The 71,277-nt window shown below is 42.3% G+C and overlaps 4 protein-coding genes across 4 annotated transcripts; 3 read left to right on the top strand and 1 right to left on the bottom strand.

Annotated features, from left to right (window-relative positions):
* Positions 1-24,967: 24,967 nt before the first annotated feature.
* On the bottom strand, positions 24,968-26,008 carry LOC136392924 (olfactory receptor 1L8-like). Its single transcript, XM_066365605.1, has one exon. The coding sequence runs from the start codon at positions 25,976-25,978 to the stop codon at positions 25,034-25,036; it is 945 nt and encodes a 314-aa protein (XP_066221702.1). The 5' UTR covers positions 25,979-26,008; the 3' UTR covers positions 24,968-25,033.
* A 16,172-nt stretch (positions 26,009-42,180) lies between these two features.
* LOC136391210 (olfactory receptor 1J4-like) lies at positions 42,181-43,152 on the top strand. Its single transcript, XM_066362737.1, has one exon. The coding sequence runs from the start codon at positions 42,181-42,183 to the stop codon at positions 43,150-43,152; it is 972 nt and encodes a 323-aa protein (XP_066218834.1).
* A 4,864-nt stretch (positions 43,153-48,016) lies between these two features.
* Positions 48,017-48,949, top strand: LOC136392923 (olfactory receptor 1J4-like). Its single transcript, XM_066365604.1, has one exon. It carries the CDS (start codon positions 48,017-48,019, stop codon positions 48,947-48,949), a length of 933 nt encoding a protein of 310 aa, XP_066221701.1.
* An 11,841-nt stretch (positions 48,950-60,790) lies between these two features.
* Positions 60,791-61,905, top strand: LOC136392922 (olfactory receptor 1J4-like). The gene has a single exon (XM_066365602.1). The coding sequence runs from the start codon at positions 60,794-60,796 to the stop codon at positions 61,763-61,765; it is 972 nt and encodes a 323-aa protein (XP_066221699.1). The 5' UTR covers positions 60,791-60,793; the 3' UTR covers positions 61,766-61,905.
* The last annotated feature ends 9,372 nt before the right edge of the window (positions 61,906-71,277 follow it).

Genomic DNA, 71,277 nt, shown 5'->3' with positions numbered 1-71,277 from the left:
GCTCTGCTCATCTGGGGCGCTGCTCTGTTGTGACCAGAGCAATTCTAGTGCCTGAGGCAGAGGCCATGGAGCCATCCTCAGTGCCCGGGCCAACTTTGCTCTAATGGAGCCTCGGCTGCGGGAGGGGAAGAGAGAGACAGAGAGGAAGGAGAGGGGGAGGGGTGGAGAAGCAGATGGGCGCTTCTCCTGTGTGCCCTGGCTGGGAATCGAACCCGGGACTCCTGTACACCAGGCCAATGCTCTACCACTGAGCCAACCGGCCAGGGCCTAAAATTAGTTTTTAAAAGAGATATATAATTAATTCAGACTTTCCTTTCCATCTTGAATTTGTGTTTGTAATGTGTGACTTTGAAGGCATTTGTTCATAGTTGCTGAGTTTATCAGCATGAAGTTGTTCATACTGCTCCTTTATTACACTCTTAATGTCAGGAGGATGCATAGTGGTGGCCCTCTCCATCACCCTCAGTATGGACAGGCTGGCTTTTTGCTTGAGTGTTAGCTGCTCTGCTTTCTATAACCTGGACAGAGCTCAGGAGAAAAGCTAATTAAATGGGAATCTCACCCCGTATGGTCCCTGCTTGTCAGGTTATTTTATCTCCCTTTTTTCTACCTGCTTTTGCTTACCCTTCTAAGGCTTCAAACAAATATTTTTCCCCAAAGCTTCCTTCCCAATATTTTACAATTATTAATGTAGGAGGGTCAGTCTGAGACAAGCTGCTTTGCTGTTACTGGGATCAGAATTCTACCATCTTGCTATATGTTTTCTATCTGTCCTGCTGTTTTCCTCTCTGTCCTTGTCTTCTTTTGTATTATTTATTTTTCAGTATTAAATTTTTGCCTTTTTTGTAGTTTGTTAGTTATAGATTTTAAACTATTCTCTTAGTGCTTACCTTAAACATTTCACATACATCCTTTACTTATTAACATCCTATATACTAGGTTTTTAAAAACCATATCCTAGTAAAGGCAAGAGCCCTAGCACACTTGAATTCTATTTCTTTCCCTCTTGACTTCTGAGTTATAGTTTTAATGTACTTTAATTCAACATGTATTTTAAATCTCATAAGACATCCTTACTATTAATTTAAATGAGCAATATTTATTAGAATTTACCCATAACTACATGCCATTTCTTCTGCATTTTATACTGCCATCTGGGACAACTTTCCTTTCCCTTTAGTGCTTCTTGTGAGTGCAGAACTACTAGGTGACTGTGCTCTTTACTGACATTCACTTGGTCTCAACATCTTGGGCCATTATGGAGCTGAGTCCTCATTGATATCAGAAGAAAAAGGGTTTCTTAATTTTTTTGTTTTGCCTTTTTTTTTTTTTTTTTTTTTTTTTGGCAGAGACAGAGACAGAGAGAAGGGCAGATAGGGACAGCCAGACAGGAAGGGAGAGAGATGAGAAACATCAATTCTTCCCTGTGGTTCCTTAGTTATTCATTGATTGCTTTCTCATACGTGCCTTGACCGGGGGGCTACAGCAGACTGAGTGACCCCTTGCTCGAGCCAGTGACCTTGGGCTCAAGCTGTTGAGCTTTTGCTCAAACCAGATGAGCCTGGTTTAAAGCTGGTGACCTCAGGGTCTCAAACCTGGGTCCTCCACGTCCCAGTCCGACGGTCTACCCACTGCGCCACCGCCTGGTCAGGCTGTTTTGCCTATTCTTATAGGTTCTATTTTTTTTTGTCTCCCCATCCCCCCTGACAATGTCTCTATTCTCTTTGCTTTCCTTTTCCCACCAGAGCGTCACTACCGGTCTCCTGTGGCCTGTCTTCCCAACCCACCCACCAAGAACTTCCCTCTAGGAGTTACTCTTGCATAGCACCCCGACTTCCCAGATTATTCAATACCTGCAGCGACAAGCTGATGTCAAAAGCACAGTGGAAAGGGTTATTAATCCCAATTTGGACCGAAGGTGAGGAACAATGTTAAGAAAAATCTCTGGAGGAGAAGTCAGGCCTTGAAGGATGATGACTAGGCATTCATTAAGTGGAGAAGAGAGGCAAAGATATTACAACCACATATGAAAACATGGAGGTGTGAGGAAGTGCAGAGTGTTTAGGGAGCACGGCACAGCTGGGGGTTTGGTAGAGAGCATGGATATGTAGCTGGCAGGCTGCCCTCTCCCCATTCCATATCCAGGACGGATATTGCTAAATCGCCACGGAGCATTATTCCTCACTGGGATTGAGCTTTGACTCATTCTCAGATTATCACTCCAGACACTTAATTAAACAGTGGTGGGATAAGAGATGAAAACTATTTGTTGTTCTGGGAATGGGAGAATGATGTCATGAAGAGAAACGAGGCCGGGGACTTGGGCAGGACCCAGACTGGGAAGGTGCTTTGGGTAATGGCCTTGGGTGACGATGACCCCCTCGAGGAAGCCCGGGGGCTTTGGATGTGAAGTATCAGAAAAGCTTCGGTGCTCTTGCAGCGGCCTCTGTGGGGCCTGTTCTGTTCTACGGTCTGTTAATGAGGCCCCAGGGGGACACTGTTTGAGAATCTCTTGCTACGATGCCTTAGCACTAATTAGCCGCTCCAGGAAGAGCTTTGTTGTTTAATTAAGTGACACTTTTAATTAAAAAGTTTGACTCCTTCTTAAGCACGGTCTCTCTTGTGGATCAGTCTCTCCATTGGAACCATAGCGTTGGCATTCACAAACCCGTGTGCCACGGGAACAGAGACCCGATCTCGGGCTCATCCAACCCCACTTCCCAGCCAGACAGGCAGGGCCGCCGTGGGTCTAGTCTGAAATTACACCTAGAGTTGACGCACCTCATTGGAAGGCGGGTCTTGAATACTAATCACCTCTAGTAGTTTCCTTTGTGTTGAAGCAAGTGCGTGAGCCTGAGATGGGACTGGTGAAAGCTCTGAGCGGCAGCGGCCCTGGGGAGTCTGAGGAATACTAACGGGCTAGTGGACAAAACCGAATGAGCGAGGAGAGGCAGGAAACGAGGCCAGAGGGGTCAGAGGGCCGTTCATGCGGAACCCTGGAGACCATTGCAAAGATTTTTGGCTTTTATGCTGAGCCAGCTTTATCAATATTTTCTTGTCAATAATTTAAGCTTATTAAAAAAACAAACAAAAAACATTTCCCTAGCCCAAATCAATTGACTGGGTATGTGTAGGTCTATTTCTGAACTATTCAGTTTCATTGATCTATAAAATTAGTAGCAAACTGCCTTATTAGATCTTAGTAAGTCTGGAAATTGGGTCATCTAAGTCCTCTTTTTAAAAAAATTTATTTTGGTTCTTCTAAATTCTTTGGCATTTCGATATAAATTTTAGAGTAAGTTTTTCAATTTTGGCAAAAAGTCCTGGTAGAATTTAAAAATATTTTTGGCTTTTGATATTTTATTTATTTATTTGATATTTTAATTAGGTCATTATATATATATATTTATTTTTATTTTTTTAAATTTATTTTTTATTTTATTTTTTTTAAAATTTATTCATTTTAGAGAGGAGAGAGAGAGGGAAAGAGAGAAAGAGAGAGAGAGAGGAAAGAGAGACAGGGGGAGGAGCTGGAAGCATCAACTCCCATATGTGCCTTGACCAAGCAAGCCCAGGGTTTTGAACCGGCGACCTCAGCATTTCCAGGTCGACACTTTATCTACTGCGCCACCACAAGTCAGGCTATTTATTTATTTTTGATCAATAAAAACGACATACATTTATGATGTGATAGCATTCCAATTGAAATCACGTGGAACCGGTAGGTCAGGGGTTGGCATTGATGACCCATGGCCCAATTCTCTCCCAACCCTATTTTTGTCCAGTCTGCAAACTGAGAATGATTTTTACGTTTTTAAAAGGTTGAAAAAAAAATCAAAAGAAGAATATTTTGTAACCCATAAAAGTTATATGAAATTCACATTTTAGTGTCCCTAAAGTTTTATTGGGACACAGTCATGGTCACTTGTTCCTGTATTATTATGGCTGCTTTTGTTCTCCAGGGGCAGAACTGACTTGTTGTGACAGAAACCACATGAACTATTTATATAGGTCTAAACTGCAATGGATCAACTAATGGGTCATTGAAATCTCAACAATATTGAGTCTTCTGATCCATGGACATGGTCTATCTCTTATGAGAGCTCTCCACAGAGAACAAGATACATACAGATCTTTTAATAGAGATTTTTTTTTGTTTTTAAATTTTAAGGAATTGACTCACATGATTATAGAGGCTTGGTATGTCCAAAATCTGCCAGGTGGGCGGGCAGGCAGGCAGTCTGGAAACTGAAGAAAGAAAAGGTTTTCAGATTTAGACCAAAGGCAGTCTGCTGACACAATTCTTTCTTGCATTGAAGAGGTCAGTTTTTGTTCTGTTAAGATCTTCAGCTTATTGGATGGGGCCACTCTCTTCATGGACAGAGGTGGATTTAACAGTGGGCACGCCGGGCACATGCCCTGGGCCCCGACTTCTGAAGGGCCCTACAAAACCCCAACTTTACACTTTTTTCTAATGACACCAAGTTTGGTTTTATATGTGCAATTTTAACATTAATAGTACATAATATTTTTTTTATTTAAAAATATGGTTAACATGTATTTTTATTTTCTCTCTCTCTCTCTCTCTCTCTTAAGGGGCCCTATATCTTTTTCTGCACACAGGACCTCAACTGACTTTAATCTGGTTCTGGCCATGGATAATAGATAATCTAGGTTATTCAAAGTTCACTGACTTAAATGTTAATCTCATCCAGAAACTACCTTCCCAGACACACCCAGAGCAATGTTTGACCAAGTGTCTGAGCTTTTGGCCCAGCCAAGGTGACACATAAAATTAACTATGGTGGTAACTGTCGCCACCCTGCTCCTTGCAAATGTCACTTTCAACCTCCACCAATGGGCTACATTTTTACCAATATTTCAAACAAATAACATTGAATAAAATTTTACAGTTTGTAATTAAAATTTTTTTTTAAATTTTTTTTATTTATTATTTATTTTTTATAAAAGAGACAATGTTTATGGTCAGAGTTCTGGGTCCCTTTATGAAGAAGCAACATTTTAAAATCTATACTTCCACTATACAGGCAAAACCATTATTTCTAAATATTGGTGAATTTCCTTCTCTGGTTTAAAAGTATTTATATTTATAGTAATTCTTATTTCTGGACAGTGTAAGGAAGCTTGAAATAACATACAAAATACAAGATTAAAATAACTGAAAAATCATGTTAGACAAGAACAAAAAAGAGTGAATAAACAAGGGTGGGGACATAAAATTGAGCCAGAAATGACTCTGAAAATGCAGATTATAAAGGCCCTTGTGGGATTTGGCTCCGAGTTTTCTGGTCAGTCACCAAGTTCACAATGAACAAAGATAAAAATAAATGATTACTGAGGTGAAATATTAACATCTGTGTTCTAGGAGCAGACACATTACACAGGATTTCTTTTAATCAGACTTAATAAAGTTTTTGGCAACTTTTGGTGCATAAAAAATTGCATAAGCAATAGTTGGTAAGCAAAAATAATTCTGTGTTGGTGCTCAGGTCACCAATGATCCGGGTTGATATCTATGGGATTTTATTTGTTTGTATGTATGTATGTATGTATGTATGTATGTATGTATTTATTTATTTATTTATTTATTTATTTATTTTTGTTTTGTATTTTTCTGAAGTTGGAAACGGGGAGGCAGTCAGACAGACTCCCACATGTGCCCGACCAGGATCCACCCGGCACGTCCACCAGGGGGCGATGCTCTGCCCATCTGGGGCGTCGCTTTGTTGCAACCAGAGCCATTCTAGTGCCTGAGGCAGAGGCCACAGAGCCATCCTCAGCGCCCGGGCCAACTTTGCTCCAATGGAGCCTTGGCTGTGGGAGGGGAAGAGAGAGACAGAGGGGAAGGAGAGGGGGAGGGGTGGAGAAGCAGATGGGCACTTCTCCTGTGTGCCCTGGCCGGGAATCGAACCCGGGACTCCTGCACGCCAGGTTGACGCTCTACCACTGAGCCAACCAGCCAGGGCGGGATTTTAGATGTTAAGGAAAGTATATATGAATCGGCTGCATGTCCTTTGGGCAATTTTCTGTGAATAATTTTTCTCCCCTATAGTTAAACTTGATAAACACTAAGTATCAATATTATTCCATGGCTGGTGTTTATTGTTAATCATGTATAGATGAGTCCTACTTTGAGTTGACAATCATGACCATACTGAGGGCAAGGTTTTTGGTCAGACAGATGTTTCAAATCCTATCTGCATAATTGCACTTGAACTGTGTGTTCATAAGCCAGTTATAGAATTCAGTCATGTCTTTGAGTCCTCATGGAAAATGGGAATAATGTTAGTATCAATCTGGCAGGGTCCTTGTGGAAATTAAATTAAAAAAAACCCCTCAACAAAGTATTTAACACAATAACTAGTATCTAATAAGTGCTCAATAAATGATAGTTATTATTATGGTCCATTTATAAGGCTGATGGACTTAACAAGGAAGGGCTTGTGCTTAGAAAAGATGCCATCAGACTTCTACTTCCAGGTGAGCTGAGGCAGCCCCCTCCCCATACGCTCCAGGACCAAAATAAACTCTTCACCTCAGACTGTGTAGCTTGTGAACTACCTACCTCCCAGGTCCCAGTGTACCCCACACCCGGGTTTCTCAGCTGCCAGCCTGTGAACCAGCATTGCTCATGATGATGTTCCCAGAAAGGAAAAAAGAACCACGCATTTGCATTGGTCACATTCCTTTTGCCTTTTTCTATCTTTATGTTTAAAGCATTTTTCTTATTTTTCAAAATATGCCTTTAGTTCTTTTTTAAAACCTGTCCGACGATCTCTTTTAAATCTCTGGTGAGGAAGTAGTTAGAATAATTCCACTTAATGTAATTATTGATCGTTTGGGGTTTAAACCTACCTTTGCATTTTGGTGTTTGTTTTCTATTCGTCCCATATGGGTGGATCATCTATTTTGGGTGGATCATCTATTTTGGGTGGATTGATTGTTTTTTGGTATTCTATTTTATTTCTTCTAGTGACTGATCAGTTATGTCTCTGTGTTTATGGTTGCTCTAGGGCAGACGTCCCCAAACTACAGCCCGCGGGCCGCATACGGCCTCCTGAGGCCATTTATCCGGCCCCCCCGCTGCACTTCTGGAAGGGGTATCTCTTTCATTGGTGGTCAGTGAGAGGAGCACTGTATGTGGTGGCCCTCCAATGGTCTGAGGGACAGTGAACTGGCTCACTGTGTAAAAAGTTTGGGGACCCCTGCTGAGTCTAGGGATTACAACATGCACTTTCACACACAGACTCACACATGTAATTTCAGAGACATTGAAACTGCTGCAAAATGAATACCTTGATTGCAGCTGTTTCTTAAAATATGTAAGGATACTGGAAACTCAGAATCATTGAACACGGAGAGATTTGGTCAAGAAAAATTAATGAAAAATATTAGGTGTTTATTTTTGGCAAGTCATAATATGAGTCCCAGAATAAACCCATAGAGTCTGCAGCAAAGAGTGCAGAAGAGAACTAGCCTCCATTCAAACACAGCTCTGACTGTCTGCAGCGAGAAGCTGTAAATTGTACGGAGTTAGCAGGAGCACATTGTGTAAGGTCAGTGGATAATGGGGAAAGGTCAGACCCAGGAACTTTGGCTAGGACCGCCCACAACCAAGCACGCCAAAAGAAACTTCGCAGGAGCCCTTTGGAAAAAAGTGACCATCTGCCAGCCAGTGAGATTTCACCACAGTCATATTAGCTCGACCACCCTAGGGACCCTTTAAATATCTCCCCGTATGGCTCACCACTTCTGACTTCCCTGGCCTCCATCTTTCCTCAGGGCCAGGGAACCTCGCCGGGTGGGATGCACGCTCTGTACTCAATAAAGTCTTTTGTTATTCCATACTTCATGGCTCCGGCCCCTTCCTTCCTTCTCGGTGGGGAAAAATACCTTACATTTTGGTGCTGAAAACCCGAGAGGAGTTTGAAGTCCGCAAGGACCGCTCCTCTTCCCTTCCCCTTCGAGAAAGAACCAGGATCTCCGACCTTCCACCCACTTCGGCACACGGTGCGGTAAGTCCTCTGCCTCCCACCTTCCCCTCAGTTTTTTCCGCCAAGACTCCCTGTCTGAAACCGTAGCTATGTCAGGGAAGTTTTTCCGTTCCGAGTGCATGTGCTTGTGGAGATGTCCCAAGCATATCCACTTTACCTTTTCCGTCCATGGCCAGATCTTGAGTTTTAGGACGCTAACACTCAAATCTGACCACTCCAAGGACTGAGGGCGGCTGTGGAGGCACAGGAATCTCTCTCCCTAAAGAAGAAGAAATTGTTCTTCTTCTCCACTGTGGCCAGGCCACAGAATCCACTGAATTAGCCTCCTGAAGGGACTTTCGGTGTTAACACCCTCACCAATTTAACTATCGCCAAAAAAGCTGGGAACTGATTGGAGATCTCTTACATACACAGCTTCTAATTATTCGCGCACCTGTCCTTAATCTCTGTGCTGCCTGTTCCACCACTCAGGCCTTTTTCTGGCCAGAGAAACGTCACCTAAAACCTCTGATCCTAATCTTTCCTTCTCTGCGGACTCCCAACTCTCTCCCTCCTGTCTGACCCCCAGGGGCGCCCCTCTCTCGGGACTTTTCTCTGGCCCCTCTGCGGACCTCTTTTGTGCTTGGGTCTCTTCCCTCTGAAAGCCCCCTCCCCTCCCTTTGCAAAATCCTGTTTCTTTTTTTTTTTTTTTTTTTTTCATTTTTCTGAAGCTGGAAACGGGGAGAGACAGTCAGACAGACTCCCGCATGCGCCCGACCGGGATCCACCCGGCACGCCCACCATGGGGCGACGCTCTGCCCACCAGGGGGCGATGCTCTGCCCATCCTGGGCGTCGCCATATTGCGACCAGAGCCACTCTAGCGCCTGGGGCAGAGGCCACAGAGCCATCCCCAGCGCCCGGGCCATCTTTGCTCCAATGGAGCCTTGGCTGCGGGAGGGGAAGAGAGAGACAGAGAGGAAAGCGCGGCGGAGGGGTGGAGAAGCAAATGGGCGCTTCTCCTGTGTGCCCTGGCCGGGAATCGAACCCGGGTCCTCCGCACGCTAGGCCGACGCTCTACCGCTGAGCCAACCGGCCAGGGCCCCTGTTTCTTTTTTTTTTTTTTTTTTTAAATTTTTTTAAATTTTTATTTTTGTATTTTTCTGAAGCTGGAAACGGGAGACACAGTCAGACAGACTCCCGCATGCGCCCGACCGGGATCCACCCAGCATGCCCACCAGGGGGCGATGCTCTGCCCCTCCGGGGCGTCGCTCTGTTGCGACCAGAGCCACTCTAGTGCCTGAGGCAGAGGCCAAGGAGCCATCCCCAGCGCCCGGGCCATCTTTGCTCCAATGGAGCCTCGGCTGTGGGAGGGGAAGAGAGAGACAGAGAGGAAGGAGAGGGGAAGGGGTGGAGAAGCAGATGGGCGCTTCTCCTGTGTGCCCTGGCCAGGAATCGAACCCGGGACTTCTGCACGCCAGGCTGATGCTCTACCACTGAGCCAACCAGCCAGGGCCAAAAATCCTGTTTCTTATTCACCACTACCATCTCTCTTTCTCCTCCCCTGCTGGCCAGGGGCCCTTCCCTTCTCCACTGTGTTTTTAAACTCCTCCTCCATCAGGCCATTCTCAGCCTGGCATTGGCTCTTACACCGGTTTTCAGGATGTCCAACCCCAGTTTTCTTGTAGGAAATCCTGGCCCTGTCCTGCCTTTGGCTCCAGCGTTTCCTGTGGGATCTGGGTGCTGGGCTCTGCACGAGTCCCCCTCCTCTTATTCTCAACCCCCCAAATCTCTATCTGGGACCTGTGAACATGGCATTTAAAGTTTTTAACGGTCCCAATTAGTAGAAACAGGCCAAGGCTGTTCGCCAGGCCTGCATGCAGCAGAAGGTAATGCTGCAAACCTGGCTCTTGTGGCAACCCTGAGGCCAGTAGAACAACAGAGGCAAGGCACAGAAAGTGCCTGACCCAAATCCAAGCCACAAAGAGAAACCCCACCAGCAGCTTGCTTTAAGTGTGGCAAGCAGGACCACCGGTCCCGGCAGTGCCCCTGCCGGCGGCTGCCCACTGAACTCTGCCCTGACTGCAAGCAGCCCAGTCACTGGCAGAGCAATTGCCCCTTTGGGCAACAGGCTTTTCCTCAGCGCCTCTACGTGGAGGACAAGCCGCCTGAATGGGAAGGCCAATCCAGCCTGGTGGGTGCATCGCTCGAACTCCTAGGACACGGCCTGGACTCGGAGAACCCAGGGTATGCTGCAACTAGTGGGTAAGTCCATCTCATTTCTTGTGGACACGGGGGCTACCTTCTCTGTTTTGCCATCACACTCGACCTCTAGTTCCCTTACAGGTCTCAGTTATGGGAATGGATGGAACCTCTTCCCTTCCCCTTTTTACGCCACTCCTGACATGCAGTTTTGCCTCAAGCTTGCCTCCATACAGGGCCACTGGCAGTCGGAACCACTGGACTCCATCCATCTCCAGCTCACCAAAAGGCTGGACCCTCCAAATCCCCCTATTACTCCTCTTTTTTTAAAAAAAAAATCCTTACAGGACCGCATCCACGAAGTTTCTCAACTCACAGCCACACAGATGTTCCTCCTGACACCCCTCAAAGCCACCACCTTCCGATCTCCCCCTCCCCACGGTGCCCCTAATCAGCAGGAAGTAGCCAGATGAATAAACAGCGCCCCTTTTCTATTTAACACAAAAGGTCAGAATGTAAGGTTGGTGGATAATGGGAAAGGTCAGACCCGTGAACTTTGGCTAGGACCGCCCACAACCAAGCGCGCCAGAAGAGGCTCCGCAGGAACCCTTTGGAAGAAAGCGACTGTCTGCCGGCCAGTGAGATTTCACCACGTCATAATAGCTTGACCACCCTAGGGGTCCTTTAAATATCCCTCACACGGGTCACTCCTTGCGACTTCCTTGGCCTCCATCTTTCCTCGGGGCCTGGGCACCTCACCAGGCGGGATGCACTGTACTCAGTAAAGCCTTTTGTTATTCCACACTTCGTGACTCTGGCCCCTTCCTTCCTTCTCGGCAGGGAAAAATACCTTACACATTGGACCTAGAGAATAGTGTTTGGGGGTTGCCGAGAGCAACCACCAAGGGCTCAAGTCATTTTGTGTACCTCATTTGCATGGCTGCCTCTCCCTTCCCATCAGTGGCCTCAGGGAGGCTCCCTATGACCGAATAAAAGGTGAAGAAAAAGCCCAGTCTTGGTAATGAATGAATGAATCAGCTCACTGTGCACAAACTGAAAACGCAGTTTCCACTTCGTAGTCTTAGTCAGGGGGCAAACCACAAAGACAGAGACAGAAAAATACGTATGGCTTAGTCTTTACTGTACTTCGGAAGAATGAATGGGAAAAGGGAGTGGGGGGGATTGAGGAGTGGGTGCTGACCCTGGGTCCCTCAGGGGCCTTAGTTAGGCAGCCTTGACTGGTGGAAATATATATGTATATGTGATAGAAATATATATTGCATATTTACTGTACATTAGAAATACAGGGTGGGGCAAAATTAGGTTTACAGTTGTTCATGTGAAAAATAACACAATAGTTTATAAATAAGAATACAAGAACAAACTGTGTTTTGCATACTCACCACTATAAACCGACTTTTGTCCCATCCTGTATAGTAGACTGGGTACAACAGTCTAGTCTTGTCGTCCTACGATTTCCTGGGAAGACTTGGCTTAGGTGTGCTAACCTCCAGGAGTTAGGGACACACACCTCAGGAACAGCAGAAATGAAGGCTCAGAGGACTCCCTTCTGAGCTTGCGCCCAGAGGTGCTGCTGGGATGTCCCCTGGCCCATCAGCTTCCTCGGGGCCCCTGTATGTCCTTGCTCCTCTGGCTGTAGATGACAGGGTTTAGCCTGGAGAACAGAACTGTGTGGATTCCTGTCGCCACCCGATCCTGGACCGTATAGCTGGACAGGGGTCGGAAATAAATGTAAATAATACTTCCATAAAACAGAGTCACTGTAAGGCCAGTGGCCGAGGCCAGGCAGGTTCACATTGGATTCGGGCAGACGGCAGAGAAACTGCGGAGCCAAAAAAGCGTTGGGCTATTCCGTTTAGTCAAGTCTCACAACTGTGGACAAGCACACTTAAACAGTCAAATGGCCCCTCACAGCGGCAGGCAGGCAACCCGCCATCCACAGTCCCCCATCTCTCTCGAGCACACGCACCCATAGCCTCATATAGGCCATGCACCCGTGGCGCTGCCACGCACCCACGCACCAATCAGGCAAAGTGCTTGCAGCTGGTAACCCCGTGAGCAAGCTTAACACAGTTGTCCCACACTCACCATGGTGAGGTGGGAGCCACCTGAGTTTGTGAGTCTTTGTAAGAGAAACATTTATTTGTGCTTTCTATGATTTGAAAATGAGGGTGTCATGATGACAAATCATAGTAGTTATACCTGAGAAATAGCGAGCCCTTAGGCAGGGAGCTAAACAGTTCATGTCTGTCACTCAAAACAACTCCCTGGTCCGGCTCAGTAGCGTTCCCGTTAAACAGACAAGAAACCTGAGGTCAGGATGTTAAGTGCTTTTCTCAGGATCCTGCTGCCCAGGAGGGCCAGAGCCTGGACCCCAATCAAGATGGTCGCAATCACACAACACTCCCTCACACTCCAGTAAAGCTTCAAAAGTTGATGCCGGAAACACACGTGCAGGGGTGTTCCTTTTCACCGTGGGAAATTTCTCTCTTGACAGCTTCATTCCCATGACAGACAGACTTTCTGAATCAATGTAGCGTGTAGTCCCTTGCTTAAACTGCTAGAGACAGGACGTCTCTCAAGCCTCGTGTTGACCAGGAGCTCTGTTTCTATGGAGCTGCGGCAGTGCAGAGGAAAACAGTCAGCAAACAGAGACAGAAGATGTGGGTTCAAATCCCGGCTCCACTCTACTCACAATGTGTTTTTGGCAAAATCACTTCACTGCTCTGTGGTTGCTTTTCCTCGTGCCGAAGACAAAATAAAAACCTGCTGGCAAGAGGAAAGCGAGGAATACGTTTGCGAAAGCCGTCCGCCAGCCACAGACACAATACGTGTCAGCGGGATGAGTGGGACGTGTCCGGTACGGGAGAAGCCAGCAGGAGGGGAAGGAGAGGCTGAGACAGGCTAAACGCACAGGCGGGGAAGGACTTGGGTTATGAGAACACAGGGTCTGGGGCTGGGAGCGTGAGGGGACAGGAGTTACTGGGGTCAGAACGGTTTCCCTCTTTGGTCCCATGCTGTCCAGCACCATTTCTTCGGGGTCTCCCTGGCTTCGCCTCCTCACGCCCTTCCGAGTCCTGCAGCTCTTCTCAGCTTTCCTGCCAGCACTCTGGCGAAAGCCATCCCTCCCCACATCGGCTATCGCAGCCTCGGCCCAGGGACGTATTCGGTGTTCCCACATGTCCTCTGGACATCTGCTCCCGCGTCCCTTCCCTGGCCTGCAGCCACAGTGGTCTTTCAACAATAAAAAATTGATCACCCAACTCTTGAGATGAAAGTCTATGTTCGTTCCCCAGGACCTCTGCAACCAAGTACCACACTCCCAGTGGCTTAAAACAATAGAAGTGTATTTCTCCCAGTGCTGGAAGCTAGAAGTCCAAAGTCCAGGTGTCGGCAGGGTTGGCTCCTTGGGGAGAGGCTGAGGGAGACTGTTCCAGGCCTCTCTCCCGGCGTCTGGTGGTGGCGGGCAGTCCTTGCTGCTCCTGGCTTGTCACCTCACCCTCTGCCTCAGTCTCCACACGGCTCTTTCCTCTGTCTTCCCTCGGTGTCTGCCTCTGTGTCTTCACGTGGCATTCTCCTCTCCACGTCGGTGTCCAGATTTCCCCCTTCTTCTAGGGATACCAGTGGTTGGATGAGACCCCACTTAAATCCAGTGTGACCTCATCTTAACTTCATTACAGCTACACAGACCCCATCGCCGAAGCAGGTCACATGCTGAGGCCCTGGGGGAGTATGAAGTGTAGCTGGACACTCAGCCCAGGACAGAGTCCCTCTTCATTTCGCATTTGGAGTCCCTCTCCTCTCAGCCTCGCCTCGGGCTTCTTCTCCCCGGGAGTTTCATCCGGGAGTTTCATCCGGCTCCTCACATGCGTCGGGCTCCTTCCTGCCTCGGCTCACCATGGTCCTGGTCCTGCGCGCTTTTCTTCTCCGTTGTGCTTCGGGTCTCAGCCCAGCCGGGGCTTTCCTGGATCCAGTCACCCCGTACTGTGCTGTCATAGAACTCTTCCCTTCCTTTATATCGCCGCTTGTAGTGATGCTTTCGTTTATGTGATTAATATATCAATATATTTGTTTTCTTGACATATTGCACTGCGGTCTTGTTTCCTTTACCTCAATGTCACGTCCCCAGAGCTTTAGTGGAGTGTCTGGCCCAGCGTGCGTGGTCAAACAAATATTTGTGGAGAAAACCAACTCACACCGGCATAAAGCTGGGGGCACCTCGAGATAAAATGCAGAGCTGGGTGGCGGCAAGCTGAAGGTGGTGACTCGGCGGCGTGTCCCTAAGTTCCTGTAGTATAGAGCTCATGCCCGTGATTCCCGAGGAGTGGATGGCTAGACTTTGCTCTGGCCACGTGTTATCGGAGCTACAAACAGGGACCAACACTGCCCTTGATTCCTCACGTCCTCTCACTTCTCAGCCCGTGAGGACAGCCTGGCAGCTTGGCCTCTACCAACTCTCCCCACCCGCCAGCCTCTCTCCGTCTCTGCCACCACTGTCCTCACGGGGACCTTGGTCACCTGCTCCTTCGAAATGGCCTCCTTGCAGCCATTCTTGTCCCCTTTCCATTTATTCTCTACACTGTAGGCAGAACAATTGTTTTTAAAATGCAAATTAGAGGAAGTCCCTGCATTTGTCTGCTAGGTAACAGAGTACTACAAATGGAAGGGCGTAACAAAAATTTATTGTCTCACAGTTCTGAAGGTTAGACGTCCACAGTCAAGGTGTCGAGACGGTGGGCTCCTTGTGGGCACGGTGAGGGAGGGGTCAGCGCCACGCCTCCTCTCTCCTCGGCTTGTAGACACCTTGGTGGTCTCTCTTGCCACCCCGTCCTCTTCACATCCTCTTCCAGACTCTGTGCATGTTTCTGAGTCCAAATTTCCCCTTTTTATGAAGACACCAGTCATCCTGAACTAGAACCCACCCTAAGGACCTCGTTTCAACTTGATTACACCTGTGAAGCCCCTGTCTCCAAACGAGGTCACATTCTGAAGTACCGGGGGATAGGACTCCAATACATCTTTTTGGGGAACACAACTCAGCCCATAAAGTCATGTTCCTGCTGTGTAAGCCTCCATATTACCCACAGACCAAAGGCGAGCTCCTCCCTGTGGCCTGCCAAGCTCCCTGTGGCGGCTCCGGCTGGGCCACGTGGCCTTGTCTCCGCCCTCTTCCTTCCCTCTTGCATTTCATGTTCCAGTTGTAAGACATTTCTTGCTTCTTCTCCCCTTAGGGCCTTACTATCCCATCTGCCTGGAATGCCCACTCTCCCTTCCGCCAGCCCCGGTGATCTATCCCCACCGTGCAGGCTCAGAACCGATATCGCACCCTTTCGGAAGCCGGGCCGCCACGTCTGGATCGGTTGCCCCTCTCGCACGCGCGCAGTGTGGGACTGAGGCGTAGCACCGGGCCCACTGTCTTCCCCAGTAGACTCCGCACTGCCCAAGTATGAGGACTATGTCTGGTTCGTTGTTACACCACCCGCCCTGGCGCGGTGCCTGGAACAGAACCGTCCCTTGATAAATATTTGTAGAATGAAAGCATTCCTGGATGGTCACTTAGCATTCTGTCAACAGATGTAAGGAAGAAACGCAGTGGACCTCAAGTTGCCGGCTTAAAGAGCAAGGCTTTGTTTAATTAATTCATCGCGGGGTGGGGGTGGGGCCGAGGCCGGCCAGGAATGGCGGGAGCCCTTATTCCGGGAAGGTGCCTCTTGGTTTCTCATCGCTTTAACTTTTAAGTGACTCATAGAACCCTTGAGCTGGAGAAACTCTCACACACCATGTAGTTTAACCTTTCTATTTTAAAGAAGGGGAAAATCGAAGATTGGTCGGAGGCAGGACCTTCATTATCAATCACGACAGTTTCCTGACCTGTGGTGGCGCAGTGGGTAAAAGCGTTGACCTGGAACGCTGAGGTTACTGGTTTGAAACCCCAGACTTGCCTGGTCAAGGCACCTATAGGAGTTGATGCTTCCTGCTCCTCCCTCTGTTCTTTCTATCTCTTTCCTCTCTCTGTCTCTTTCTCTCTCTGTCTCCTCTCTCTAAAAAAAAAAAGAATAAATAAAATGTAAAACATCAATCATGACAGTTTCTTGTTAGAACCGAGATGCAAACCCAGGCCTCTTGGCTTGTCCCTGAAGAGAGAAAACTCTTTGGCTGTTGTGGAGATGTCACTGCATGGAGACTGAGAGCATGGCCCCCTTTCCAGGTAGGGGTCCCATCCTTCTCAGGTAAGCGGTCTAGGGCAAGTTATGTCATCTGTCTGTGACACAGTTTTTCTAGCCGTCAGCGAGGACAATGGGAGTCCCCATCTCACAGGGTTACTGGGAGGGCTCCGTGAGCTAAAACGAGTAGAAGCACAATGCCTGGCAGGTGGTCAGCACTCCCTCCCCCAGAGTCAGCTGTTTATACTGCGCGGCAGAGAAAAATATTTGGGTGAAGTAAGTAGCCGGTCATGGTTAAACGCTGGAAGTCTGCCTGGACTGCACTTAGGTTAACCAAACATATGAGAACCGGGGGCTTAGTCATAGTGACCATGCACTCTTTTTTGTACACACCGATAGCCCTTGTAAATTTTGATAATAACTCATGGGTAACCCTTTCCTGATTCACTGCTATCTTATCAGAACACTCAAAATGACTTTTGACAAGGTTTGATTCATAGGCACTTTGGAACTCACTGTTCTCCGACGGTGGGCTCGGAGGAGGCACACCCGGCAGGTGTGGACTGTGAACACGGAGGATTCAGTCCTGGTGGCCTCCGACAGCCAGACGCTCTCTCCCCAGACGCTCTCTCCCCACGGCAGTCTCTAGATGCAGAAGCCTTCTCTGCTCGGTGTCTACAGTTTTATTCAGAATCCACACTTCAGCTAAAGGCTCCTGCCTCCTCTCATCCACCCTTACCGCTGCCAGAGGGATCCAAAGGAAACCAGGAGGGCAGCATGTATGGTCAACAGGGGTAACAGGTCCCCGACACTGTTTCAAATTCCCTTCTCATTCCCCACCTCTGGCCCCAGCCCCGTCCGGACTCCTCATTTCCCTAGACAGAGTTACTCGGAGTCACTGAGCTGAGCACTTACATGTCCTGAGAACTCTCAATACCGTAATGGCTTAATGTCTGTTCTCCAGGCCTCCTGAGGGTTCCCTGTGCTCTGAGGGAAAAGGGTATTCATTCTCTCGGGAACTCTGCTTTGTGCTGTTGCTAGTTTAGAAAGCAGAGCACAGCCCAAGGCAGTGGAGAATGTGAGGTCCTTCCTACTTGGTGTTCAGAATACTTCCAGAGCATCCTCTAGTCATGGTCCCATGTAGCAGGTGTGACTCAGCTTTCCCATTAGTAGGTGACTAAGGGTTGAGGAACACTGACGGGTATTTTGGAAGAGGGGAATGTCAATAGAGGTGAATTGTTGCTACTCTTTGATGTGGATGATAAATGTGAGGCGAGTGCACAGACTCGGGAGGGAGTTCTGAGAACTCAGCTGGCAGCTCCTTCAACTCTGAACTCCCTACTGACCACAGTGAGGAGGGTGAGAAGGTCACTTGCACGGCTCTCAGTAACCAAGAAGTGAGAGTGCACCCCTTATTTAGGAGACACACTACCAACTCCAGCTCCGTGATCTGAGAGAAATAACCTCCTGTGGGTTTTCACGAAGAGATCACTATGCAATACAAAGAAAAGCCCACTCAGCAAGGTCCTTAGAAGAAACAGAGCAAGTTTTCCTACAGGTGCCTAGGGGGCATCCTGCAAGATCCAGCTTAGTCCAAGTGATCCTAAGGGGATCCATAAATATGCAGGTATGCAGCTCTGATGGTCTGGCTCACCTCAGTGTTGTCTTTACTTAGGTCAAAAATTGCGCCAGACCTGGGGTTCCTGGGGTTTTTATATCTTGATCATGTAGCCCTCTCAAAGACGGATTTCTAGCTCCTGTATTTCTGTGCAGCTGCCTCTTGTTAATTACTGGTTACCCAATAGGCAATGTGGGCAAACAGGCACACACACTGGTTCACTAAATAGCAGGATCCTAATTTATCTCAGATCAGGTATGTGCCTAGATGTTCTCTGAATTACTGTTAAAAGATGTGGAACCAACAGTCAAATTCTCAGGTTTCCCGGAGAATGAAGAAATAATTATAGTTCACCTATTAATTTCATTCTGTCCAGTTTACCTTTGACAATTGTCAATATTTCTTTGCCATATATTCCTTAGGAATTTAAAAAATAATTTTTTTTGATGATTGCCAGATGGAAGGGGGGGTGGGGAGATGGGTGAAAAAGGTGACGGCTCAAGAGGTACAAAGCGGTCATTACAAAACAGTCACGGGATGTAAAGTTCAGCTTAGGGAACATAGTCGATAATATTGTAATAACCATGCATGGTGCCAGGCGGGGACTAAATTTATCAGGGTGATCACTTTATAAGTTCTGTAAATGTCTAATCATTGGGTTGCACACCTAAAACTAACATAATATTGTATGTCAACTGTAAGTGAAAAAAAATTATTTTAAAAAAAGAAAAAATGAGGGCCCTGGCCGGTTGGCTCAGCGGTAGAGCATCGGCCTAGCGTGCGGAGGACCCGGGTTCGATTCCCGGCCAGGGCACACAGGAGAAGCGCCCATTTGCTTCTCCACCCCTCCACCGCGCCTTCCTCTCTGTCTCTCTCTTCCCCTCTCGCAGCCGAGGCTCCATTGGAGCAAAGATGGCCCGGGCGCTGGGGATGGCTCTGTGGCCTCTGCCTCAGGTGCTAGAGTGGCTCTGGTTGCAACATGGCGATGCCCAGGATGGACAGAGCATTGCCCCCTGGTGGGCAGAGCTTCGCCCCTGGTGGGCGTGCCGGGTGGATCCCGGTCGGGCGCATGCGGGAGTCTGTCTGACTGTCTCTCCCTGTTTCCAGCTTCAGAAAAATGCAAAAAAAAAAAAAAAAAGAAAAAAGAAAAAATGCAAAAGATTCTTCATACAGTGATATCTACAATATTTGATGTACAAAAATAGACATTTAAAAACTGCAACATTAAAACTTCTATCATCCAATTAGGAATTAGAATACCTCTTCAATGATCACATTGAACCATGACTCTATCCCCTCATGAGATTTCTGATACATCTTTTTTCAGTTGGACCATTTCTGTCTTTTTTTCCCCCTCACTATTGCTTGCTTTTTTTTTTTTTTTTTAAAGGTTTAGCAAAGGTGCTCAGTTACATATATTACTTTTCTAAAGCTAAATTCATTTTTTCTTCTGGTCAATAAGTATCCATGGATATTACATCAATTGTAAGTTTTAATTTGATTTCCCCAAATATCCTTTAATTTAGGCAACCATTTTATAACTCTGTTCCATTTTCATTTATTTTTATACTTCAGTGTATAACTTCTTTATGATGCCATGTAGTTGTGGCAGATAGATTAAATAATGTTTAATGTGTCCACATTAGTTATTGTAACCTTGACAATCTCCTAACCTTTCCCGGAAAAGTATCGTTTTCTCATATATCATACATTTCCCACCACTGGTGTAATTACTAAAGGTCATTGCTCAGTAAACTCAAGATTCCACCTGGCCTGGGGGTATCCAATACTCCATCCACCAAAAAACAAGCTTTTTGTTAACTCAGCGTTCAGGTACCTCTGTGAGACACTGCCCGTTTGTTTCCCAGGGGGATGATCTAAGGTTGATCCTTGACCTGCTCAAACTCTACCAACTGAATCACAGAGAGCCAACATTCCTTTCTACTTTCTGACACTGTGGCTTTAAGGGGATATCAGTAGATATCATGCTGACCAGCAACATCCTGATATAGTTTAGGCTGGCTGTAATGTTCCCACAAATGAGTCTCCTCTCAGCTGAGCCTGCCTGGCCACTGCTGTTTAAATATATCAGATACTATTGCTGTCAACATGGTAGTTGTTTCTTCCTGGGTGAGGGTATGCTCTTCTGTAGTCAATGCCAAGCAGTTTAGTAAATGCAGGGTCCATTCGAATACGGCTTCACTGTATTTCTGGGTCAGATGACAAGTTGAACCTGTTTCCTGGAAGAGGGCTCCCTCTAGTGACTGTTTAAGACTATATTGGTAATTCTCCAGGAAAGGATTCAACAGACTTAGTCAAGCTCCCAACTCAAGTCCCTTTTATTCCTCTAGGCCAGTGTTAGGTGATCACGAGCATTGTTGCCATGAATACTTATGGCAGAACCTAATTCAAGAACACTACGTGCACCAGAAATGCATGTATTCCTCAGAGATGGCAGATGAGCGTTTTCTTTTAAGTGCAGTTCATTTCAAGTACCCCAAAGGCTTCCCTTAATCACTCTTTTGGGGGGAAGTTCCAGAGTGACAACCATGTCATGCCAATATTGCCCTCTTGGACACTGCTGTGATTCCTCGAATGTCTGCTGGTATAGTTTTCCATCCACACTCATATCTGCTGTAGTCAAAAGAGCAAATTTAAATTCCAACGTACTGGGCAGATGACAGCGATGTGTCTCCCTCTTACCCTGGGACTTGCTTTAACCAGGGTTTTGTCCTGGTTTACAGAAACATAATGTAGCAGCTGTTAGCTGACAGTCATGGTATAGCCAGTGAGGTCCAAAGGGAGGCATCGTCTCAGGGATACAGAGAGTCAGCATGATAACTATAACGACAAACTGAATGAAAATGATAACCCTGATCTGCTGTTGTGTAGGCAGGTCATCAAGGAGCTCCGGTTGATGTGTTCTCAGGAAATTGCTGTAAGATGGCTTTCCCTCTTAGGGAAGAATGAATCCTGGGGCATCTTCCTGTATTGGCCGGTACTTTAGCACCACGTATGAGAGAAACAGCTCAGAATATTATTCTCTTGCACTGAGGTAGTTTCTTAAGAAAGACAGTTCCTTTCCTGGCTATTATTTCCAATTATGTGATCTCTTCAACTACCCTGGTTCTCCCACATTTTCTAATTACTATTGATAGATGTTTAACCCAGACTGGGCTTCTCTGGTTAGACATTTCTGGTATAGCTATACTGCCCTCTGCAGGCATGTAGCGGGATTAGACTCTCCGAGTAGCTGCTTTTGTCCATTTCTTGGAAGGAGGAGAAAGGCAAAGTATGATGGGAATGCAGTATCTCTACCAGGAGTCTTCATTTAGCCCCACTAGGTAAAGCCACTATCCAGCCCTCTTTCCCTTTAGAAATATGCATGGTCAAGTGCAGAGGAATTTAAATTGAATTCTGAGCAGAATGTCTCCTGTCTAGACATGCAGATGTTATCCTGGACTCGAGTCAATGGGATTCACAAGACAGAGAGAGGATTTGTGAGGTGGAGCTACTTTTTGTGAGGTGATAGGTGTAGCATCATGACTGCTTCATGCCCACTTCTGCACCTCCCCAAGTTCCCAGGTATATTCCCCTTATACTGTCCCTTCCACTCAGACGGAGCCACACTGACCTGGTCCTAATCCAGGCTGGGCATCAGTGCAGAACAGTCCGCAGAGCCTCTGCACATCATCTCGAGGAGATCCTGCTTCTTTTCTAATTGAAGAATAATTTACATATAGTAAAATGATTTAAATCTCAAGTGCATAGCGTTTTACTGATGATCTATCTTTTTTCCTGTTAATGACCGTTTGGGTTGTTTTTAGTTTGGATTATTATGAAGAAAGCTGCTGTGAATGTTTTATATACTTTTTAAAGAAAAGAAATAGGATAGTTGCATGTTTCATTCTATTGGGAACTAACTGCCAAACTGTGATCCAATGTGACTCTATAGTTTTACATTTCTTCCAGCAATACGTGAGACTTAGCTGTTTCAAGTTCTGTCAGAATTTTGTATCGTCATTTAAATTGCAGCCTTGCCTGACCTGTGGTGGCGCAGTGGATAAAGCATCGACCTGGAAATGCTGAGGTCACCGGTTTGAAACCCTGGGCTTGCCTGGTCAAGGCACATATGGGAGTTGATGCTTCCAGCTCCTCCCCCCCTTCTCTCTCTCTGTCTCTCCTCTCTCTCTCTCTTTCTCTCTCTCTCTCTCTCCCTCTCCTCTCTAAAATGAATAAATAAAAAAAAAATTGTAGCCCTGCTCTTGGGGGTCTGGTGCTACCTCATTGTGACTTTCCTTCACATTTCTCTGATGAGTAATGATGTTGAGTACTTTTTCACACGTGACATTGGCCATTTGAATATCTGCTTTGTAAAATCTCTGTTCAAGTTTTTTGTCCACTTAAAAAAATCGAGTTGTATGCTTTTGCTTATTGATTTGCGGGAGCTCTTTATATGTATTCTGAATATGTCCTTTAGCAGATATACGTACTCTGAATATTTTTCTCTCTTCACTTTCTTAAGGAGTCTTTTCATGAGCAGAAGTTTTAAGTTTTTATGAAATCCAATTGAATAATTTTTCTTTTGTGGTTAGTCCTTTTTTTTTTTCTAATGCTCTATCTCTAAGGAAGGGTGGCTTTTAATTACTGAACTTCTCCTCTTTTTATTGTCCTATGAATGACCTTCTTCCCCTCTGAAGCCCCAACGTGGTGTATTTCATCCTCAGCTCAGAATGTTGCGTCTGCTTCATTTTCCCTTTCGGTCACTAAACCTCTCCTGTGTGTCAGCTCTCTGACTCTCTCATGTATGTGATGTTCTCGTAATATGCATGTCATTGAATTCGGCCGTTTTCTCTTGTTAATCTGTCTCATGCTGATTTAATTACTAGAGCAGCAGAAAGAACCTAGAAGAGAAAAGTGACTTCCTCCCCCACACTAGTGATAGCTAATTATTTTTTTAAAATAATTTTTTTATATGTGGTTAGTCCTTTTTGTTTTCTGACTGAGAAATTACACACACACACACATATATGTAACTTTTTCTGTTTTCTTCAAGAATTTTTACATTTTTACCTTTCACACTTAGGTGTATGAGCCACTTTGAATTAATTTTTGCATGTAGTGTGGAGGTAAGGTCAAGGTTTGTTTTCTATGTACACATCCAGTTGCTCCGGAATCGACCTTCCTTTCCCCATTAAACTGCATTGACACTTTTGCCAAAAAAAAAAAAAAAATCAAGTGATTATATAAATAAGGATTTATTTCTGGGTTCTTTGTTCTATGACATTGCTCTGTTTATGTATTTTTACACTAATGCCACACTGTCTTAATTACTTTAGCTTTGTAGTTAAGCCTTGAAATTTGGTAAGGTGCGTCCTCCAAATCTGGGATTTTATTTCAAGATCATCTAGGCTGTTGTAAGTCATTTTCATTTAAGTTTTAGAATTGGCTTGTCATGTTCCAAGGACGATGATCAGGGTCCTGTGCGCAAGCGTGGAGTAGAGGGGGCAGAATTCGAGTCGGCTCTCCCGGAGCCTAGGCGGTGGCAGCGTGGCCAGGCTTGGCATAGGGCACCTAAGACTGCAGTGTCAGGTGAGAACACAAAGGAACGCAGCATGACCTCTTGTTTCTCACTGAAAACACCTGGTGCCGCCGGGCAACGCAGAGACGTCTTTAAAGTTCTAAAAGTTTTATTGACTAGAACGCCGTATCCCATCAAATTATCATTCAAGTGAAAGAACCAAAAAATGATATCTCTCAGCTAAGCAAGCACCTAGACAGTCTCTGTTCAGCACCACCTTACAAAAAAACGTCTTCCCCCATTGCATTGGTCTCTAATTCATTAGAAGTCTTCAATTCCATGAGCTATGAATGTTATTGAAACAAATTCAGATGTTACAAATGTGTAGAAGGAGTGGAAATTCTCTCCCTCTCTGTCTCCTAACCCCACACGCGTTCTTTCTCCAATATCTATACACACATAGATATTCATATATATATTTTAAAAACATAATAGATTTGTACTTTTATACTTTGTTCCACATCTTGGTTTTTCTACTTAATACCTTTTCAAGGAAGTAATAGAGAGTCTTTGAACTTGCTTCGTATTATTATATTCTGTGTAATTAATCAAAATTAATTTTTTGATTTCTCATTGATAGATTTTAGATTGCTGTCAATTTTTACCTGTCATAAACTGGGATGATGATGATGATGATGATGATGTGTGTGTGTGTGTGTGTGTGTGTGTGTGTGTATGTATTCAATATACAGTAATGATAATATTTCTGTAGTTAGATTTCTAAGGGTGGGAGTTTCTAGAATCAAGTATTAAATCACATATTTTTAAACATGCAGCTTTAGGGATAGATGGAGTAAAGACAGTTCCAAACTCCCCACTGTGAAATGGACAATTTTCATGTTAGCACTCTTGGTTCTTGCTCTTCCTGGCTATTGGTATTTTTTAATTGAGTGGCAAAAACAGAATAATAGGAAATTTAAAAGAAATAAAGCCATAGCAATGCAATAAAGTAAGGACTGACAGAGGAAGGGCAGCGTGAGAGGTTCCCTGGATAGAAAGACAAAAGTTTTTAGAAAGATACAATAAGGAATTATAAAAATCCTCAAAGTGACAAAATGAGTTAAAATGTAATCTTCCTCCTCCTCCTTGTCTTCCCGCTCTCCATCTGTTTCCTCTTTAAGTATTTGCAAAGGCATTCAACTGCTATAAACTAAGTAATTGTTTTCAGCAACGTACTGAAATGTGTTTTGGAGGCCATCATAATAAAAGGATAGAAATTCCTTCAGGGAATGTTTTTGAGAAAAGAATTAAAACAGTGTTTGGAAAGAAGAGAAAGTGATGAGTCTTCGTGGAGGGATCGTGAGGGAGGAAGGATATTGTGATTTAAGCAGAGGCAGGAACGACTGGTGGGGCTGCCGTCAGGGAGGTAGTGCCCACAGTACCCTTCTCTCACCCGGGTCAAAGATGCTCGCCTCCAACAAACAGTGTGACTGTCCACCAAGACCCAGTGGGTTGTCAAGAGGGTGCTGCCTGGGCTGTCCTCTTGCCCAGCAGCCTCCGCAGGCCCTGTTTCAGGTCTCTGTTCCTCAGGCTGTAGATGAAGGGGTTCAGCATGGAGGTCAGTACCGTGTAGACAATGGTTGCCATGTAGTCCCGGGCGGTGTAGGTGGAGAGGGGCTGTAAATAGACATAGAAGATGCTCCCGTAGAAGAGTGTCACCACGGTGAGGTGAGAACCACACGTGGAGAAAGCCTTGCGTTTCCCAGCAGCTGAGGGGATTTTGAGAACTGTGACGAGGATTCGTACATAAGAGAACATAATGAATAGAAAGGGGGTCACCAAAACAATAGGTCCTTCGGTCATTAACACAAGTTCATTGACAAATGTGGAGGAGCAGGACAACTTCATCAGAGGGCTCAGGTCACAAAGAAAGTGATGGATAACGTTGGAGTCACAGAAGGTCAAGTGGTTCAGCAGAAGTGTGTGTAGGAGAGAGTGGAGGTGAGTAAGTAAGCAGGAAAAGGCCACCAGCAGGACACAGCGGTGATGGCTCACGATGGTGACATAGTGGAAGGGGTCACAGATGGCCACGTAGCGGTCAAAGGCCATGACTGCTAGGAGGAAGCTGTCAGTGTTGCCCAAAGCATAAATAAAATACATCTGGGTCAGGCAGCCTGCATAGGAAATGGTCTTCCCTGACAGGAAGTTAACTAACATCCTGGGGACGATGGTTGTTGTGAAGCCAATGTCAGTGAAAGATAGGAAACTCAAGAAGAAATACATGGGGGTCTGGAGTTGGGGGTCCGAGTGGATGGCCAAAATGATGAGTAGGTTCCCTATTATAGTGACGAAGTATATCATGAGGAATAAAGTAAAGAGTGGCTTCTGGTACTCAGGCCGGGAAGACAGTCCCAGGAGGATGAACTCAGAGACACTGCTGGTTTGGTTGATTCTTTCCATTGACTTGGGTCTAGTTATACACAAAAGGCTTTTTTATTTAACATGCTCGAATTTCATAACCAAAGTCATGAGAACCCAGCACAGTTTTTGCTTCCTCTGTTTAATCACAATTAGCTGCTGGGCACAGAAAGCTTGTCAACCTCAGAGTCCTTGATGTTGTCCTCCTTTTCCAAATTCATGGGCATCACAAGGTACTTATACTGAAAGCTGGAGGGACAGAGTAAGAGTATACCTTTAAAAACCATCAGAGATGGACCTCTCTGATTCAAGTTCATTACTTCCTATTCTTTGAAAAGGAGTGTTTTCCTGATGGGAACATAGCAATTAAAATAAATCCTTGCCTTTGTGTAGCTTATGTTCTAATTGGGGAGATAGATCATCAACAAACAAAATATACACTACAATACAAAGTAGGGATAAAATCTGTGAAGAAAATAAAGCAGTACATAAAGGAATGGAGATGGATGGGGAGTGTGGGTGGAAATGTTTTAGATAGAAATGTCACAGGACACTCAGTCCCTATTAAAACAAATTCAGCTGCGTCATTCTACAGTTCACCTTTGCCAAAATAAACTACAGGGCAAATCTAAGAGCGATGTTGAGCCCAATTCAACAAACTGTGGGTTTTTTTTCCTCCTCAGGGGACAGAGTGAGAGGTTCCTTCTCCTGAGCTCATGGCATTCTATCACTATCAGTTTGCAGTTTGCAAGTCTGCTCTTTTTTGTGACTTGATTTTCCTTTAATCCCTGTCCTAAATCACAATTGTACAGGGTGGGCATCAATTACTGAGTATTCAATTTATGTTTTTAAAACTCATCTTTCATATATGTATTTAAAATATCTGAGAAACCTATTAATTTAAAAAAAATATATATTTTTTTCTAATCATATCCAGCTACCTGGATGGACATCAAATGGCCTCCATTTCTTGCTACCACAAAATCCTCTGCAATAAGATATCTGGTGTCAGCAAAGCATTTTGAATCAGTTTCTCAGCTCTGGTCAGTTGGCTATTGAATGGTGGAGCGTTGGCCCAGCATGTGGATGTCCTGGGTTCGATTCCCAGTCAGGGCACACAGAAGTGCCCATCTGCTTCTCCACCTGTCCCCCCACCTCTTTCTTTCCCTCCTACAGCCATGGCTTGATTGGAGCAAGTTGGCCTCAGGCTCTGAGGATGGCTCCATGGCCTCTGCCTCTGGTACTAAAAAGAGCTCAGTTCCTGAGCGACAGAACAATGAACACCCTGATGGGCAGAGCATCACCTCCTAGTGGGCTTGCTGGGTGGATCCCTGTTGAGGCACATGCAAGGGTCTGTCTCTTTGCCTCCCTTCCTCTCAAAAAAAAAAAAAAAAAAAAAATTAGAGTCAGCATATTCATCCACGCTTTGTGAATGGACAGGCTACATCAGATTTTCTATTTTGAGATATTTGTTATTTATATGTTCTTTGTTACCATGCGTATCTCTACAGAGGATATACTTTTATCACCAAAGTGTTTAAAACAATTTCTTTATTCACACTTTACACAGGCTTATTACACTGAAATTTTTAAGCATTTAAAAACATCTTATACTATATAATAATTTATATATTAACACATTAATTTATTTAACACTGACATACTAATATAGTGACTCATATAACAGTTAAATGCTGTAATTTCATTATAACAGTGAAATGATTGAATGTACAGCATGGTGCTGTCGTTAATAAAACTGGATCGCATATCTGAAAGTTGCTGGGAGAGGAAAACAAACCAACAAGCACCAAGGCTTCCATTTCAGCTGTAAGTTACTGAGAACCCTTCGACCTCAGTTCCCTCCCGTGTGTCCCTGGACACAGCCCTCCACAGTCCCGGGGCGGGGGTAGAGAGATGATGCGTTTAAAGCACTGAGAGAGAGACAAGGGCGCTGGAAACAGCCAGGAGAAGCTGTTGATCGTCATCAGTCCCCCTGTCACCTTCCTTCTCTGCTAATCCTGGACGTTCTCAAAATCAATCAGATCACCTGCTTGAAATATCCTATCTCTCGCTGCCAAGTCCTCAGACTAATGTCATGATTTTGCAAGATTTTATAGAAGGAATATTTGTTTATGCATTGAATGATATAGGGAACCAGTAATTAAAATTAAGAATAATAACCAATATTTATTGAACATTTATTACATGTAAGCAAGCTGATAGAAGCATGTCTCTGAATGCCATGGTGAGGGGATCCCGAGATGTGTGCTGTTCCCCGGAGACCGAGGCTTATGGCGGAGTAGTTTTGCTCAGGGCCTGAAAGGGAGTGAGTAGCAGTCAGGTTCTGAGCCCCAAGCTGACTCACTCGGAAGCTCATGCTCTGAATCCTGATGCTCCACCTCTTTATGTTTTTGTGTTTCTGTTGTTTTCCTCACCGTGATCATTTCGTCATGAACTACACTTCTATTCCCCTTAACAGATAAGCTTCTGAGTCTCATGTTCGGACTCTATCCTTGCAACTGTAAGAGGGATGACCCACGTTTCTGTGTTGTGCCGATGGTGGGATGTGAAATTTTGAATATCCATGGTTAACTGGCCAAAGTGAGGTGGAAAAAACTGGCCACGCATGGCTGGGCTGTGTCTCATGAGTGGCACTGTGGTAAGGCATGGGACTGTGCCCCGGACTGGAGACAAAAACGGGGGCTTCATTTGTGCCCCATCACGTGTCCATAAGCTGATGCCTGACGTTTTATGAATACCAAGTGAGAGTCCATGTGTGCAAAGCAGTTTGTCAAACATGGGTCAACTCAAAAACGGGTCCTTCGTGAAAGGGCTGTCTGGGGAATGCAGAATACAACAAATTAGTGGAGATTTGGGTTAATTAATGAAGTTGGGTGGTCCCGATTATAGACATGAGGATCACCCATGTTGATGATTAGAAAAAAAGGAAGAAGGTTTTTATCTGAGAATCAGGAAGAACAGTTCTAAAGGCACAAGGTGAGTGGATGAGACTGAGCATGCAATAGTTTTTTTCCCTATTCACGGGGATTGGCTTCCACCAAAAGATACGGTGTAGGTTTCCTAGAGGTCAAACTGTTGGATTTAAAACCGAAAGCCAGATGGAAGTTTTCATTGCACCCTATGACTTCTTATTCCAAGAAATACCTGAAACTCTCAGGGAGGAGAGAATAAGTACCAACCTGAGTAGCCAGCTTCCCGAAGCTCACCTTCACAGCCAGATGCTTCTCTCATTCCCACTTTTTCCAGGAGCTGATCTGCACCACATCTGCTAGTCAGCTCCAAGCCGGCTGCTCAGTCGGAGCTCAGCTCCCTGGCGTTTCTCCCATGATGTCCTGAGCTGATGAAGAAGGAGAGGGACGGGAAAGGAGGGAGGAACTGCCCCATGACTCAAAGGAGAACACAGCCCCTTCTCCGGCCTCAAACCCCTGTTTCTTTCTTAACGTCTGGCCCCCAACACACACCTGCTGCTTTCCTCAGCCCCACAGCTCAGAGGGCAGAGATGCCCTGGTTAAAGTGACAAGGACCCCTGGTTGTGGGAGCCCAGCCAGCTTCTCCTGAGTTTGAGCTCCACTCTGATGGCCTCTGGGGCTCTTGTTAGGGGAGGGAGTTGTGCTGCGATGACCTCTCAGGGGAGTTTGTCCTGTGATCTCTTGAGGCAGAAAGGCAGAGAGGGAATCACAGTTAGTAGAACCCTCCTCAAAGGGGTAAAGGGACCTCTGAGGCCTCCTGTTTAGATGTTGGGACTAATCTCAGAGCTTCTTATTCTCTTAACATCTCAAGGGCATGCTTCAGTTTCCCCAACTATGGGTTGATTATCAAGGGAGGATGGATGTTTATGTGGATGAATAAATATTTTTATGTCTGCAGATTCTAATGAGGACCGAAGTGTATTCTAGAATCAGGCAGGTCAGAAGTCCATACAGGAAGGTTGCAGTGTCGAGGGGATTCAGTGAGGGTAGATCAATGGTGTGTATGTGTGTCCCAGGGTCTGGGGAGGCACGTGGACTAGACATTTTTTCATTTTTTTTTCTCATTAGGATTAGGCTAGTTTAGGTATGTTTGAAGCACAGGGCAGGCAAAGGCAATGGCCATATTTAGCAAAGGGGCTTTGGAAAAACAATGTGTCTTCAGAGTTTAGGCTCAGAGCAGTGTTTTGAGGGTGAGAGGTGAGGAAAGGAGATAGTTATTATATAGAATGCTGGCCTTGCCACCCTCTTGCATTCACCAAGCTACTTAACCTCTACGAACCTCAGTTTCTTCATCTGAAAAATGAGAATAACAACGATTCCTGGCACTGAAACCAGAAAGAAGATTCCCTTTGAATTTTGTACAGAGAATATTGTGTATTCTGGTGGACATCACGCACAACAATCTTGTAGGAAATGCAACACTCTTCTACTGAGTGCCCTGAGTGTAAACCACCACCGTCTCACACAGTATATGCACGTCCATTTCCTTAGCCTTAAATTCAACTTTTAAATGTTAGTCTACACGTGAGGAGTAAGTACTACAGAGCCAGAAAGCCCTGGATCTGAGTCCTGCTTCCTTCACTTCCTATTCATGTGGCCTCGCTGCTTTCCCATTCATTCATTCATTCATTCAACAAATGCTTCTTTATTTCCAAATTTACTGAGATAGAATTGGCAAATAACATTGCGTAGTTTAAGGTGTGCAGTGCAATGATTTGATGGCAAAATGGTTACCACAATAGTGTTTGTTCACTCATCTATCCCCTTACATGTTACAACATCTACAGCATGTTACAAAATCTACGCTCTTAGCAACTTTCAGACATACAATACAGTGCTATAGTTAACTGTAGTCACGATGCTGTAAATTACAATAAGAACTTATTCATTTTGTACCTGTAAGTTTGTGCTCTTTGACCACCTGCAGCCAGCTCTCCCATCCCCCTTGTCCCCCTTATTTCTAGAAGCTACCAATCAACTCTGTTTCTATGAATTCTGGGTTTTTGTTTTAGATTCCACATATAAATGGGATTATGTAGCATTTGTCTTCTCTGTCTGACTGATTTCACTTGTCATGATGCCCTTAATCCATCTATGTTGTTGCAAATAACAGAATTTCCTACTTTTTAAATGACTGAAATAAATAGACGATCGATAGATCTATGTATATGCTCGTTCACCTTCTGATGAACACTTAGGTTGTTTCCATGTCTTGGCTCTGTAAATAAAGGTGCAGTGAACATACAAGGCACAAATAGCTCTTCAGGATAGTGATTTTACATCCTTTGGATAAATACCGAGAAGAAGGATTGCTGGGTCATATGGTAGTTCTATTTTTAAATTTTTGAGGAACTCCCATACTGTTTTTTAAAACAGAGGTACTAATTTACATTCCCACCAAGAGCGCACAGGGTTCCATTTTTCCACATCCTCAACAGCACTTGTTGTTTTTTGTCCTTTTGATGCTAGCCATTCTAATAGGCATGCGGTGATATCTCGTGGTGGTTTTTTTTTTTATAGTATTGCCTTTTTTAAAATTAAATTTTATTATTAAATTTAATGGGGTGACATTGGGAAATAGGATCATATAGGTGTACGTCTCCATAGTATAAGATATGTACATTGCATCGTGTGCTCATCACTCAAAGTCAAACCACCTTCCATCACTGTGTGTTTGGTCCCCTTTACTCCCCTGTTATCCCCCATTCTCTTCCTCTGGTAACCACCAAACTACTTTCTCATAGAAGCTCAGTTTTATATCACATCTGTGAGTGAAATCATATATTGATAGTTCTTAGCTTTTTCTGGCTGACTTATTTCACTTAGCGTAATATTCTCAAGATCCATCTATGTTGTGGCAAATGGCAGCGTTTCATCTTTTCTTATGGCTGAAGTGGTTTCAATTGCAATTTCTTGATGATTAGTGATGTTGAGCATCTGTTCATGTGCCTATTAGCCATTTGAATATCTTCTTTTGAAAAAATGTATGTTCAGGTCCTCTGCCTGTTTTTTAATTGGGTTTTTTGGAAGTGAGGGTTGGTGTCAAGATATGTTTGGATATGAACCCATCATCAAATATGTGGTTTGCAGATACTTTCTTCCATTCGGTAGGTTGGCTTTACATTGTGCTGATCAATAGCTTGCTATGCAGCAGAAACTTTTTAGTTTTATGCAGTCCCACTTGCTGTTTGTTGTTTTGCTTTTGTTGCTCATATTTTGGGTGTAATATCCATAAAATCACTGCCAAGACCAATGTCAAGAAGTTTTTTTTCTGTATTTTCTTATAGAAGTTTTATGGTTTTGGGTTTTATGGAAGCCTTTAATTCGCTTCAAGTTAAATTTCATGAGTGGTATAAGAGAGTGTCCAGTTTCATTCTTTTGCCTGTGAACATCTCGTTTTCCCAGCACCATTTATTGGAGAGACTATCTTTTCTCCACTGAGTAGTCTTGGTTCCCTCATCAGATATTAGTCAACTGAGTATGCATGGGTTAATTTCTGGGCTCTCTCTGTGCCTATTTTTATGCCAGTAATGTACTGTTTTGATTGCTATAGCTTTGTAGCACAGTTTGAAATCAGAAAGCATGATACCTCCAGCATTTTTTTTTTTCTTAGGATTGCTTGGGCTGCTGTGGGCCTTTGTAGTTCCATGTAAGTTTTAGGATTGTTTTTTCTGTTTCTGTAAAAAAATATCATTGAGGTTTTCATGAGAACAGTATTGACTCTGTAGGTCACTTTGGGTGCTATGGACATTTTAACAATGTTACGTCTTCTAATCCATGAGCACAGAGTGTATTTCCATTTATGTGTCTTCTTTGATTTCTTCCTCCATGTCTTATAGTTTGCATTATACAAGCTGTTCACTGCTTTGTTAATTTATTCCTAAGTAGTTAATTGTTTTGGTGCTATTGTAAATGGGATTGCTTTTTAAATTCACTTTTCAGATAGATTTTTGTTAATGAAAAAAATATACCTTTGAGAGATAGAAGGGGCAGATTACACTGAAACAATAGAAATAAGTAGCTCTTTTGTGTAAACAAGTGATCTCCCAGAAATTATGGTCTTTAAAGAGGTCAGAATGAAGCCACATTCAGAAGCCCAGGGGAAAATGCCAGTGGGTTTTGTTGAAGATGGTACAAGGTAGGGGTTAGGGGACGGACCCTGAGGCTGGATGCCACGAATTAGAATCCTCAATATAACATTTACCTCTGAAGTATCTATGTTTTTCCTTAAAGAGTGAAAATACTTTTTTACCTATATATTTTTTCATTTCACCAATAGTTCTATAATTTCCAGTGCCCTTGCACTCGTAAATGTTAAATGGCCCTGTTGGTCAAATAAGTTTGTAAATATGATATATGTGTTTGCTTGCTGATAGTTGGCATTGGGTGTGGGGGACAGGCTGTAAGCAGGCAGTGTCATTATAGCCTAAAGCTTAGTTTTAAGACTAAGCTTTTCCCCACACCCTTGACTGATTGCATGATGTGGGGTGGTGCACTCTCATGAGGAATCCCATTATGCCTCAGATAAGTGACTTTGTATCAGAAACTTCCTTGTTTGTATATTGAATTAAAGGTTTTGATTTCTGCACTATAAAGTGGGGCAGACCAGGAGCTTGCTCTCTCGGTTCCTAAGATTAGCATTAGAGAGGAGAGCAGAGAAAGGCCACGTGGAGGAGAGGAGAAGAAGGCGGAGTGCTGAAGGAGAAGCCAGTTTGTGCAGAGAGAAGGAGATGGGGACATACAAGGCACAAATAGCTCTTCAGGATAGTGATTGAGGCTGGTGAGGTAGAAACCTTTGATTCTAGGAAACTTGGATAAGTCAGTGGCTTTGGGAGCCCTGAATGGAAAGGGAAGTGTTTTCCCACTGGGTGTATTTCTTGCCCGCCGGGTGCAAGCTAGGATTAAGGCTAATGGCCCACCAGTTCTTGGCTCCATTGTCTCATTACCATCTGTTCCAATCAGACCTGCACCTGCATGGGACAGGTGGCTGTAATGGTGGCCACGGCTACTGGCCTTACAGGCCCAATCTGGAGTAATTTGATCTTCAAAAAGAGTAACAACTGTAATGGACTATGACTCAGAGGTTAAATGAGAATCTATGAATCCATAATGACACAAATAAATTGATTAAAAATAGCAGAGAGCCTAAACTGCAGTGGCGCAGTGGATGAAGTGTCGACTTGGAACACTGAGGTTGCGAGTTTCAAACCCTGGGCTTGCCCAGTCAAGGCACATGTAAAAGTTGATGCTTCCTGCTCCTTCTCCCTTCTCTCTCATTCTCTCTCATTCTCTTTCTCCCTCCTCTCTCTCTAAAAATGAATAAATAAAATATTAAAGAGTTAAAAAAATATCAGAGAAAGGAAACTTCCCTCTTACAGAAAACTAGTACTTGTAGAATGATTGATGAAATGGGAAAAATCACCGTTGGCCACTATAATTCTAATAATTGTTTCAGGCAAGAATCACCTGATTAAGTATGTTGGTACATATAGTGATTGAAATTTTAAGGAGAAATAGGATATTTTTATAGCCTCTTGATATCTACCTAAGTTCTAGTTATTAATTTCAAAGATAAAAATAGTAAACTTTAGCCCTGGCCTGATAGCTTGGTTGGTTAAAGCATCATCCCAATAAGCAAAGGTGGACGGTTTGATCCCCAGTCAGGGCACATACAGGAAACAGATCAAAGTTTCTGTCTCTTCTCTCTCCCTTCTTCTCTCTCTAAAATCTATCTATCTATCTATCTATCTATCTATCTATCTATCTATCTATCTATCTATCTATCTATTTTAAATTGTAACTTTATAGTAGAGAAAGCTAGCAGATACCACCTTAATTGACCAAGGTTAAAATCTCCAGTAATTAGAAAAATTGCTATCAGCCACCTTATGGTAATATACGCTGCGGCACACCTGTCATAGAACTATACCCTGAGTCTCAGACATAGGCGTACCTACGTAATAATAGAGCAAACACGGGACAGTAGAGATCAAGGTGGTGGCGCTGTAGGTAAAAGCTATACTCACCTCTTCCTAGGACCAAACTGGAAACACAACTAAATGAAAGATCAATCATTCCTAATATCCAACTGAAGACAAGCTGAAGAGGAGTCTTAGAACTAAGAGTTCACAGAAGAAGCCACATTGAGATTGGCAGGAAGGGCAGAGACATGAGAATGGCTGGCAGTTGCTATGGGTGGCAGCTGAGGTTTCTGAGCGTTGTCTCAGCAGCAGAAGGGTTCCCCCTAAGAAGTGTGGGGTCTAAACCCCAAGCTGGGTATCCCCAGCCCAGAACACCAGAGCCTGGAAGAGGCATCCACATAACATTCAGTTGTGAAAAGCAGCATGGTTTCTGTCCACCAAGGAGAGATGGCTAGAGACACAGGCACCTTCTTAAGAAGGCAATGCACAAAATTTCATTTGTAGCCACTCCTCCTGGGCTCCAGAGTTGGGAGGCAAGAGTGGGCTACAGTCCCCTGAGGAGAGTCTGAGGTTTGTGCTCTGGGGAGAGACACGGTGAGGGAACAGTCGCCAGGCCCCCAGTGCTGAGTCACTCGCCAATACCACAGACTCCATCTTTCTTGGGTGGAGCAGTCTCCTCCATGTGACATTAGCCTGGGGGAAAGTGATAGCCCACCCTCTGGACTCCCTCTTTTCCCACCCTGCAGAGCTTAGGCCCTGCTGAGGAGTCAGCTGCCCTGGCCAGGGTGTAGAGGTCCGGAGAGACTCAGGGGTGTCAGTGACTCAGCTGTCTGGCTGTGAGGCAGAGGCTACTCCCTCACTTTCTCTTGAACCTGACCGTGCTTTGCCCTCACAAGAGATCTGATAAAACTGCTCACCCAACTTCCCACAGACCCAACCTGCCTGACTCCAAGTGGCTCTGTCTTGCTGAGGTCAGGGCAAAACCCGGGTCAGACTGAGTTGTGTGGCTCTGGGTCAGGGCCCACACCTACCACCTTCCATAAAGCCTGATCGGTACCTTCTCTCCCCTCAGAGGAAACCCACTAGCTACATGCTCCCAACTCTGCCAGACCCCTTCAGTCACTGAGACGCATAGGCAGCTGGCAGGTGGAGGCAGCCAGAGTGGATCTAGGGGTGCCCAGGGACATTTGCTGACTTCTTCCAGGGCCTGGCGCTGATAAAAGCCAGCCTCAGTGTGCACTTTGGTTTTCCCCATGTGAATCTAAGCCCAGCAGAAGCAGCCACAGATTGTGGATCGAACTGATTGCCAAGGGCCAGGCACAGGCAGTATCTGACATGGGCCTGCACCAGAGTCCCTCCCAAAAGGCCCAGAGTCAACACTCCCAGTGGACAGATTCGGAAAATGTCACAGCAGGATCCAGGATGCAATAACTTTCACAAGCAGCTCAATATCAAAAATTTACAAGGAACTCATAAACCTCAACACCAAAAAACCAAACAAACAAAAAAACCAAACTATCCCATTAAGAAATGGGAAAATGACCTGAATAAATACTTCTCCAAAGAAGACACACGGATGGCCAATAGACATGTGAAAAAATGCTCAGCGTCACTAATCATCAAATTAAAGTTACAATGAGATATCACCTCACACCTGCCAGAATAGTTATCATCAATAAATCAACAAGCAGCAAGTGTTGGTGAGGGCGTGGAGAAAAGGGAACCCTCGTGCACTGTTGATGGGAATGAAGATTGGTGCAGCCCTGTGGAAAAGAGTATAGAGTTATCTCAAAAATTTAAAAATGGAACTGCCTTATGACCCAGCAATTCCATTTCTGGGACTAGATCCAAAGAAAGCCCAAACACCAATTCAAAAGAATACATGCACCCTTATGTTCATTGTAGCATTATTTACAATAGCCAAGATTTGGAAGCAACCCAAATATCCATTAGTAGATGAGTGGATAAAAAAGCTGTGATACATTTACACAGCGGAATACTACTTAGCTGTAAAAATGAAGGAATTCTTTTGTGACAGCATAGATGGACCTGGAGATTTTTATGTTAAGTGCAGTGACCCAGGCAGAGAAAGACAAATGCCATATGACCTCACTTATATATGGAATCTCATGAAGACCATCAACTGAGGAACAAAATAGAAATGGGGTATGGACACAGGAAACAGACAAACAGCTGTCAGAGGGGAGGGGAAGAGAGGACTGGATCAAAGAAGGTGACTGGCTTAGCCAAAAACATATACAAACCACATAGATACAGACAACAGGGCGGCCATAGCCCAAGGGAAGGGGGCTGGAGGTAGGGGGCGGAGGACAGAGTGTGGACAAAGGGACTTTGCTTGGGGCGGGCATGATGTGTGTAGATGGGGTAATGTTGAGTTGTACACTTGAAACAGGTATGGTTTGGTGCCGGGGTCCAGCCCCGGGGGGGATCCAGGGGTCCCACAGGAGGAGACGGCGTTGGCGAAATCGAGTGAGAGAGCCGAATTCTTTTCTTTCTCTTTATTCTCTAGTTAGCATTTACTGCCAGGCATCTCTCCCAAATGCTAGTACAGCTCCTTTTTTATACACACACACCAAGTTACAATTACATGGTATTAATCATTGCTTCTGTTTCACTATGTTTACATGTTTCCAGATAACAGTTAATTTATATCTATAAACTACAAATCAGGTGGCAAATCATTCAAAGTACAATTAAAAAATAACTTGAATAGCGATAACATCGGTAAAAGCTTTTAAAGGATTAGTACTAACTAATAACTCAACTTTACTGTTGTTGTGAGTCAAGGGGCAGAGAGAGATTAACAGACAAAATCATTAAGGACTAGCAAATGACCACCGCTTGCTCAGGCAAATGGCCTTGAGTTTATGCAGTGTCCTAACTTTCCTCACAAGATAACAAAAGGCTTGCCCATTGAGAAATTGACATAACATTAAGAGTAACTTTTACTTAAAGATATATAGAGTGCACTCGCAAGATAGCTTAGTAGCAACATAATTTCAGAAGACATTAATTGCTATTGCTTCTATGGATGCCCCCCGCCCCATACCTCTCATTATCAGAAGAAAGAATTTTTGGGAAAGTTTATAAATCTCATGAGTGTCTCACTGAGAAAGTCCAGCAACTGCCTTCAGTCATAAAACAATTCTCTTAGCAAAACATTCTTTTCTTGCTGACTGCATTCCCATCCCAGGTCATGCAACGGGCCATTCCATAATACCTTACCTAAGATTCTATTGTCTAGTCAAACTTTATTTATTTACTATATTCACACACTAGCTAAGTTCTAGCTATATTCTTTCTAACATGATTAATAAGAAATTCTCCTACAAACTTAACCCTTATGAGGGATATCATAGCCAGCCTCTTATGTTTATGAGCCCAGTTCAAGGGGCTTACAGGCTTTTCTGTGGAACTTACACCTTCTGTCTCATTTCCAAAGAAATTACTACAAATCTACAGGGAAAGTACGGTACTATTATCCCTGTGCCACAAATAATAGCACACACCCAGAAAAAGGGGGGATATAAGGCCAGATTAATTAAAAAAATCAAAGGGGGAAGTATCGTGCCTTTCCTTTTGCGGTGACTTTGTCACCCCGCAGCCATTGGTCTTCACTGCAGTGACTTTGTCACCCCACAGCCATTGGTCTTCACTGCAGTGACTTTGTCACCCCGCAGCCATTGGTCTTCTCTGCTGTGACTTTGTCAATCAGCAGTTTTTGATCTTCTTCTGCTGTGACCTTGTCAGCCAGCAGTTGTGGGTCTTCTCCTGCTGTGACCTTGTCAGCCAGCAGTTGTGGGTCTTCTGCTGCTGTGACCTTGTCAGCCAGCAGTCGTTGATCGGCTCCCGACAGTTTGGTGAACCACGTATTTTTTAATAAATTAAAAAATAAATTAAAAAAAAAGAGAGAAAACAAGGAAAAAATATCCTTTGTCCCAGCTGGAACCATGTCCATGAAAAAAGGCATCGCTGGACTCAGTGACACTGTTCTCTGGGACTTTAGTCCCCTCTGGCTCCTGGACACTCACCTCCCTCCCCAAAGGGCAGTAAGAAATAGTCCAATTAGCCCGCAGTGGCTCCTCCCTGACCCAGAAGCTTGGGGATTTTGTTTCAGTCCTCACACTGATAATTAAAAAGTTATCTTTTTGCTCATCGCCCTGGAGCTGGTTAAGAAACATGAACATCTGTAGAAGCAGTGAGACCACACACGTTTCTCCTTCTCGTCTGAGTACTGAGTCTCCTGGAGAGTCAGGGGCAGGGTCTGACTCAGCAGTGACGGCACAGGTCAGAGGGGCTGGGACTCTGTCCTTGGCAATGGGTCTGCCTGTGTGCTGACGTGTCATGTGTGAATCTCTCTGTGTTCTCAAGTGTGTATTGTATATGTGGTGTGCATGTCATTGGGTAGTTTCATGTGTGTGCGTGTGCAGTGTATCTGCTTCACAGACTGACTCTTTTCCACAGTTAAACCTAATCTGGGTCTGTTTCAGTGCATATAGACCCCTGATCAGCCTCCTGCTGTGTGACTAGGGACTCCTGGTCCGTGCCTGTGACTGTAAACACCTGCAGCACAGCTGGGCATCGGGAGTGAGATTGTCATCTCGGCTGCTGGACAAGAAGACGCCAACCTCACTGGGACCAAGGTCAGAGAGGGCTCACACGTCTCTCCGCAGTGTGTGCTGCTGCCTGTGCCAGCTGTGTTTGTGGGTGACACACTCGTGTGTGACAGCAGACAGGTGTATTGTTTGGTTTTCTCAGTGTGTGTGTTACCATATGTATGTGACATGTGCATAGTGTAGATGAGGGTGTAATGACCGCACCTGTGACCAAATAGGCAGACCTGCCCCATGCTGACTGCCCTCCCCCAGCAGGGGGTGGGTCAGAGGGGGCAGGAGCATGCCTCAGTAACAGGAGCGGGTGTGCTAATGGTGTAGTGAGTGTGGCTGGGTGTGCATATGTGTTGTTGGTGTGTTTTACTTCTGAGATTTTTGAATTGTGTGGGATTTTTTGTGTTATTGATGACGCGTGTACAGTGCCTGAATTATGCATATATGATGTGTTGAGTATTTACCAGATGTGTCATGAACAGGAATGTTGATATGCATTGTGAGTGAGTTTGTGGGTGAGTGGTACATTATGTGTTGTGTATGTCTCACTTTGAGTATTGCTTATGACTTATATGTATGTATATGAATGTTTATATATGACCTGAACCACATATTGGTGATCCTTCCTTTAGGATGGAAACTTGGGCACAGGCGACAGAAATTCTCAAATTAGCAGTGTGTGTGTGTGTGTGTGTGTGTGTGTGTGTGTGTGTGTGTGTGTGTTTGGTGCTTCAATTTGTCCCTAGGACCCAGATATTTCCTTCAGCGCCCTCTCCTGGGGCACTATTGGCTGAGATAACCTACACTCAAAATTCTCCCTGTGTCGGCAGTGGACCTGCTATGATTTTCACGTACCTGAGTCTGACAGGATCACTCAGAGATTTTTAACTCTTTCACTTAAGGTCCCAGGCACAGAAACATTAGGTGTCATAGTGTGTGAAGTCAGAGTGCGGAACTGTCACCAAATGGTAGCGAACCTGAGAGGGTCACTTAACTCATTGGCCTCCGTTTTCAGTCTCTAAAATGGAGAAAATGATACCTGCCCCATAAGAAGTACAGGCCAGCAATAAACATGTAATTTCTGGATAAATGATAATGAATGTCAGGGTCTCTTGTCAACTGGAACACAGATGGATATAAATGAAGGGAACTATCTAGGTAGGGGTCTAGGAAAACCCTGAAGTCCCCAAGGACGGGAGTCCCGGGTGGCGGAGGACCACAGGCTCCGACCAGGCGGGCACATCAGACTGCACTGTGGAAGTAGTCCACATTTGATGTTTTCCCTTTAAACTTATCATTAATTAGAGTCGACATACAATATTATATTAGTTTCAAGGGTACACAGTCTGGTGATTCAACATTTGTATACGTATTACCACAATGTCTAGTAATCATCTGTCACCATACAAAGTTATTACAGTATAATTGACTCTATTAAAGAGTATTTGATATTTTGTGACCTACAGAAAATGGCAATACATATAGTTTATATATGCATATGGAATTATATCACTGATGTTCCTATTTTTAACAGATATCTAGGAAAGGAACATGCATTCTTAGTATAGCTATGAAGATTTTTAGTCTCAGAATGTATGATTGATATTGGACTTAATTAGCAAAGGCAGATAAAGCCCCTAACATAGTGATCAGCTAAGTGTTCAGGCCCCCAAGATGGTCAGCATTATTATGAAACGTAGATGGCGGACTACTCTGGTCTCACAGCTCTTCTGGCCTCGAGTGGCTTTAAACCAATGGTAGTCAACATGGTCCCTACTGCCCACTAGTGGGCGTTCCAGCTTTCATGGTGGGCAGTAGCAGAGCAACCAAAGTATAAATAAAAAGAGATTTAACTACAGTAAGTTGTTTTATAAAGATTTATTCAGCCAAACTTAGCAAAAGTCCGACATAAAGTACTTGGTAAGTAATTATTATTATATGCATTAACTTGCTGTAACTCTGCTTTATAAATTTTATAAAGTAAAGTTACTTTCCTACTTGATAAATCACCATGACTGTGGAACCGGTGCACGGTTAGAAAATTTTACTACTAACAGAGATACAAAAGTGGGCGGTAGGTATAAAAAGTTTGACTACTCCTGCTTTAAACAGCCACACATTTCTAGAGTGTCCATGAGTTTATAGCTGTAGGTCATTGGACCCGGCAGTTCACAGGAGCAGTGTGACAACGATCTAAGAATACCAAGTCAGCACTGGAGTCTCGTGTTACTTTAAGGCACAAACAACTGATAGCAGTTTGCTGGGCTCATCCTCTAGTTCTGCCACAGTGAGTCAGTGTGGTGTGGCTCCTGCCTGGGGTGGACATTGTCCCTCCATGACCATCACCATTTAACCTCACAGAATTGGGACCTTGCTTTTCTTGTTCACTGCTGAATCTCAGTCCTTAGTGCCTCAAGACACAGTCTCGATGTTTAATTAATAAAGGTGTTTGCAAAGGTGAATGCCCACTTGCTTCTGACATAATAAAGTCTATTGGCTGCTTTGGGTGCAATGATTCCTGAACCAGACTAGGGTAGAGCAAAGATATGTATATATATCCACAGGTTTGAGAAATTAATAAGAGCAGAGTTAGAAATACATGGTTGTTATAGAAAATTAAAGTATGAGACATGATGGTCCTGGTCATCCTTTCCAGGTTGCTGAGAGTCCCAAACCTCCTTCCTCCCCAGCAGACGGGGAGCAGCATGGGGCCCGAGAACCAGAGCAGCGTGTCCGAGTTCCTCCTCCTGGGGCTCCCCATGCGGCCAGGGCAGCAGCGCGGGTTCTTCACCCTGTTCCTGGGCATGTACCTGACCACGGTGCTGGGCAACCTGCTCATCATCCTGCTCATCAGGCTGGACTCCCGCCTGCACACGCCCATGTACTTCTTCCTCAGCCACTTGGCCTTCTCTGACATTTCTCTGTCATCCGTCACTGTCCCGAAGATGCTCACGAACATGTGGACTCAGCAACAATCCATCCCCTATGTGGGATGCATTGCTCAGTTGTGTTTTTTCATACATTTTGGTTGTCTAGACAATTTCCTTCTGGCAGTGATGGCATATGACAGGTACGTGGCCATCTGTCACCCTCTACACTACACCACCATCATGAGGGAGGGGCTGTGTGTGCTGCTGGTGGCTGGCTCCTGGATTTTGTCCTGTGCTCATGCCCTGTTGCACAACCTCCTCTTGGTCCGACTGTCCTTCTGTGCCGACAGCACCATCAGCCACTTCTTCTGTGACCTCGCTGCGCTCCTGAAGCTGAGCTGCTCTGACATCTCCCTCAATGAGCTGGTCATCTCCACCGAGGGAGGAATGCTTTTATTCCTGCCTCTGGGTATTGTTTTGGGCTCATATGTTCAAATAGGGACCATCATCCTGAGGGTCCCCTCCACTAAGGGACTCTATAAAGCCTTTTCTACCTGTGGCTCCCATCTTCTTGTGGTGTCCTTATACTACGGGACACTTGCAAGTGTTTACATTTTCTCCTCCTCATGGGATTCCAAGGACATCACTGCTTCGGTCATGTACACGGTAGTTACCCCCATGCTGAACCCCTTCATCTACAGCCTGAGGAACAGAGACATCAAACAGGCCTTGGAAATGTGTGTCAACAGGGTTAACATCTTTAAGTGGCAATCACTACATCCTCTTATTGCAGTCAAGAGAAAATGAGATGTATCTCTTAAAATATTGTATGGTTGACATCTCCATATAACTTTAATAGAATATGCATTCTTTATCATGTATAAACTGTTGTTAATATGTCAACAAGATCATGTATCTTACCTGGGTTATTAATGTTCTTTATTCCTAATTAATATTTTTTGCTTGTTCATGATCTATTATATTAGATATATATGCAAAATCTAACACAAAACATGTTGCATAATTATAATTCTGCTTTGTCTTTTCATCCTTTGAGATGTGTCAAATTTGCTTATATATTTTATATGTTATACTATTAAGGACATGCTGACTTATCAGTGTGATTTGCCCTCCTCCTGTGAACTATTTTATAATTTTCCGAGTACAAGTCTTTAATCTCCCTGGTTAAATTTTGAACTATTTTATTTTTTTAACTGATTCTCTCACGCTGGCTTTCATTGTCTTCAAGCTGCTGTGTGCATGTCTTATCACACACAAGTATGTCATGTTGGTCGACTGCTATCAGCCCTATAAGAATAATTATACTATGCAAATTAGCATGTGTTGCAAAGCAAGACTTTTTAAAATATGAGAGACTTTATAAAAATGCATTTAACAGCAAACCACTGAGTTTATAATTGGGAAATATTTCTAGCAATGGGTCCTACCTCAGCACCTCCTCTAATTCTGATATTGGTGTCGACACATTATAGGTATATCTATAGATTGGATACACATACAGGTTGAGATAGAGGCAGAGTATAGCAGTCAAGATGCAGCTTTCTTGTGGTTAGTGTTTATATGGTATTTCTTTTCCATCACTTTATACTCTTCTATGTCCTTTGACCTGTGAGGTGTTAGTTATGAACAGTGTAACACTGGGTCTTCCTTTTTTAATGTATAGCAATAATTTTTGTATTTCAGGAGAATTTTATCTATTGACTTCTGAAGTAATCTTAGTATATTTGAATTCATGTATTTCATATTACTATGTTTATTACTTGATACTTCTGTTTCAAATTTTAATCTTCTTTTTTCTAAACATTTTAAAAACACTTTTATTTTGAAAAGTTTTTCCATCAATTTGAGAGAGAGAGAGAGAGAGAAAGAGAGAAGCACCAGCTCGCTGCTCCACTTCACTGTTGCATTATTTATTTGTATACTGATGGACTGCTTCTCCCATGTGCCCTGAGCCGGGATTGAACCTGTGACCTTGGCATGCCTGAGCGAGTTTTTTTTTTTTTTTTCTGAGTGAGGTTTTATTCACTGAACCACCCTGCCATGCCCTCTTCTCGCTTTTTATTAATGAAATACATATTTTATTATTTAATTTCTTTTTTATTAATGTATAAATCATACATTATTATAATTTTATAATTCTTTTCTGTGCTGTATGAAGTGATTATTTCTTACTGTCTCCTTAATTTTTAAATTGTGGTTTAATATAGAAAACATGAAATTTACCATTTTAGCCATCAGAGGTACACAATTCAGTGGCATTTAGGACACTGATCACCAATATCTTAGCTTAGGACATGTAAAGAAAACTCTACAGAACATTAATGGAATTGAGTATTTTGCAGTTGTGAAAAAAAATAAGGACAAAGATATCATAGATCCATTTGGAGAGGTATCAGGATATATTCCTAAATGGGAAACAAAGCAATGTGTAAAAGTGCATTTATAGCATGTTAATTTCTAAGTAAAAATGAAGGGAAATAAAATAAACATGTGTCAGCCCATTTGAGCAAACAGAGGTACAGGAAAATTAATCAGAAACTGATGAAATTGCTTAGCTATAACGGGTAAGGCAGAGAAATGCAGAGATGAGTACAATTATTTGTATAGTTCTTTACTATATTGTCTTTTGTTACTAAAAATAAATAGAAAAGGTAGTGAATAAAGTAGAATAGAATAAAACAACACAAATGAACCTAAATATATTTCAACTCAATACCATAATTAGTGTAACGGGGAAAAATAAAATGAGTAACGTAAGTAAATTTTGAGCACAGAATTTCGTCTATACCTGTATATTCTCACAATAAAAAAAATAAAACTAGCAACAAAGTTTTAAGCTGAGTTAGTGTGTCATTACAGTGGTATGAATTCAAGATTCTGAAACAACTCAGCATGTGTCCAAAGATTCAGCAAGTAAGTAACCCTGAGGGAGAGGGAGGGAGTCCCCACTCCCGGGGAAGGTGCTGTGCACATGGAGAAGGAGGGGCTGGAGAGAACCCTGTGGTGTCCAACGAGAACAGACTCATGGGTTTTTAAATGTATGAATACATGGAAATGTATATGTTCTATGTCAACATCTACACTGTGCCCACACCCCATTCTTTCTGTCCCACTCCCGACCCACCTCCTGTGGGTAAACATTCCTTTAGTTTTTTACTTTATAGCTTTCACTTCTTGTGTTTCTTTTATCAATACTTCCCAGTTGTCTTCTTTGAGATCATTTAATATCCTTGTAAGCAATGAGCACACCTAAAGCTCCAGAATGAGTAACAATGGTGATGGTTTATAACTCAGAGAGTGAGAATCCATGAGTCTGTAATGATCTACATAAACAAACATTAAGTAAATGAGTCGAGAATAGAGCTAAATTCCTTCTTATTGGAGATTACAACTAATACACATAGAAGAAACTGTAGATTAAAAAAAATCAGCATTTGGCTACCACATTTGCAAAAAATCTTGTCATAAGAATCATGAAAGGACGTGAAATAAGTGGGTAAAATTTTAGTAAGGAAAAGTCATATTTATGATATTTAGTACCTATATATATATCCAAATAATCCCTATTAATTACAAACTTAAAATAGTAACTTAAAAAAATGTTAACTTAACAACAGAGAACCAGGCAGATGCCACCTTAGCCAACAGATCAAGGATAATAACAATAGTGATTGAAAAAGTTAATATCATATGCCTTCTCAAAATGTCACTGAGGTATATCAGCTGAAAATAGAAGCCTGATATATACATACTGTACTTACACATATATAACACAGACGGGAAACAAAGTAGAATGTTAACTTAACCATTAGGATATCAGAGTGAAGCCTGTCCAGGAATTTGATATTTCATTTTTATAATTTTTCTAATAACTTTAAAATCAATCAAAATATAAATTTGAAAAGTGCTGTGTCCCTGCTGGAACAATGACTAAGAAGAAAGGAGACCAGAACATCACTGGAATCAGGGACACTGTCCCCCAGGACTCCAGTCCCTCTGCCTCTGGGACACACAGCTCCCCAAAGGGCAGTCAGAAAGTAGCCTGAAGCTTGGGGACTGGGTTTCAGTCTCTCATTAGTAATTAAGTCTTGGACTCATTTCCCTGGAGCTGGCTGAGGAGAATGAAGGTCTAGAAGGGCCAGGGCCACAGATGTTTCTTCTCTGTGTCTGGACCTAAGGCCTCCTGAAGAAACCTGAGGAGTCGGGCAGCAGTCTGGAGCAGAAGGGTCTGACTCAGCAGTGACGGGCACAGGTCAGAGGGGCTGGGACTCTGCCCTTGGCGATGGGTCTGCCTGTGTGCTAGTGGGTCATGTGGGACTCTGTGTCCATGACTCTGTGTGTGTGTGTGTGTGTGTGTGTGTGTGTTGCGGGATTATGATCTGTATCCATGATATCAAATATTATCTGAGGTGTCCTCCGTCTGGGGCACCAACTGCTGAGATAACCAAACTCTAAGCTTCTCCCTGTTCCTTGAAACAGGTCTATCATTTTCTTGACCTGAGTGTAACTGAATTGCTCAGAATTTTGCAAACCTTTGGTTCCTTTTATTAAACATGCAAAGTGTAAAAGAAAAATACTCCAGGCATCATGCTGTGTGAAATTTGTGCGGAATCACCATCAAATTGTGGTGCGACCTGGGAAAGTTACCTAAATCTTTGGCCTCAGTTTCCACATCTATAAAATGGAAAGGACACTTGCCTGTAAGGAAGTACATATATGTCAAGTGATGTACATAACAAATCACATATAACATTGACGTAGACACACATATGTGTGTGCTATTCTGTCCCCTACTGTACTGTTGTGTGCCTGCAGCATTTGTATCATGTATGTTTCTATTTCTTAAAAGTGAAAATAAATGAAAGAATGCAAATTCTTAGTGCAGTTGTGAAGTGGTTTTAAATTCTGAGAATATAGACTGATGTGTGGATTTGATTAGGAAGCACAGGTAAAGTCCTCAGGCCAGTACTCAAATATTCACCAAAACGTTCTGCATCATTAGGAAGAAAGTTTGTGGACTACTCTGGTCTCAGAGCTCCTCTGGAATCAAGTGGTTTTAAAAGGCTATGGTTTTAGAGCGTCATGAGTTTAAAACTGTAAGTCAATGGACCCAGCAGGCTCACGGGAAGAGTGTGACAACGCTCCAACAACGCCAGCTCAGCCCTGGAGTCTCACGTTACTTTAAGGCAGAAACAAGTGAGAGCAGTTTTCTGGGCTCATCCTCTATTTCTGCCAGTGAGTCAGTGTAGTGTGGCTCCGGCCTGGGTGGACATTGTCCCTCCATGACCATCACCATTTAACCTCACAGAATTGGGATCTTGCTTTTCTTGTTTACTGCTGAATGTCAGTCCTTAGTGGGGGTCCAGGCACAAACTCATGCTCAATAAATAATGGAGAACACATCAGTGAACACCCTCTTGCTTCAGTGTAATACGGTCTTGTTGGCTGACTTGGGGTGTGATGTATTCCTGGATCCTCACTGGGACAGAGCAGCATATTTTCATCCACTGGTGTGAGAAATTAATAGGAGGGCAGTTAAGAATTTCTGGTTTTCCTGGAGAATTACAGTGTGAGACGTGATGGTCCTGGTTGTCCTTTCCAGGTTGCTGAGAGTCGCAAACCTCCCTCCTCCCAGCAGACGGGGAGCAGCATGGGGCCCGAGAACCAGAGCAGCGTGTCCGAGTTCCTCCTCCTGGGGCTCCCCATCTGGCCAGGGCAGCAGCGCGGGTTCTTCACCCTGTTCCTGGGCATGTACCTGACCACGGTGCTGGGCAACCTGCTCATCATCCTGCTCATCAGGCTGAACTCCCGCCTGCACACGCCCATGTACTTCTTCCTCAGCCACTTGGCCTTCTCTGACATTTCTCTGTCATCCGTCACTGTCCCGAAGATGCTCACGAACATGCAGACTCGGCAACAATCCATCCCCTATGTGGGATGCATTGCTCAGATGTATTTTTTCATGATTTTTGCTGGTATTGACAATTTTCTTCTGGCAGTGATGGCATATGACAGATACGGAGCCATCTGTCACCCTCTACACTACACCACCATCATGAGAGAGGGGTTGTGTGTGTTGCTGGTGGCTGGTTCCTGGATTTTGTCCTGTGTCAATGCCCTGTTGCACACGCTCCTCTTGGTTCGACTGTCCTTCTGTGCCGACAACACCATCAGCCACTTCTTCTGTGACCTCGCTGCGCTCCTGAAGCTGAGCTGCTCTGACACCTCCATCAATGAGCTGGTCATCTTTTATGAGGCAGGAATGCTTTTATTCCTGCCTTTGTGTATTATTTTGGGTTCATATGTTCGTATAGGGATCATCATCTTGAGGGTTCCCTCCACTAAGGGACTCTTTAAAGCCTTTTCCACCTGTGGCTCCCACCTCTTTGTGGTGTCCTTATACTACGGGACACTTGTAGGTGTTTACTTCTTCTCTTCCTCATGGGATTCCAAGGACATCATTGCTTCGGTCATGTACATGGTAGTTACCCCCATGCTGAACCCCTTCATCTACAGCCTGAGGAACAGAGATATCAAACAGGCCTTGGAAATGTGTGTCAAGAAGGTTAACTTTTTTAAATAGCAATCACTACATCCTCTTATTGCAGTTAGAGGCAAGTGAGATATAGCTCCTAAATTATTGTATGGTTGACAGCTCCATGTACCTTTAATAGAATAGTCATTCTGTTGCCATGTATAAGTATCATTAATTTGTCAAGAAGGTCTAGTTTGCTACTTAGATTGTTAATGGGTTTTTATACCTAATTAATACTTGTCACTATTCATTGTTTTGTTTCTTATAAGGTGTATATGCAAAATTGTATGCAGAACATGTTGCAGAAGTGTAATTGTGGTTTTGTCTTTTTCTCCTTTGAGACATGTCAGTTTTTGATTATATAGTTTTCATGCTATGTTATTGAGTAACACTCATTCAGCATCATGATTTGCTCCTGGAGAACTTTTTTATGAACTGATTTTTTGTGCTGGCTTTGTTGGTTTCAAGCTGATTGTGCACCTGTCCTCCCAACTCACATCTGTGATGTCATGCTGGTAGCCTGTGATCAGCATGATAGGAATCAATGTACTACGAACGTGGGTATGTGCTACAAAGCAGGGCTTTTTAAAAAATGTTTTATTTTTATTTTATTTGACAAATTTATAATTTACTATAATTCTTTATTTATAATTGATATTTTTTGCTTGTTCATTATCTCATATAAGATATATGCAAAATTTTATACAAACCTACTCAGAATTATAATTGTGATTTTGTGTTTTTTTCTTCAGAGATATGCTTTATGAATTTTTCATAGACTGTTTTTGAGGATACAAGGATTTGGCATTATAATCAGCTCCTGGTGAGATTTCTTTCTCTTTCTTTCTTCCTTCCTTCCTTCCTTCCTTCCTTCCTTCCTTCCTTCCTTCCTTCCTTCCTTCCTTTCTTTCTTTCTTTCTTTCTTTCTTTCTTTCTTTCTTTCTTTCTTTCTTTCTTTCTTTCTTTCTTTCTTTCTCTCACTCACTCTTTTCCTCCCTCCCTTCCTTCTTCTCTCTCTCTTTCTTTCTTTCTTTCTTTCTTTCTTTCTTTCTTTCTTTCTTTCTTTCTTTCTCTCACTCACTCTTTTTTCCTCCCTCTCTTCTCCCTTTCTTTCTTTCTTTCTTTCTCTTTCTTTCTTTCTTTCTTTCTTTCTTTCTTTCTTTCTTTCTTTCTTTCTTTCTCTCTTTCTCTCTTTTTCTTTCTTTTTTCTTCTTTCTTCTTTCTTTTCTTTCTTTCTTTCTTTCTTTCTTTCTTTCTTTCTTTCTTTCTTTCTTTCTTTCTCTCACTCTTTTTTCCTCCCTCTCTTCTCCCTTTCTTTCTTTCTTTCTTTCTTTCTTTCTTTCTTTCTTTCTTTCTTTCTTTCTTTCTTTCTTTCTTTCTTTCTTTCTTTCTTTCTTTCTTTCTTTCTTTCTTTCTTTCTCTTTTTCTCTCTTTTTCTTTCTTTTTTCTTCTTTCTTCTTTCTTTCCTTTCTTTCTTTTTTTCTTTCTTTCAATCTACATACAAGATTTGTTATTGTGTTAAAATATACATGAGATAGAACTTAGATTTCATCCATTTTTACGTGTGCAGATCAACGGCATTCAGCACATTCAGTGTGCTGTGGGGCTTCATGCATCTGAGAGCTCAATCACTAAGTACCTATACACTTAGGATCATTAGTTCTTCTTGTTTTTATATTTTAATTGAATTTATTGGAGTGACGTTGGTTAATATATTGTTCTAAGTTTCAGGTATACCCGTCTATAACACATCTATATATTGTATTGTGTGATCTCCACCCAAATGCAAGTTTACTTCCATCACCATTCATCCCCCTTGGCCTGTTCCTACTGCCCCACAACCCCTTTCTCTGGTAATCAGCACACTGTTGTCTGTGTGAGAGGCTTTTAAAATTCTTTTTCTTAATCACTTCACCTTTTTCACTTAGTGCTCCAGCTCCCCTCTCCTCACCCAGCTCAGTCTGTGTTTTGAATCTATGAGTGTGTTTCTACTTAGTTCATTGTGTTCATTAGATTCCACTCATATGTAACGCCCTGTGGTCCTGGTCTTTCTCTGACTGGCTTATTTCACTGACTGTAATACCCTTCTGGTCCAGCCATGCTGTCACAAGAGGCAAGAGTTCCTTATTTTCATGGCTGAGTAGTATTCCACTGTGTAAATGCACCACAGTTCTTCCCTTCTTTATTTCATTTATTGGGCTAACACTGGTTAATAAAAATATACAGAATTCGGGTGCAAAATTCCACAACACATCATCTGTACACAGTATTGTGTGTTCACCATTCTGATTCAATTTCCTTTCTTCACCATTTATTTCCCCTGTCCCCGCCTCCACATCCTCCCACCATCCCCCCAATCACCACACTGTTATTTCTGTCTCTGAGTTTTTCTCTATTTATACTTTTTGTAATTGTTGTTGAAATAAGCCATTCAGAGAAAGATATGTTCCACAGCGTTTTCATCCATTCACCTACTGTTTGACATGTGGGATGCTGCCAAATCTTGGGCAGTGCTGTAAATAGTGTAAATAGTGCTGTAATGTACACAGGAGTGCATTTATTCTTTCATATCAGTGTTTGGGGTTTCTTTGGATGTGTTTCCAAAAGTGAGACACAAGGGTCATAAGGCAGTTCTAGTTTTAATTTACTGAGGAAAGTCCATACTGTTTTCCCCAGTGGCTGCACCAGCGTGCATTCCCAGCAACAGTGCACGAGGCTTCCCTTTGCTCTGCATCCTTGCAGCATTTGTTTGTTGCCTTATTGATAATAGGCATTCTGACAGGTATGAGGTGATATCTGATGGTTTTAATTGGCATAGCCCTGATGAGTAGTGATGCTGAGCATCATTTCATATTTCTATTGGCGATCTTATACTCTCTTTAGAGTAGTGTCTATTCAGATCTTTTGCCCATACTTAATTGAATTGTTTGTTTTTTGGTGTTGAGCTGTATAACGTCTTCATGAATTTTGCATATTCACCTCTTGTGAGATGTACCATTGGCAAATATATTGTTGCATTTGGTAGGTTGTCCTTTCATTTTGTTGATGATTTTACTTGCTGTGCAAAAGCTTTTTAGTTTAATATAGTCCCATTTGTTATTTATTTACTTATCTTTGCCTGATGAGTTATATCAGAAAAAATATTGCTATGAAATGTTTCATATTTTACTATGTGTTCTGATAGGGTTTTTATGGTGTTGAGCAAGTACATTTAAGCCTTTAATCAATTTTGAGTTTATTTCTGCATATGTTGTAATAAAGGGGTCTACTTTCATTTCTTTGCATGTTTCTGTCCTATTTTCCCAATATAATTTATATGAATAGTCTAGCTTTACCCCATTGTAAGTTCCTGGCTCCTTTGTTAAGTATTAATTGACCATAAAGGCATGGATTGATTTCTGGGTTCTCTATTCTGTTCCATTGATCTATATGTCTGTTTTTATGCCTATGCCATATTGATTATGACTGTGGCCTTGTAGTGCAGTTTTATATCAGGTAGCACGATTCTCTCACCATTGTGTGTTCTTTTTTTCAAGATTGCTGTGGCTATACAGGGTCTTTTGTGGTCTCAGATAAATTTTTGACATATTTGTTCTGGTTCTGTAAACTATGCCATTGGTATCTTGATAAGAATTGCATAAATGTGTAGATTGCTTTGGGTTATATGGGCCTTTTAATAATGTTAATTCTTTCTGTTCATGAACACAGTATACGCTTCCACTTATTTGTATCTTCTATTTCTTTCTTCAGTGTCTTATAACTTTCCATGTGCAGTTCTTTTACATCTTTGATTACATTTATTCCAAGATATATTTTTGATGCAATTGTAAATGGAGTCATTTTATTAGTTTCCATTTTTGATATTTCATTATTGGTGTATCAATATGCAACTGATTTTTGGATATTTATTTTGTATCCTGTTACTTACCGAATCCATTGATCAATTCCAGTAGTATTTTGGTGGACTCTGTAGGGTCATCTGCAAATATGACAGCTTTACTTCTTCCTTTCCAATTTGGACCTCGGTTGGGTGGGGCCACCAGGAGTCAAGAGGGTAAGGCCACTGCAACTCAGACAGTGGGGTTAGAGTATCTGCTATGAGGTGCCAGTCAGGTTCACGGGAATGTGGGAGAAATGTCACCTGACCTAAAGCCACACTACTCAGTCACTGACACCCCTGGGTCTACACAGAACTCTACACCCCGGCCCAAGCAGCTGACTCCTCAGCCAGAGGTGAGCTCTGAAGGGTGGGTGACAGTGAGTCCAGAAGGTGGGGTTATTGCCTTTCTCCCAAGCTGCTGCCATATGGAGGGATGTGCTTAATGCAAGGATGATGTTGTCTATGGTTCAGGTGAGTGACTCAGCCCAGGGTTCCCAGCAGCTACCTTCTCAGCTCTGTCTGAGAACCACACTGTCCAGTCTCTCCTCACATGACTCCAGTCCAGTCCTCCCTTCCCCACCCAGAACCCAGGGTGAGAGGCTGGGAACAAGATTTTGTGCATTGGCACTTTAGGAAGACACTGTGTCTCACTCAAGCAGATTCCTGCCTCACCCTGGAAGACTGAATTCCCATTGACCTTCACAGCCAGATTTTTATGGGCACCTCTTTGTGACTCTGGTGCTTTGGGACTAAAAGCCCAGCATGGGGTTGAGACCCCACACTCCTCAAGGGGAAGCTTTGCAGCTGAGATATGGCTCTGGAATCTCAACCACGGTCTGTAGGAATAGGATCAGCACTTTCCACTTCTGTGAACTTCATAGAGGTTTCAATGCAGCTTCTTCTGAGTATAAGACTTTTGTTCAGCTAGTCTTCAGGTGGCTATCCAGGTTGATTATTTTTTATTTCAGCTGAAATTCCCATTTGGTCCTGAGAGGAGGTGAGTGTAACACCCATCTAGTCTGCTGCTGTCTTAGATCAACCCTGGTAGTAAGGTTCCTCCTCCTCCTCATCACCCTCCTCCTCCTCCTCCTCTTCTTCTTCCTCCTCCTCCTTCTTCCTCCTCCTCCTCCTTCTTCTTCCTCTTCTGTGTTATGAGCTAATTCTTTTATACTGGCTTTTGTTGCCTGCAAGCTGATTGTGCACATCATGTCCTAACTCACATTCAATGACATGTCAGTAGACTGCAATCAGCCATAAGAAGAAGAATTACACTATGAAAATTGACATGTGCTGCAAAGCAAGAATTTTTCTATTTAAAAAGATTAAGAATGTATTTAACAGTACAGCACTGTATTTATAAATAAGAGATATTTTTAGTAATAGATATTACCTTAACACCTCATCTACTTCTGATATTAGTATAGATACTGTATAGTTATATTACTACAAAGCTATACATACACATGCAGACAGCTACAGACAGACAGAGATACTAGTATTGTATAGGTACTACAGATGCAGATTTCTTGTGGTTAGCATATACATGCTGTTTCTTTTCTATTATTTAAAATTTTTATACATTCTTATATCTTTGAGGTGTTCATTGTTAACAATGTAAAGTTGGATTTACATTTTTTATGTAAACCAACTCTTATTACTGTATTTCCTCATGTTTTTTTTTTTTTACAGAGACAGAGAGAGAGAGTCAGAGAGAGGGATAGATAGGGACAGACAGACAGGAATGGAGAGAGATGGGAAGCATCAATCATCAGTTTTTTGTTGTGATACCTTAGTTGCTCATTGATTGCTCTCTCGTATGTGCCTTGACCGTGGGCCTTCAGCAGACCGAGTAACCCCTTGCTCAAGCAATTGACCTTGGGCTCAAGCTGGTGAGCTTTTGCTCAAACCAGATGAGCCCTCACTCAAGCTGGTGACCTCGGGGTCTTGAACCTGGGGCCTCCGCATCCCTGTCCAACGCTCTATCTGCTGCGCCACAGCCTGGTCAGGCTCGTATTTCCTCATGTATAAGACACACCTTTTTTGGAAATATTTGAGCTCTAAAAACTCAGTGCATCTTATACAGTGGTTATAGATCTTTTAATTTGCACTTCCTGTTTTTTGCACTTGTTTTTATGCTCATTGACTCAGATGAAGACAAGCTAATGGATGAGAGTTTTGACAGTGATGAGGATCTGTATGGATTTTATGACAAATAGAACTGGAGTTCAATAACTTTATGTAATACATTTATTTTTCAAATTTCAGGCTCCAAAATCAAGGTGTGTCTTATTCATGGGAAAATATAGTATATTTCTGGAGTATTTTATCTATTAACATCTAATATAATCATAATATATTTAAATTTATATTTTTCCTATTACTATGCTTTTTATTTGATACATCAATTTAACATTTATTCTCTCTTGTTTTCTTCCTCTTTGAATAATTAAATATATATTTTATTATTTCATTCCCCTCTATTAACTTATTAATCACACACTACTATTACTATTTTATAATTCTGCTCTGTGCTTTAGGCAGAGATTACTTCTTACATTCTCTATAATTTAAAATTATAGTTTAACATACAAAACATAAAATTAACCACTTTAGCCATTTGAGGTACACAATTAAGTGGCATTTAGGACACTCATCACCAATATCTCATTCTAGGACCTGTAAAGAAAACTCTATAGAATGCCACTGAGTATTTTCCAACTATGAATAAAAGCTATCTATGAAATATCTGTGAATCAATCCGGGGAAATATAAATATAAAGAAAAAGCAGTGAGTAAAACATCATATATAGCATGCTACATTTTTTATGTAAAAATAAAATATACATAGGTCTGCTCCAGGGGTCCCCAAACTACGGCCCGCGGGCACATGCGGCCCCCTTAGGCCATTTATCCGGCCCCCGCCGCACTTCTGGAAGGGTACCTCTTTCATTGGTGGTCAGTGAGAGAAACATAGTTCCCATTGAAATATTGGTCAGTTTGTTGATTTAAATTTACTTGTTCTTTATTTTAAATATTGTATTTGTTCCCGTTTTGTTTTTTTACTTTAAAATAAGATATGTGCAGTGTGCATAGGAATTTGTTCATAGTTTTTTTTATAGTCCGGCCCTCCAACGGTCTGAGGGACAGTGAACTGGCCCCCTGTGTAAAAAGATGGGGGACCCCTGGTCTGGTCATTTGAACAAACACAAACACAGGAAGGAAAAATGAAAAACTAGTGAGGTTATTTATGGACAGGAGCTGAGGCTGAGCATTGGGGAGCTGGGTGTAATTCTTTGTATAGTTTTGAATATGTTGTCTTTAGCCACTAAAAATAAATAGAAAAGATGGTGAATAAAACAAGATATAAAACAAAACAAATGAACTTAACTACATTTTGAATTAATACCATAATTAGAATAAGGAAAAAATAAAATAAGTAAGTTATTCTTGAACCCTGAATTATGTCTGTATACTTTCAGACACACACAACGAAAACTGGAAACAGAGGTTTAAGCTGAGTTAATTGCAGTGTGTCATTGCAGTGGTATGAGTTCAAGATTCTGAAACAACCCAACATGTGTTCAAAGATTCAGTAAATAAGTAACCCTGAGGGAGAGGGAGTGAGTCCTCACTCCCGGGGAAGGTGCTGTGCACACGGAGAAGGAGGGGCTGGGAAGAACCCTGTGGTGTCCAATGAGAACAGATCTCAATTCAAACTCATGGGTTTTTAAATGTATAAGTAGATAGAAATGTGTATGTTCTATGTCAACATCTACACTGTTCCCATCCCCCATTCTTTCTGTCCCGCTCCTGACTCACCTCTTAGAAGTAAACATTCTTTTAGTTTTTTATTTCCTAGTGTTTAGAGCTTGTGTTTATATCTCTATATATATTTTCTGGGAGGCTTCCATGAGATCATTTAGAATTCTTGAAGCAATGAACACACTTAAAGCTACAATATGCATAACAATGGTGATAGATTATAGCTTAGATTATAACTCAGAGAATGAGAATCTTTGAGGCCATAATGATATAAATAAATATATCAAAAATAAACAAGTGAGGAATAAGGGTATGATCTGTCTTATAGAAGAATACAATGAATAAACATAGATGAAATGGCAGAAAAAAAAATCATCTAGCCACCATATTTAGTCATACAAAAATAACCAATGGATGTGAAATATAGTGGGTGAAGTTTTAATAATGAAAAAAATATATTTATTTAGCATCAGCATATCTACCCAAATGATATATATTAATTACAAGGTTAGAATAGTAACTTTAAAATAATGTTAACTTTATTGTGGAGAACCTTGCAGACATTCCCTTACCCAACTGATCTAAAGTAAAGACACTGGCCTGGCTGGTAGGCTCAGTGGTAAGAGCATTGGCCCTGCGTGAGTCAAGTCTGGGTTTGATTCCTGATCAGGGCACACAGGGGAAATGACCCTTTGCTTCTCCACCCTTCCCTTAATCCCTCCCTCCCTCCCTCCCTCTCTCTCTCACTTTTTCTCTCTCTCTCTCTTCCTCTCCTGTAGCAATGGCTCGAATGAGCAGGTTGGCCCCAGGTGCTGAGGATGACTCCATGGCTTCATCTCAGGCACTAAAAAAGCTCAGTTGTGAGCAATGGAGCCGCAGCCCCAGATGGGCAGAACATTAGACCCAGACGGGTTGCCGGGTGGATCCTGGTTGGGGTCCATGTGAGAGTCCATCTCTCTGCTTCCCTGCCTCTCACTTGATTAAAATATTAAAAAATAAATAAATAAAAATCAATATAATAAAAACACACACTAGTAATAAGAAAAATTATTGTCATATACCTTCTAATATTACGCAGTGTCGCACTCCTGACCCACCTCCTACGGGTAAACATTCCTTTAGTTTTTTAGCATCTAGCTTTCACTTCTTGTGTTTGTCTTGTATACATTTTCCAGTTGGCTTTGCTGAGACCATTGAGACTCCTTGTAAGCAATGAACACGCCTAAAGCTCCAGAATGAGTAACAATGGTGATGGATTATAGTGCAGAGAGTGAGAATCCATGAGTCTGCGATGGTCTACACAAATGAAAGCAGAGGGTGAGGAATAAGGGGAAGTTCCTTCCTGTAGGAGAATACAAGTAATTCACATGGGAGAAATGACAGGATTAGAGAAACACCATTTGACCAACACATTTGCAATAATTTTGTCATATATGAATCACCAATGGATTTTAAAAATTGTAGATAAAATATTAACAAGGAAAATGTTACTTTTATATAGTATCAAAATATCTACCAAAGCAATCCTTATTAATTACAAGGTGAAATTTGTAACCTTTAAAAATTGTAACTTTACAGCAGAGAACCAGGCAGACACCACCTTAGCCAATAGTTCAAGGATTAAAACACAAGTAATTAAAAAAATTAATATTATATGCCTTTATATAATATGCAGTGTGGTGTAACTGGTGAAAATCTAAGATTTTAATATACATACATATATATATTCACACAGAAGGGAAACTGAATAAAAAGTTAATTCAACCAATAGGGATTCAGAATACAGCTTGTCCAGGAATTTTTACAACTTTTCTAATGCCTTTAAAATCAATCAAAGTAAAAAATTAAAAAAATCTTTTGTCCCTGCTGGAACAATGCCCAAGAAGAAAGGAGCCCAGGGCATCATTGGAATCAGGGACACTGTCCCCTAGGACTCCAGTCCCTCTGGCTCTGGGACACACAGCTCCCCAAAGGGCAGTCAGAAAGTAGCCAAAGCTTGGGGACTGTGTTTCAGTCTCTCATTAGTAATAAGTCTTGTCTTGGACTCATTTCCCTGGAGCTGGCTGAGGAGAATGAAGGTCTAGAAGGGCCAGGGCCACAGATGTTTCTTCTCTGTGTCTGGACCTAAGGCCTCCTGAAGAAACCTGAGGAGTCAGGCAGCAGTCTGCAGCAGAAAGGGTCTGACTCAGCAGTGATGGGCACAGGTCAGAGGGGCTGGGACTCTGCCCTTGGTGATGGGTCTGCCTGTGTGCTAGCGGGTCGTGTGAGACTGTGTCCATGACTGTGAGTATTTGCTGGGATTGTATATGCTTGTGTGCATGTTGTTTGATAGTTGTGTGTGTGTGTGTGCACTATGTGTCTGACTCACAGTCAACCCTTTTCCTGAATTAGACTTCATTTTGACCCTGTTTTAGTGGGTATAGACCAAGTAACCAGCCTCCTGCTGTGTAACTAGGAACCCCTGGTTCATGCCTGTGACTGTAAGCACAGCTGGGCATTGGGAATGAGATTATTGTCTCAGCTGGTGGACAAGAAGATGCCAACCTCACAGGGGACCAAGGTCAGAGAGGGCTCACATGTCTCTCCGCAGCATGTACTGCTGCCCATGCCAGCTGTGTTTGTGGGGGACACACTTGTGTGTGACAGCAGGAAGGTGTATAGTTTGGTTTTTTCTGTGTGTGTTACCATGTGTATGTGACACGTGCATGGTGTAGGTGGGGGTGTAATGACCGCACCTGTGACTGAATAAGTGGACCTGCCCCATGCTGACTGCCCTCCTCCAGCAGGGGGTGGGTCAGAGGGGGCGGGAGCATGCCTCTCAGTAATAGGAGCGGGTGTGCTGATGTTGCATCTGCATTGTTTGTGTGTGTTTCTTGTGAGATATTTAAATTGTGTTGGGTCTTATATGCTCTTGATGACATGTGTGTACAGTGCCTGAATTATGTATATGTAGTGAGTTGAGTGTTTACTAGGTATGTCATGAATCAGTTGTGTTGATGTTCATTGTGAGTGTGTTTGTGGGTGAGTGGTTCATCATTGTGTGTTCTGTATGTCTCATATTCAGTGTTACTTATGACTTGTATGTATGTATATGAGTGTTTATGAGCTGATCCACATATTGGCTGTCCTTTCCATAGTAAGTGAACATGGTGACAGAAGACTGAAATTCTCAAATCAGCATTCTGCATGTGTGTGTGTATGTTGAGGATGAATGATCTGTATCCATGATCTCAAGTATTTCCTGAGGTGTCTTCCTTCTGGGGCACCAATAGCTGAGATAACCAAACTCTAAGCTTCTCCCTGTATCTTGAAACAGGTCTATCATTTTCTAGACCCGAGTGTAAATGAGTTGCTCAGAATTTTGTAAACCTTTAGTTCCTTTTATTAAACATGCAAGGTCAAAAATACAAATACTCCAGGCATCATGCTGTGTGAAATTTGTGCAGAATCACCATGAAATTGTGGTGAGACCTGGGAAAGTTACTTCAATCTTTGGCCTCAGTTTCCACATCTATAAAATGGAAAGAAGGACACTTGCCTTGAAGTTCATATATGTCAAGTGATGTACATAACAAATCACATATAATACAGATATAGACACACAGACATATGTGTGTGCTATTCTGTCCCGTACTGTACTGTTGGGTGCCTGCAGCATTTGTATCATGTATGTTTCTATTTCTTACAAGCAAAAATAAATGAAAGAATGCAAATTCATAGTGAAGTTGTAAAGTGGTTTTAAATTCTGGGAATACAGACTGATGTTTGGATTTGATTGGGAAACATAGGAAAAGTCCTCAGGCCGGAAGTTAAATATTCACCAAAACGTTCAGCATCATTATGAAGAAAGTTTGTAGACTACTCTGGTGGAAATTATCCCTCCTTGCCAGTCATGATCTAAACTCAATATATTGAGGACTGTGATTTCTTGTTCAATGCTCTATCTCAGTCCTTAGTAGAGGCCCCAGCACAGAATAATGTTCAATAAATAACAGTTGAATTCAACAGTGAACACCCTCTTGCTTCAGTGTAATGAGGTTTTGTTGGCTGACTTGGGGTGTGATATTTTCCTGGATCCTCACTGGGATAGAGAAGCAGATATTATTCCACAGGTATGAGAAATTAATAGAAGGGCAGTTAAAAATTTCTGGTTTTTCTGTAGAATTACAGTATGAGATGTGACATCCCTGGTCATCCTTTCCAGGTTGCTGAGAGTCCCAAACCTCCTCCTCCAGCAGAAGGACAGCAGCATGGGGTCCGAGAACCAGAGCAGTGTGTCCGAGTTCCTCCTCCTGGGGCTCCCCATGCGGCCAGGGCAGCAGCGCGGGTTCTTCACCCTGTTCCTGGGCATGTACCTGACCACGGTGCTGGGCAACCTGCTCATCATCCTGCTCATCAGGCTGGACTCCCGCCTGCACACGCCCATGTACTTCTTCCTCAGCCACTTGGCCTTCTCTGACATTTCTCTGTCATCCGTCACTGTCCCGAAGATGCTCACGAACATGCAGACTCGGCAACAATCCATCCCCTATGTGGGATGCATTGCTCAGATGTATTTTTTCATGTTTTTTGCTAGTGTTGACAATTTCCTTCTGCCAGTGATGGCATATGACAGGTATGTGGCCATCTGTCACCCTCTACACTACACCACCATCATGAGTGAGGGGCTGTGTGTGCTGCTGGTGGCTGGCTCCTGGATTTTGTCCTGTGCCCATGTCCTGTTGCACACTCTCCTCTTGGTCCGACTGTCCTTCTGTGCCGACAACACCATCAGCCACTTCTTCTGTGACCTCACTGCACTCCTGAAGCTGAGCTGCTCTGACATCTCTGTCAATGAGCTAGTTGTCTTCACTGAAGCAGGAATGCTTTTATTCCTGCCTTTGTGTATTATTTTGGGCTCATATGTTCGTATAGCGACCATCATCTTTAGGGTCCCCTCCACCAAAGGACTCTATAAAGCCTTTTCCACCTGTGGCTCCCATCTCTTTGTGGTGTCCTTATACTATGGGACAATTGCAGGTGTTTACATTTTCTCCTCCTCATGGGATTCCAAGGACATCACTGCTTCGGTCATGTACACGGTAGTTACCCCCATGCTGAACCCCTTCATCTACAGCCTGAGGAACAGAGACATCAAACAGGCCTTGGAAATGTGTGTCAACAGGGTTAATGTCTTTAAGAGGCAATCACTACATCCTCTTATTGCAGTCAGGAGCAAGTGAGATATAGCTCCTAAATTATTGTATGGTCGACATCTCCATATAATTTTAATAGAATAAGCATTTTGATACCACATATAACTGTTGTTAATTTGTCAAGAACGTTTAGTTTGCTACAGGGTTGTTAATAGTTTTTTAAGCTAATTAATATTTGCTACTATTCTTTGTGTTTTCTTATAAGGTATATGCAAAATATTATGCAAAACATGTTGCAGAATTATAATTGTGGTTTTATGTTTTTCTCCGTAGAGACATGTCAGTTTTTTTGCTTATATCAAGTTCATACTATGTTATTGGGGACACCCTGATGTAGCATCATGATTTGCTCTTGGTGACCTTTTTTTTTATTGATGTAAATTTATTGTGTTTACATAGATTCAAGTGTCCCAGTGAATACATCTTCCCGCTCCCGTGTTTCCCTCAATATCCCTCTTGCCCCTCTCCCCACAATGTTCTTCCCCCTACCCTCTAGGATTTGCTTTTCTGCTCTCTATAATGCTGTGTTATGCATATATAATTTCACCAATCTTTTTCCCTTCTCTGATTCCATCATCTCATCCCCTTTCATTCTGTCTGCTTTCCCTCTGGTCCCTTTAATCCCATCTCTGTCTACTCTGTTCCTCAGTTCACATTGTTCATTGGATTCCTCAAATGAGTGAGGTCATTTGATATTTTTCTTTCTCTGTCTGGCTTATTTCATTTAACATAATAGTTTCCAGGTCTATCCATGTTGTCGCGAAAGGTATGATTTCCTTCTTTTTCACGGTCACATAGCAGGGGTAGTCAACCTTTTTATACGTACTGCCCACATTTGTATCTCTGTCAGTAGTAAAATTTTCTAACTGCCCACCGGTTCCACAGTAATGGTGATTTATAAAATAGGGAAGTAACTTTATTTTATAAAATATATAAAGCAGAGTTACAGCAAGTTAAAGCATATAATAATTACTTACCAAGTATTTTATGTTGGATTTTCACTAAGTTTGGCAGAATAAATCTTTATAAAACAACTTACTATAATTAAATCTATCTTTTTACTTATACTTTAGATGCTCCGCTACCAGCCACCATGAAATCTGTAATGCCCCCTAGTGGGCTGTAGGGACCAGGTTGACTACCACTGGGCACATAGTATTCCATTCTGTGTATGTACCACAGTGTTTAATCCCCTTGTTCACTGACGAACACTTGGGCTGTTTCCAGATCTTGGCTATTGCAAACAATGCTGCCATAAACATGGGGGTGCATTTCTCCTTTTGAATCAGTGATTTGGTGTTCTTAGGATATATTCCTAAAAGTGGGATGACTGGGTCAAAAGGCAGTTCCATTTTTAATTTCTTGAGGAATCTCCGTACACAGTTCTCCACAGTGGCTGCACCAGTATGCATTCCTACCAGCAGTGAGGATTCCCTTTTCTCCACATCCTCACCAGCACTTATTCTGTGTTGTTTTGTTGATGAGCACCATTCTGACTGGTGTGAGGAGATATCTCATTGTGGTTTTAATTTGCATTTCTCTAATGATTAGTGATATTGAACATTTTTCATCTGCCTATTGGCCATCTGAATGTCCTCTTTGGAGAAGTGTCTATTTATTTCTTTTGCCCATTTATGGATTGGATTGTTTACCTTCCTGGTGTTGAGTTTTACAAGTTCTTTATAAATTTTGGTTATTAACCCCTTATCAGACGTATTTTCAAATATGTTCTCTCATTGTGTTGTTTGTCTTTTTATTTTGTTCATGGTATCTTTAGCGGTATAAAAGCTTTTTAGTTTCATATAGTCCCATTTGTTTATCCTGTCCTTTTTTGTCCCTTGCCCGTGGAGATAAATCAGCAAACATATTGCTGTGAGAGATGTCAGAGAGCTTAGTGCCTATATTTTCTTCAAAGATGTTTATGGTTTCACGACTTACATTTAAGTCTTTTATCCATTTTAAGTTTATTTATGTGAATGGTTTATGTTGGTGGTCTAGTTTCATTTTTTTGCAGATAGGTGTCCAATTTTCCCAACACCATTTTTTAAAGAAACTGTCTTTACTTCATTGTATGCTCTTATCTCCTTGTGAAATTTCAATTCTCCTTAAAGGTGTGGGTTTATTTCTGGGTTCTCTGTTCTGTTCCATTGATCTATATGCCTGTTCTTATGCCAATACCAGGCTGTTCTGAGTACAATGGCCTTGTAGTATAACTTGATATCAGGAAGTGTGATACTTCCCACTTTATTCTTTTTTTTCAAGATTGCTGAGGCTATTGGTGGTTTTTTTTTTGGTTCCATAGAAGTTTTTGGAATATTTATTATATATCTTTGAAGTATGTCATTGGTATTTTAATGAGAATTACATTGATTTTATAAATTACTTTGGGTAAAATAGACATTTTATTGATGTTTATTCTTTCTATCTATGAACACGGTATATGCTTCCACTTGTTTGTATCTTCCTTGATTTCTTTTATCAGTGTTTTATAAGACTGGGGAACAAATTTTTTGTTGCATCCACAAAAACACTTTTACTTAATTCGAGTGTGCTGATCTCAAATCTGACATTAGTTTTTCTCTGTAAGCTACAGTTTTTTTTGCAATTCAAGATTTTAGGATTTCATCTTATTGTAAAATTTTCAACATTTAGTTTAACATAATGAAGTAGAATGTCTTCTTGGGCATTATCTTTGTGAAAATATAATAATTTATATAACACAGTAAATACACTAATACACTAAAAGATATGATTGCATCAAAATTTGTCTTCAATTTCAAAATCGAACATATTAAAACACTTATTTTAATCATAAAATTTTTGCAAAACTTATTTAAAAATTTTGTTCAGGCAAATATTTACGTTTGTAGTTCCTTCATTTGTGTACTTGTTGAGTACAATCTTGTTTGATGCTCCAGCAGTAGTCTGCTCATCACTAACAGCTCCAAGATTTTTGGGAAACTTATCAAGGTGACTGTTGCCAAGGAGGTTCTTTGTAACTGCCACAAAAGACTTCCATGCTGCTTTCTCCTCCTAATTTATCTTCCTGGCAAATTCTTTGTCATGTATGAGGGTTCGAATTTGAGGTCCATCGAATACACTTGCTTTTATCTTCTTGAAAGACAAGGCAGGAAAAGCAGAAATAATATGTTGAAAGCATTCACTTTTTCTATTCAAAGCCTGCACGAACTGCTTCATTAAGCCAAGTTTGATGTGAAGTGGGGCAAAAAATAATCCTGTCTTGACTAACTACAGCAGGGGTCCCCAAAATTTTTACATAGGGGGCCAGTTCACTGTCCCTCAGACCGTTGGAGGACTGGACTATAAAAAAAACTATGAACGAATCCCTATGCACACTGCACATATCTTATTTTAAAGTAAAAAAACAAAATGGGAACAAATACAATATTTAAAATAAAGAACAAGTAAATTTAAATCAACAAACTGACCAGTATTTCAATGGGAACTATGAGCCTGCTTTTGGCTAATGAAATAGTCAATGTATTCCTCTCACTGACCACCAATGAAAGAGGTGCCCCTTCAGGAAGTGCGGCGGGGGCTGGATAAATGGCTTCAGGGGGCTGGATGCAGCCCGTGGGCCATAGTTTGGGGATCCCTGAACTACAAGTTTATTCACAATATTTTGCATCCCTACTTCCAGAGCTTCACATTTTGGCCACTCTTTCTGTGTCCAGTGTTTCTCCTAAGCTCGACTGTCCCACAAACACAGAAAGCAAGGATAGTTCATGAAACTTCTTTGTTGTCCTAGCAGGAAATTTACCATTTTAAGATCCACACAAATGATCCAGTTATGCTCCTCATACTTCAGAAAGTCAAGGACAATTTTTATGTCATTATAATCTTATCGCAAATGAGTTGAATAACCAATTGGAACTGCTGCATAAACATTATTATTGTGTAGGAGAACACATTTCAGATTCTATTTAGAGCTGTCAAGAAATAGCCACCATTATGTTAGACTGTAAGTGGTAACACCTTGCTGGCTGAGAAGACTACTGATATCATGACAGTAAATGAAATGTTTGTCTTCGAAAAAAAGTCCACAAAAATTTGTTCACACTTCTTGAAATGAGATACTTTAGCTGACTGGTGAAGTACATTCTTTTCTTGAAGCCTGGGGGCTAATAACTCAGCTGCTTTCTTTGATAGGCCCAAATCTCTTACTAAGTCATTCAATTCAGGTTGGCTAAACTGCTGAGGGGTTAATGACTGCTTGGCATCAGAAGAAGACCCTTCAGATTCTACAACCATTTACTCATGCATCTTATCAAAATATACTTGATCACCATGTTCACTTTCTTCATTCTTAGAAGAAATAAAACCATTGAAAACTAGAACCGGGAGTGTCTCAGCGTGTGGGATAGGTCTTATTGCTGAAGGAATATTAGGATATGCAATCATATGTCATTTTTTTCTTGCCAATGCCTTTTGTATGATCAGACAGAAATAACAGTCACTTTGTGGTTCTTAGGTTCACACCAAACCATGGGAATACCAAAAGGTATTTCTTTGCATTTTCCTTTTGTCCAGTCACAAAGCATTTCCTCACAATTATGACAGAAAATATGATGAGCCCAATTCTTGTCTTGATCACCAAGGGGGGAACTTGAAAATAGGCAATATATGCACGTGTCAAAAATGTTGAAATATTGTGCCTTTGACATTGAAGTGGGTAACAGCCACATATATAACAGAAGGTGTCAAGACTGTTCTTACATTTATGCCTACTTGAAGAAGCCATGATTCAATCTTAAAACAAAATAAGAGTGTTTTTATCAAATAATAATTTTTTACATTTAAAAACAACTATAATTATGTAAAAGTGATGTTTGTAAAACATTAATTGCCTTGTGGTATGTTCAATCAAAGAGTTGTTGCCCTTTAACTCCAATTTAAAAACCAATGCATGCCATTAATTGTAACAAAAAGAAATTAAAATTGCATAAAAACTAGAGCATGCATCAAAAAACGGATTTCAGATTTGGAATCAGTGATACAGAAATATATAGATACGGTTCTAAAACCTCATGCAACAGAAAACGAAAAAAAAATTTGTTCCCCAGTGTAATTTTTTGAGTTAAAGTCTTTAACCTCCTCAGCTAACTTTACTCCTAGGTACTTTATTTTTTGTTGTTGCAATCATGAAGGGGATTGTTGTCTTAATATCTCTTTCAGACAGTTTGTTGTTGGTGTATAAAAATGTCTCTAATTTCTGAATTTTAATTTTATATCCTGCCACCTTACCTAATTCATTAATCAGGTCTAGTAGTTTTTTTTGACTGAGACTTTAGGGTTTTCTATGTACAGTATGATATCATCAGCAAATAATGATAGTTTTACTTTTTCTTTTCCAATTTGAATGCCTTTTATTTCTTCTTTTTTCTAATTGCTATTGATATGACTTCCAGAACTATGTTGAATAAGAGTGGTGAATGGGGGCACCCCTGCCTGGGATTGCTTTTAAGTTTTGCCCATTAAGTATGATGTTGGCTGTGGGTTTGTCATAGATGGTTTTTATTATGTTGAGACATGTTCTTTGTATTTCCACTTTACTGAGAATTTTGATCATGAATGGGTGCTGGATTTTATCAAATGCTTTGTCTGCATCTATTGATGTTATCATGTGATTTTTCTCCTTCCTTATGTTTATGTGATGAATCACATTGATTGATTTGCAAATATTGTACCTGCCTTGATTCACCAGAATAAATCCCACTTGATCATGCTGTATGAATTTTTTCATGTATTGCTGATCTGGTTTGCTAATATTTTGTCGAGAATTTTAGCATGTAAATTCATCAGGGATATTGGCCTATAGTTTTTTTTCTTTGTATTGTCTTTGCCTGGTTTTAGAATCAGGATTATGCTTGCCCGATAAAAGGAGCTTGGAAGTTTTCCCTTCTTTTGAATTTTTTGACATAGCTTGAGAAGGATAGAAGTTCTTCTTTGAATATCTGGTAGAATTTGCCTGTGAAGCCATCTGGCCCAGGGCTTTTGTTTGCTGGGAGTTCTTTGATAACTGTTTCTATCTCATTTGTTGTAATTGGTCTGTTTAGGTTTTCTGATTCTACTGGATTGATTTTTAAAAGATAACATGTTTCCAGGAATTTGTCCATTTTACATAGATTGTGTAATTTTTTGATGTACAGTCTTTCACAGTATTTTCTTACAATTTTTTGTGTTTCTGCTGTGTCAGTTGTTAATTCTCCACTCTCATTTCTAATTTTATTTATTTGAGTCTTCTCTCTTTTTTTCTTGGTGAGTCTGGTTAAAGGTTCATCAATCTTGTTTACTCTTTCAAAGAACCAGCTCTTGGTTTCATTGATCCTATGTATTGTTTTTTTAGCCTCTATGTCATTTATCTCCACTCTGATCTTTATTATTTCCTTCCTTCTACCTCCTCTGGGCCTTACTTGCAGTTCTTTTTCTAATTCTTTTAGATGCAGGGTTAAATTGTTTACTTGGGCCTTTTCTTGCTTAAGATATGCCCGTAATGCTATGAATTTTCCTCTCAGGACTGCTTTTGCTGTATCCCATAAATTTTGAGTTGTATGTTCATTTATATTTGTTTCAAAAAATTTTTTGATTTCTTCCTTGATCTCATTGTTAACCCATTCTTTATTTAATAACATGCCATTTGGTTTCCAAGTGTTTTTCTATTGTAGTTGATTTCTAGTTTCATGACATTATGATCAGAGAAGATGCTTGATATGATTTCAATCTTCTTAAATTTATTGAGACTCATTTTGTGTCTTAACTTGTGGTCAGTCCTAGAGAATGTACCATGAGCACTTGAAACGAAAGTATATTCTGCTGCTTTATGGTGAAAGTTCTGAAGATATCTATTAAATCCAGTTGATCTAGGGTGTCCTTTAAGTCTGCTGTTCCTTTGTTAAATTTCTTTTTGAGGATCTATCCAGTGATGTTAGTGGGGTATTGAAGTCCCCTACTATTATAATATTGCTGTTGATCTCGCCCTTTATGTCCATTAAAATCTGCTTTATGTATTTAGGTGGTCCTATATTAGGTGCATAGATATTTATAATGGTTATATCTTCCTGTTTGATTGCTCATTTTATCATAATGTAGTGATCATCTTTATTGCTTACTATAGCCTTTTATTTTTTTGTATTTTTTCTGAAGTTGGAAACGGGGAGGCAGTCAGGCAGACTCCCGCATGCGGACAACCGGGATCCACCTGGCATGCCCACCAGAGACGATGCTCTGCTCATCTGGGACATTGCTCTGTTGCAACCAGAGCCATTCTAGCACCTGAGGCAGAGGCCATAGAGCCATCCCCAGCGCCTGGGCCAACTTTGCTCCAATGGAGCCTTGGCTGTGGGAGGGGAAGAAAGATACAGAGAGGAAGGAGAGGGGGAGGGGTGGAGAAGCAGAAGGGTGCTTCTCCTGTGTGCCCTGGCCAGGAATCGAACCTGGGACTCCTGCACGCCAGGCTTATGCTCCACCACCGAGCCAACTGGCCAGGGCCTATAGCCTTTGTTTTAAGTCTATTTTGTCAGATATAAGTATTGCTACAAAACTTTTTTTTTCTTTTCCATTTGCACAAAAAATATATTTTTATCCTTTTACTTTTAATCTGTGTATATTGTTTATTTTGTGGTGGGTCTCTTGTAAACAGCATATGTACAGGTCCTGTTTTTATTTATGTTTGAGAAAGTATATTTATTATTATAAAGTTTTTTAAAATTTTTATTAATTTTAATGGGGTGACATCAATAAATCAGGGTACATATATTCAAAGAAAACATGTCCAGGTTATATTGTCATTCAGTTATGTTGCATACCCATCACCCAAAGTCAGATCGTCCTCCATCACTTTCTATCTAGTTTTCTTTGTGCCCGTCACCCTCTCCCTTCCCATCTCCCTCCCTCTTCCCCCTTAACCACTACACTCTTGTCCATGTCTCTTAATCTCGTTTTTATGTCCCACCTATATATGGAATCATGCAGTTCTTAGTTCTTTCTGATTTACTTATTTCACTCAGTATAATGTTATCAAGATCCAACCATTTTGTTGTAAATGATCCAATGTCATCATTTCTTATGGCTGAGTAGTATTCCATAGTGTATATGTATCACATATTCTTTATCCAGTCATCTATTGAAGGGCTTTTTGGTTGTTTCCATGTCTTGGCCACTGTGAACAATGCTGCAATGAACATGGGGCTACATGTGTCTTTACGTATCAATGTTTCTGAGTTTTTGGGGTATATACCCAGCAGAGGGATTGCTGGGTCATAAGGTAGTTCTATTTTCAGTTTTTTGAGGAACCACCATACTTTGTTCCATAATGGTTGTACTACTTTATGTTCTCACCAACAGTGAATGAGGGTTTCTTTTTCTCCACAGCCTCTCCGACATTTGCTATTACCTGTCTTGTTGATAATAGCTAATCTAACAGGTGTGAGGTAGTATTTCATTGTAGTTTTGATTTGCATTTCTCTAATAGTTAATGAAGATGAACATCTTTTGATATATCTGTTGGCCATTTGTATTTCTTCCTGGGAGAAGTGTCTGTTCATGTCCTCTTCTCATTTTTTTTATTGGATTGTTTGTTTGTTGTTGAATTTTATGAGTTCTTTGTATATTTTGGATATTAGACCCTTATCTGAGCTGTTGTTTGAAAATATCATTTCCCATTTAGTAGGCTGTCTGTTTATTTTGTTGTCAGTTTCTCTTGCTGAGCAAAAACTTCTTAGTCTGATGTAGCCCCATTTATTTATCTTTGCCTTCACTTCTCTTGCCTTTGGAGTCAAATTCATAAAATGCTCTTTAAAACCAAGGTCCGTGAGTTTAGTGCCTATGTCTTCTTCTATGTACTTTATTGTTTCAGGTCTTATATTTAGGTCTTTGATCCATTTTAAATTAATTTTAGTACAAGGGGACAAACTATAGTCGAGTTTCATTCTTTTGCATGAAGAACTATAAAATTATCCATTTCTTCTAGATTTCTAGTTTTCTCAACACCATTTGTTGAAGAGGCTTTCTTTTCTCCATTGTTTGTTGTTGGCCCCTTTATCAAAAATTATTTGACCATATATATGTGGTTTTATTTTGGGACTTTTTATTCTGTTTCATTGGTCTGAGTGTCTCTTTTTCTGCCAATACCATGCTGTTTTGATTGTCATGGCTCCATAATATAGTTTGAAGTCAGGTATTGTAATGCCCCCAGCTTCATTCTTTTTCCTTAGGATTGCTTTGTCTATTCAAGGTTTTTTTTTGTTTTTTTGTATTTTTCTGAAGCTGGAAACGGGGAGAGACAGTCAGACAGACTCCCGCATGCGCCCGACCGGGATCCACCCGGCACGCCCACCAGGGGGCGACGCTCTGCACACCAGGGGGCGATGCTCTGCCCCTCCGGGGCGTTGCTCTGCTGCGACCAGAGCCACTCTAGCACCTGGGGCAGAGGCCAAGGAGCCATCCCCAGCACCCGGGCCATCTTTGCTCCAATGGAGCCTCAGCTGCAGGAGGGGAAGAGAGAGACAGAGAGGAAGGAG

This window comes from Saccopteryx leptura, chromosome 2 (genome assembly GCF_036850995.1).
Source record: "Saccopteryx leptura isolate mSacLep1 chromosome 2, mSacLep1_pri_phased_curated, whole genome shotgun sequence".
In the NCBI taxonomy this organism is placed as follows: domain Eukaryota; kingdom Metazoa; phylum Chordata; class Mammalia; order Chiroptera; family Emballonuridae; genus Saccopteryx; species Saccopteryx leptura.
Note: the sequence above shows the minus strand (reverse complement) of the source record. Positions and strands in the feature narration are given on the sequence as shown.

Coding starts and splice junctions, on each gene's coding strand:
- LOC136392924 (XM_066365605.1), bottom strand. CDS start 25,978: ATGGAAAGAATCAACCAAACCAGCAGTGTCTCTGAGTTCATCCTCCTG.
- LOC136391210 (XM_066362737.1), top strand. CDS start 42,181: ATGGGGCCCGAGAACCAGAGCAGCGTGTCCGAGTTCCTCCTCCTGGGG.
- LOC136392923 (XM_066365604.1), top strand. CDS start 48,017: ATGGGGCCCGAGAACCAGAGCAGCGTGTCCGAGTTCCTCCTCCTGGGG.
- LOC136392922 (XM_066365602.1), top strand. CDS start 60,794: ATGGGGTCCGAGAACCAGAGCAGTGTGTCCGAGTTCCTCCTCCTGGGG.